The sequence below is a fragment of the Sitophilus oryzae genome, unplaced genomic scaffold (assembly GCF_002938485.1).
Source record: "Sitophilus oryzae breed Bouriz unplaced genomic scaffold, Soryzae_2.0 scaffold_1112_pilon_pilon, whole genome shotgun sequence".
NCBI classification, from domain to species: domain Eukaryota; kingdom Metazoa; phylum Arthropoda; class Insecta; order Coleoptera; family Curculionidae; genus Sitophilus; species Sitophilus oryzae.
In genome coordinates, this window is record NW_022145741.1 from 160370 (window position 1) to 232458 (window position 72089).

At 32.3% G+C, this 72089-nt stretch overlaps 5 protein-coding genes and 1 long non-coding RNA gene across 6 annotated transcripts; 2 read left to right on the plus strand and 4 right to left on the minus strand.

Moving 5' to 3' along the window:
- Positions 1-18952: 18952 nt before the first annotated feature.
- Positions 18953-19130, minus strand: LOC115882393. Its single transcript, XR_004050186.1, has 2 exons — positions 19047-19130; positions 18953-18988 (listed from the first exon to the last, which is right to left on the minus strand). It is a non-coding gene; the product is annotated as an uncharacterized LOC115882393 (long non-coding RNA).
- Positions 19131-23375: 4245 nt separating this feature from the next.
- LOC115882399 (zinc finger protein 236-like) lies at positions 23376-36520 on the plus strand. The gene is made up of 18 exons (XM_030900457.1): positions 23376-23776; positions 23841-24359; positions 24424-24585; positions 24636-24770; positions 25969-26086; positions 26140-26390; positions 26446-26664; positions 26720-26856; positions 32018-32190; positions 32247-32424; positions 32476-32716; positions 32776-32973; positions 33025-33214; positions 33269-33591; positions 35066-35264; positions 35470-36012; positions 36088-36214; positions 36328-36520. Exons 1-18 carry the CDS (start codon positions 23603-23605, stop codon positions 36419-36421), a joined length of 3981 nt encoding a protein of 1326 aa, XP_030756317.1. The 5' UTR covers positions 23376-23602; the 3' UTR covers positions 36422-36520.
- Positions 36521-36641: 121 nt separating this feature from the next.
- Positions 36642-37891, minus strand: LOC115882410. The gene is made up of 2 exons (XM_030900467.1): positions 37318-37891; positions 36642-36851 (listed from the first exon to the last, which is right to left on the minus strand). The coding sequence occupies exons 1-2, from the start codon at positions 37535-37537 to the stop codon at positions 36655-36657; spliced, it is 417 nt and encodes a 138-aa protein (XP_030756327.1). The 5' UTR covers positions 37538-37891; the 3' UTR covers positions 36642-36654.
- Positions 37892-45150: 7259 nt separating this feature from the next.
- On the minus strand, positions 45151-46728 carry LOC115882296. Its single transcript, XM_030900273.1, has 2 exons — positions 46198-46728; positions 45151-45390 (listed from the first exon to the last, which is right to left on the minus strand). Exons 1-2 carry the CDS (start codon positions 46412-46414, stop codon positions 45194-45196), a joined length of 414 nt encoding a protein of 137 aa, XP_030756133.1. The 5' UTR covers positions 46415-46728; the 3' UTR covers positions 45151-45193.
- A 5453-nt stretch (positions 46729-52181) lies between these two features.
- Positions 52182-55113, minus strand: LOC115882419 (ornithine decarboxylase antizyme). The gene is given in 4 exon segments (XM_030900479.1): positions 52182-52762; positions 54447-54594; positions 54888-55018; positions 55020-55113. Coding segments are annotated over 4 exon segments (513 nt in total). The 5' UTR covers positions 55107-55113; the 3' UTR covers positions 52182-52615.
- Positions 55114-64115: 9002 nt separating this feature from the next.
- Positions 64116-69554, plus strand: LOC115882425 (E3 ubiquitin-protein ligase RNF113A). The gene is made up of 6 exons (XM_030900489.1): positions 64116-64632; positions 64692-64921; positions 64975-65140; positions 68765-68957; positions 69013-69126; positions 69181-69554. The coding sequence occupies exons 1-6, from the start codon at positions 64521-64523 to the stop codon at positions 69359-69361; spliced, it is 996 nt and encodes a 331-aa protein (XP_030756349.1). The 5' UTR covers positions 64116-64520; the 3' UTR covers positions 69362-69554.
- The last annotated feature ends 2535 nt before the right edge of the window (positions 69555-72089 follow it).

Sequence of the window (72089 nt, forward strand, 5' to 3'; positions counted from 1 at the left end):
TATTTTACTGTCTTTATGAAGGTTATAATAGGGAGTTTTCGCATTGAAATGTAGTGAAAATTTGGAATTTTCAATTATTTTTTTTTCGTAGAAAAAGTGGTTCATCCAACAATTTTTTTCTTTAAACCATTCCATTAACTATGGATCCACATTAAAATTAAAAAACCACGATTTCGTGGGGACCTGTTCTGCACAAGACCCTTTAAACAATCTAGTAAGATTTTTTAGAAACGTTTTTGACAGACTCATGTATGTATTACAATCATCTATTAAATAACGAAAAATATTTTAATAAATTCTAGATGTTCTGAGTGGGTTAAGAACTGAAACAGGCAGGATTTTAGAGCAAAATCACTTGTAGATTTGCATAGAGGGTATAGAGTTCGTGGAAAACACTTTCAACCTACCATGTTTGCAGGAATGTCTCAAAGACGTCTAAAGAAATTTGCTGTTCCAACTTTATTTATGTCAGGTAGGTTCATAAGCATTATTATTAATTCTACTTGTTATTTTTTTCAAATCATCAGTTGCTTGTTTATCTGCACAATCGATTCACTTGCATAAACGAACATTTAAATAAACAAAAATTGTTTATAGATAGGCACTTAGAAAATCCAGTTTCAGTCTGTTCGTGGTGGTTCTGTGTAATATTTTCAATATTTTTATGACAAATACTATATTCCTGAAAAACAAAAACTTTTGACAATAACATTTAGCTTTCAATTTTGCCTTTTGCCTGAAGTTGAGTAAAATACTATTTTTTTAACCTTTTAAACACAATGCAATAGGGTATAAAATTCTAGTTTTCAATAAATATTTTAATTTATGTTTTCAGCTGTTTCAGAATCTACTTCACCAGATGTAATTGCTATTCCATCAACATCCAAGGAAGTTACATCTGAAGGTGAGTAAAATACTATTACCTTTTAAACACAATGCTGAATATAAATCTGAACTGCCATACCAATATCGGGTATAGAATTCCAGTTTTTAATAAATATTTTTTTATGTTTTCAGCTGTTTCAGAATCTACTTCACCAGATGTAATCGCTATTCCATCACATCCAAGGAAGTTACATCTGAAGGTCAGTAAAATATTTTATAAACACAAGGCTGAATACAGGGTGGCGCACCTCATTCATCTTGGTTGATTATACGAAAACGTAAAGATATAGAAACAAAATATTTTATGGGTATATGTGGAAAGACAATGTACTTAATTTAAAATTATTTTAAAATGTACAGGGTGTGTCAGGACTAAGATCCATACCAAAGTTATATTTTTTCTTATGGAACACACGGTATTTTATTTCACTTTGGGATTCTTGGACATAAAATAAGGTATTTATTATAAGGGTTTAATATGTTTAAAAGGTTTGGTTTTTGAGATATTTAAATACATTTAAATATGCATGTTATAATAACAAAGTTTGTCAACATCCTGTACATTAATTTTTAAGAGTTAATTCTTGTGCTGACTTTGAAGCCAGAGAAATAAACTTTACTAAAAAAATGTATTGCATCCTTAAATGTATAGAGGGGTATCAAAAATTGCTGGTCTATTTTAAGTATTTACTTTACATAAAAACTTTGTTATTTCAAATACAACACTATGTATTTTTTAAAAGAAGTTGAAGCAGATTTTATTTTATATAGATATGTTTCTAAATACGATAGGTTCTTAAATACAGATTTTTTTTTAGATATTTTTAATTAGCAAGTAAGTTTAGTTAGATGATATATATTTATCTATTCTTTTTTTTTAATTTTTCATTTGTATTAATAAATTTTAGGATCATTTACATTTAAGTAATTGTATTAGATTTTGTACCTAATATCACATTGCTAGGATTATATGTATAATTTTTACATATTTATAATAACAAATAAAATGTTATTTTATTTCAGTCAAATTGTTTTTATTATATTCTGTCTACATTTTCAAATGAAGGTTTGTATTGAAAAAAAATAAAATTGCTGAATCATAAAATCATGACAGCGTCAAGCTTATAGTGGGACCCTGAAATTTACATAAACAGGGTCCCAAACTGCAGTTAAAAGTCGCTTATTCCTATAAAAAATTCACTACAAATTAGGTTACTGCAGCAAAATCCTTATTACTTATTGCAAATCCTGCATTTTTTCCTAGGCCCCTTTACACAAGTACAGTATGATCGAATAAAAACGGCGTCAGCGATGGCTATGAAATGACAATCGATGACATTTCCCATATAAAATGACAGCGATCTTCATTTCATAGCCATCGCTGAGGCCGTTTTTATTCGATCATACGGTATAATACCGTATGATCGAAAAAAAAACGGCGTCCAGTTGGCTGGGAAACGACGATCGATGACTTTCCCATATAAATTTACATATAAAATGACAGCGATCTTCATTTCAAAGCCAACGCTGACGCCGTTCTTTCTCGATCATACGGTATCATACTGCCACAAAACCCACCTTGTCCGAATTATTTTTGTGATTATTCTCTTTGAAAATTAAATATTAATGTTTATTTCTAGAAAAACGAGATACAAAACAATGACTCAACTCAATGAACACTTTTTTTTGTAAAATAACGCTTTAAACATTTGAATCAATTGGCATGATTTTTCGTATTATTTTTACACATTATTTATTTTGTCACTACTAAATCTTACTTTTTTCAAATAAATACTGTTAAAAAACGAAATACGCTCCTGTCACGAGTCACACGTATCTGAGTTCGACCCTGGCTCGTTTAAAGCCATCAACTAATGATCAGCTGTGCGGCGCGCAGGAGGATGAAATCACAGGATGAAATCTGTGCGCGAGGTTGCGAGGTAGTTGTCTCTGGCGCGAGGAACGGAATTCTTACAACACACTTGAAAAGCACCGACGTTCAGTGAAATTTCTGATTTGTATCTGTTCTGTAGTACTTATGTGTATAATATTCATTTAATGGTGCCCTTCTTGCTTGTTGCTGTTGTTGCAATTCAGAATTTAAATTAACCTGAGGCAGTAGGTAGAGCTTCATCCTCCAATATTTTCCTATGTAAATACTGAAGTGGACAGTATTTCTGATGACAATTTTATCATAAACTTTAACATCTTGTTCTTTAAAACGAAACTGCCATACCTTATCTGTAGATTTCAAAGCAATATCTAAATGCTTTTGACCATCGCTGTAATCCTTTGAATAAGAAGACTAAGGAAGGAGCATATCAAAAATCTTAGGTACACCGCGATGGGCCTCAAATATGGCCGACTTAAATTTCGGTTTATCAGTGTCGTTCTAATTTTATTTAAAAAATGTAAAACTATGATGGTAGACGTGGGGTAGACCTTAATAATTTGTTGTTTTATTTTTACGTTGTGAATAAATGTTGGTAGTTATTAAAATTGTTATAAAAATATATAATTCTAATAAAAATAGATAGTTATAATAATATTTATTAACACAACATCCGATACGCTACTGAAGCAGGTAAGTCAAATTAACGTATCTAAATTCTTTTGACATCTAATCTTTGACAAGCACAAATAAAAGCTATGTAAAGAAAACATATAATTTAGTTAATTTAAGTGAATTTCATAAATGATCGGTTTAGTACACGTATGTATATTATATAGTCACTACTAGCGAAAAGTTGTTCCATTATTTCAGTCAATTTTGCCGAGATCTACCCACGCTACACAACCAACTATTTTAGAGTCTTTCGATAAATCGCGATAGTAAAATACTGTTAATAATTCTAAGTTTCACAATAATCATCTAGATTTACTACCTTTATACAACCATCAGTAGTAGAATAAATAATAAATAACATAAAATCAGCTCCGTAAAGACTGACAAATCCACAAAATCAAATCAAATTCAAATGTGTCAAATGAATTGTCAAACAGAACTGTCAAGGATCCCCACCCTAGAGAGCTTTTATGGTGCCTTTTCCGCCCACCATGCATGAATACATGGATAGCATTATGCTCCTTCCTTAGTCTTCTTATTCAAAGCTGTAATCTAATTCTTGTCTGAAAATCAATACCTAATATTATCCTGATGATTTTGATTTTTGATAGATTATTAAAATACAGCACTTACAGTTAACTATATTTCTTGAAAGTACCTACAATTTTATGTACCTATTTCCTACTTTTACTTGTTTAAAAAAATGCCAACAATTTGTGCATGTCTGTCAAACTTTAAATCATTAAAAATAAATTTTATTTAGGTTGTAACTTTATAAAAAGGATTAAAATATACTTTTGTAACATGTATGTCATCAATCTTACGAAAATGTTTAATACACTTTATTGATTCTACTTTACATATAATACAAATAATACAATACTGAATTATATTATGTATTTTACATATCGTAGGCTTGCCTTTGCTCTTTATTTTTCCATCAGCTATTCAATCAACTTCGCACCACACACACACTTTAACCATTGTTAAATAATAAATAAAGCACAAAATATTGATGAACAATAATTATTTTATATTCAAAACTCTGTCTGAAAATAAAACAAAATTTTTGGGTAATGTTATTATATTTATTTTTATTCTCTTATCTATGGTTACTTTTCATTTTTTAGAATCATGCGTTTTTAGCGCCACTGTGGTTATTTGGCGAACCCTTATTCTTCCCATTTTGTGACCACTTTTTCAATAAAAGTCCCGTAAGAGTTATTTCTCCTTACCTCTACACTCCATAGATATTTATATGCCGTGATACCACCGTATACACCATAGGCGTAGTCAAAACAATTGTAGTTTTTCTTCAAAAACTACGACTTTTCTTGTTCATTAACAACATGAAAACTACGTTAATAAAATATGTATTGATATTATGAATAATTTTCATTTGTATGAGGGTGCATCCACATTATCCTAAAAACGGCGTATCGGCGTAACGGCATAACGTCCTTGAATATATTTCTGGTAATTCTATTGGCTGAAACATTCATCTGTCAGAAATTTTTGACAGATGAATTTGACAGATAAAATTTCTGACAGATGAATGTTTCAGCCAATGGAATTACTGGAAATTGATTCAAGGTCGTTACGGCCTTGTGTGCGAACACAGTGCAAGCAGGTTTGCCGCTTACTGGTAGCCAGCGCCAATCTGGGTACCTATTCTTGACATCGTTCGCAACTTTGCGTATACGCATCACGTGTATTGTTATAAACAGGGTATCCCAGAAATAAGTGCAAGTATTTTAAAGGGTGGTAGATCTCGATAAAAGAAACATATTTTCTCTTTATCGTTTTTCAAATAAGTCCAAAATAACGGAGTTATTTTACTTTGAAAATTTTTCCAAAAAAAATGATTTTTTGCTAAAATTTTGAGAACCTTCTTCTTCATGTGCCTTCTCCTCATCGGAGGTTGGCGACCATCAATTGGAATTCCTCCCTGTCTTGAGCCAAACGGATAATTACACTGGCCTCTCCTATATTAAAACCACTAACGCAAATTCCGCAACCAGGAAAACCGTTTACGCCCGATGCCTCGTCGTCCTTCAATCTTTCCCTCAACGATCAGCTGTAGGAAACTATATTTGTTATTTCGAAAAATATGACCAAAATGTGCTGTTTTCCGTCGTTTTATTGTAGTCTCTTTCCAATACTTCGAGATTTGTTTGAGAACCACTGAATCTTTTCTGGATTTTCTTTCTTGTAAATTTAATCTACTACCAATGTTGCCATATTATCAAGAAATTATTTTTTTTAAATAAAAACTAAAAAAAATTGCAAAAAAATTCCAAAAATATTTTCAAAAAATTCCGAATTTTCAAAAAATATTTAGAAACCTCATAGGTGTGTTTCTGGGTTGAACTATATTACCAGTTAAGTTAAAATACTTACCGTATTTGGGACACCCTGTATATGGTTACATAGTAGCGCCGCACAGTGGAACGAACTTATGGGAGCGGTTGGACATGAGGTTATCTTCTCAACACTTTTAATCCAAAGGACGAAAAAATTATTTTTATATACCGTAATAATGTATAAACAGAACAATTTTAAATTTTAATGAAAGAAAGTGGTTGACTCATTACAAACCATCTACAGGGTGACCTAAAAATATAGTATGTTTTGGAAAAATCTTAGAATTTTTAAATGCTTATAAACTTTGCCAAACTGTTGTGAAATGTTTTAGTTTTGATTCTTTTAAAAAGAAATATCTTTAGATTTTACCACTGAAATCTAGGATTACTGATACCGTATTATAAAAATATGACGCATATATTTATGTGTATATGGTACACTGCTTATATTTTCCTATTTAATATAATTTTGCTAATATCTTCGGTTTGAAAGATATCAAGATGCGGTTTTCACTGACTTTTTAAGCTTTCATTACTCTTTACTGTCAGCTAAAATTACATATACCATCGCATTTAATTTTTTTGAAAAAACGCGCAATGTTTGTTAAATTGTAAGATAGCGCCCCCTAGCGTCTACGTTCAAAAGCTTACTATTTGTTTATATGGTATAATATAGAGTAAGAAACGCTCTTTTAAACGAGCCCCCATTAGTTGGATTCTGTCCATTCAGTCCGGAGTTATTAATATTTAAATAAAAACAGATCTAACCTTCCCCCACCACTTTATTTTGGCAGGTAGGGGAAAATGGTTCTAACAAAAAATATTCAGAATTTACTGAAGATTATGAAGCTATTATTTATAGTACCACTTATCTAGGCAAAATTGTGTAAAAACTCCATTTTCTTATTTTTTTATAGCAGTTGCGCCCTCTAGCGGCCATTCTACAAACTTGAAAATAATTTCCAGCAATTTCTCATAGCCTCTTTAGTTATGAATATTTTTTCCGCAGACCTCACGGCTAATACTTTCCGAGATATAGCCGAGAGCTATTCTTAGCGGGACACCCTGTACACTAACTTTATTATAAGCAAAGAATATAACAGTAAATCTACGCACTAGAATATTTTTAACACAAACAAAAAAGCTCAACGCTGCACTTTAACCCTTTTTCTTTTTCCAATAGTTTATCCAAATATAAGTTTTCCATATATTTTTAGCACCCTGTATCTGTTTTTGATTTAAGCGTCATTTTGTATTTATCCAATTAATAATTAAATATTAATAATTTTATAAAATAATAAAGATAATTTGACTCTTGATAAAGATAATTTGATTTACTGGAATTGAAAAGGTTTTTGATTTTAGTATAGCATGTATTAGTAATATATTAAATGGAAATTTTTAGAGGGGGGCAAGCTGGGGCAAGATGTTAAATTAGTTTCGTTATTAGAAAGGCTTAATCTACCTTGTGATATATATAAAGTCTTGGCCAACTTTGGCCATTTTTTTATTTTTCTACATACACATTTTTTTGCTACTAAATATAGTATTTAGCAGCAAAAAAATGTTTATGTGTCTCTTATATACAATTGTTCTCCCAAACTTTTGTGACTATATATATCTTTTATTTTAAAGTGAAAACAATCGTTTGCACTAATATGTATAGTTAAAAAAAATTATTAATGTCTTTGCCAGTTTTTATAAAACTAGGTTGTTTCACAAGAAATGAATACCATAATTAAGTCAGTGTAATATCTTCATTTGAAACTTTTCAAACAGATATATAATTAAAAATATTTTTTTGAGTTGGATAAAATATAACGGTCTGGACTTTAAGTAATTCAAATCTTCTACCAAAATTATTTAATTTAAATTTTATTTTTAAGTTAATGTCCAACATTTATATTGTGTCTTTCCACCGTGCGCCGCCTCAGCTTATAACCTTGAAAATTAAAGCGTGTTATCAAATCGGCTAATTCACAGTGAAAGCAGGTAGGCGCCGTCAACCAGCGTTCATCTGCTTTCTCGCTTTTACCGGAACGAAAATTTATTTATTTCTGCTTTTGTACTCGCCGACGGCGCACAGAGCGTATTAAGAACTAAAAGTTGGCCAAAATTATGTTTTATGATTTTTTTGCTTTTTTGCTAGTAATATTAATTATTAGTGGAGAGGGTGCTAATATGGAACCCCATTTTGTTTTTCCTACACAATATTTTTTCCTCTACTCTGAAACCCTTTTCACCGATCAAATAGGGCCATTCTGTGCAAAACCAAGCAATTGGATGAGGATGCTAGAACAAGAAAGTAATTTGTATATTATAGACGATATTTGAGCGAGGATGGGTGTTTTAGGGTAAAGACTATTTCCTTTAAGAATCTATTTAAATCAATGTTTTTTTTGGTAGTGGCAAATATTGGCAAGATTTTTGTACATATTCCAAAGCTGGAGACTTTAAGCATTGAACGGATACTAATTTGCATGCGGAATATTGCCGAATAGTCTTACACCTTATAAAAATGCCTCTGATTTTTTAAATAAAAAACATTATAAAGAAATAGAATAGAAGGAAACGTTTCAAAATAAAAATTTGGCATAAAACAGGACTTGCCAGCTGGCTCTGTATCCATCATGACAGTTATTATAAACAATTTGCAAAAAAAGCACTACAAACAATTCCACTATTTTGTAATCTTAGAAATATTCAGAATACACTCAAGATAATTCATACTTATAATTGAAATATATTATTTATTTGATAGTCAACTTACGACTTAAAAAAAGCTAATAAACGTGCTTACATTTAGTATTTATAGATTTGTATTTAGTTAAGATAAAAAATGAAAATAGAAAAATATCACTTTTGGCCAGGTTTATAGACCAAATATACCTATGTGCGGCGCCGGCGCGGCGGGCGCGGCGTTTGAATATGGTTAGGTTAGGTTAGGTTAGTTAATCAGGTAAATTTCCTCTTAATTACTACTTCCGAACCCTGCTCGCATCTCCGAAAAAGCCATATAACAATACACAGCATATGCGCAAAGTTACGCATCACGTGTATTGTTATATGGCTTTTTCGGAGATGCGAGATGTGAGCGATATGTGGTCAAGAATAGGTCCCCAGACACGGCGCTGGTTGCCGGAAAGCAGAAACCTGCCTCCACTATGTTCGTACCCTTACGCCGATACGCCGTTTTTAGGATAGTGTGGATCAAATACGTTTAAAATAAAGTATACGGAGGGTACCGCTTAAATTCCTGTCCCGATATTGAAGGATGGCTATAGAATTTCAAAGCATTTCCTACATAAGTCTATCCTTGGTTTGTAGGAGGTTTGACTAAACAAGGATGAACCTATGTCTTGAACATTCGACTCGATTTTCTGTCCTCCTTCAATACTGGGACGTAAATCCTCTCATTGCTCTTATGGGGAGGCCGTCGTATATTTTATTTAAACGTATTTGGTGTGGATGCACCCTGAGGTGTAATCAGGGTTGTTAAGTAGTTTATGAAGCAATTTTGTATCAATTGGAATGTCTACTATTTATTCTTATCAGTACACATTTTTTGGCTTATTTCTAACCAAACGCTTTTGTCCCGCCAGGTCCCGCTAAATTTATCTTCCAACGCACTGTGCGCTCGTCCGCACAGCTCGTCCGTCAAATGCAAAAATAACTGTCACTGTTTAAAATCTTTAGCGCCAACTTCAACTCGGTCAGTCATCGGTCAGTAGTTGACGTCAGGGGGGTGACAGCAGGGGGGTGACAGTGAAATAGGAAAATTGGAAACAGTCATTAGTGTCATTCCTGTCATTCTCCTCACGACAAGTATGGCCGCCTAGACAAGGACAGCATTGTTTTTGTCTAATTATTGTCTAACTTCACAGTTTAGAATTGACAGATTTCAGTTTCAGAGACAACTTCAGATTTGTTCTAGAACAAATTCGAAAATATTCGACGCCATTTTAATTCATTCCGTTTAGTTTCGTTTTGGAAGTTCAATTTAATATTTCGGCTGAAATTTATAAATATAAAGGTAATAAAGTATATAAAATATATATTACATGAAGAATCCTGGAGAAAATGACGTTTCTGCAGTAGTAGGTATGTCGGTAGTCCCATGTATATGAAAAATAAGTAGTAAATAAACACTGTTTTTACATTTTTTAGATGCAAGAAAATGGTGTTATAATCTCTTTGATCGGCGATTTTTTTGAAAATGGAAACAATTTACAGCAAGGTAAGATCATTTTTAACTATAGCTAACATTAGTTATCTCCAATATGTGCGATTTATTGTCAATAATGCAATAAATCGGACTGATAATCTGATTATGTTATCTGACTAAAAGTCTTTTTTTGCATCTTTTTGATTTATAAGCCAGGTTCTTTGGGAATAATGGACGCTTTTTTTAAACAGTATATTTATATTTTATACCTATTGATATTTTTACATTGTTAATTTTAGTATAAAAAATTGTTTTTCTGTTTTCAGGTTTTTGTATAAGGCTCCCGTTTTCATGTTCCTGTGACCGTTTTCTGTCCTTGAAGTTTGCGAATGCGTGTGTTTATTTACAAATTACTGTAAGTCATGCTTATACCTTAACTAATTTACGTTAAAAGTGCATATAATTAACTAACTGGTATTGAAACAATACAATCCTCTATATTTTTATATTTATTTAGTCACGTTGTTCCATATTTCAAATAAATATATGTGAATAAATTATTTTTTGGTTTTATTTATGAAAAGAAAAACTACAAAATACATTTGAACTGAAAGAGGGCCCGCCATTGAATAACCGGAAACGGAAATGAAAATTAAGCCATCATCAACCATCATGTCCATATCATGTCCATAAAATAATAAATACAAGAACATGGTACAAAGAATACAAGGTATGATCGATAGCGGCTCCAATTTCGTTCAGTTCGCGCATACCACCTGTGACGTCACTAGGAAAATAATGAATAAATAAAAAATAAAGAAAGTTGACAGGAGATCTGCATTTTTGAGGTTATGGTTAAGAATTGTTTATTTTTAAGACTTTTTAGTTCGTTTAATTTAATAATTACTAAAACCAGCAGTTCCAAAAATATATTTAAAAATAATAATTATCTATTAACATGGATTTGGACGATAGGTAAGAATACTGAATTTATTTCTATATTCGGTATAAAATTGTTTATTAGGTTTTTAGTTTGCGATGTTTATGGTAAATAATTTTCATTTTCATTGCCTCTGAATTCACATGAGGACAGAGTTGAGGATATCTATGGAAAAGTAACCACAAGAGGAATTGTTACATCATTTAAAAAATATTGGGAAGTTTATTGTTTCCCATCGAAAAGTAGAAAATGCCAATGCAGATGAATGTATTGTAATTGTGATAGAAGTAATTCCAAGGGTGAAGTTTATTATAATTAGTGGAAGTAATTCCAAGGGTGAAGTTTATTATAATTAGTGACCTGTGCTTTTCTTTTTATATGTAGATGTTTCTGGTTTTGAGAATAAATCCGTTGAACGACACCCAAAATTTAGAGGAAGTATTTGCATACCCAGAATATGCCCATCAAAGATTATATAGCTCAAATTTCCTTTAATGGTAGGCAATTATTCAATGCAAATTAACTTTTTAAGTGACTGAAATATTAAATAGTTTACAATATGGTATATCATTAAAAATATATTACTTTTAGGTACAATTAGGGCCTGATACATTTCAAAAAGTAGAATATTATTTTATATTAAATGAGGTATTGTACCAACAGTCAATTTATATTAATACCGGAGATGAAAAAATAACAGAATAAATAGTTCTTTTTTTATACTACAAAAATAAACTATAGAATACAACAGTATTTAAAAAAATAAATAAAAAGTTATGTCCCGGCCGAGATTCGAACTCCGGTCTCTCGCTTCCTAGCCCAACTCCTTACGCACTGCTCCACAGTAACTTGCTTAGCGATAATTCAATGACGGTATATAAACAAAAAAACAGGTTTATAACAATATCTTGACGATTTGAACTGGCGCGCGGAGCGTGCTGACCAATAGCGCCTGTTATCACCTGTGACGTAGCGACCAACCTGCGCAATATCATACCTTGTATTCTTTGTACCATGTACAAGAAGAAGTGTCAAGTCAATGTTAAATTATGGAAACAGCGTGGCTGCCTGGGTAACTAATTTTCAGATATGGCGGCTGGGACAATTGACATGACATAGACATGACAATTTCAATTTTATGAAATTTATTTCCGTTTCCGGTTTTTAATGGCGGGCTGTTCAGCAGGTTTAAATGAGGGTTAATATACTTTTTACTCTTTCTAGTAGTAAATAATACAACAAAATTACTCAAAAATATTTATTTGGAATTTAGAACAATGTAAATATGCAAATCAACACAATTAAAGAGCTATAAACCAATAAACTACTGTATCAATATCGAATATTTAAATAATATCAGAGATGCTGTGTTAAAGTGAATTAGTAAAGTAACAGTGCATTGACTTACAGAAACTTGAAGATACATAAATGTTTTCACAGCTTCACGGGCATAAAACTAAATAACTGGAAGCAGGAAAAAGGCAACCGGAACCCACACAAAACCTGGAATCAAAAAAAATATGTAAAAAACATAAATATAGGTACATAAGACTTTTGTGAATTAAATCAAACAGGACTTGAATGAAAATAAAATGAATAAAAATATGATACATATACATCCTAAGATTTAAAGTTAAATGAGTTCATTCATTATTAATTTATTTGAAATATGGAACGTGACTAAATAAACATTGACGATTGTATTGTTTCAATACCAATTAGTTAATTATATGCACTTTTAACGTAAATTAGTTAAGGTATAAGCATGACTTACAGTAATTTGTAAATAAACACACGCATTCGCAAACTTCAAGGACAGAAAACGGTCACAGGAACATGAAAACGGGAGCCTTATACAAAAACCTGAAAACAGAAAAACAATTTTTTATACTAAAATTAACAATGTAAAAATATCAATAGGTATAAAATATAAATATACTGTTTAAAAAAAGCGTCCATTATTCCCAAAGAACCTGGCTTATAAATCAAAAAGATGCAAAAAGAGACTTTTAGTCAGATAACATAATCAGATTATCAGTCCGATTTATTGCATTATTGACAATAAATCGCACATATTGGAGATAACTAATGTTAGCTATAGTTAAAAATGATCTTACCTTGCTGTAAATTGTTTCCATTTTCAAAAAAATCGCCGATCAAAGAGATTATAACACCATTTTCTTGCATCTAAAAAATGTAAAAACAGTGTTTATTTACTACTTATTTTTCATATACATGGGACTACCGACATACCTACTACTGCAGAAACGTCATTTTCTCCAGGATTCTTCATGTAATATATATTTTATATACTTTATTACCTTTATATTTATAAATTTCAGCCGAAATATTAAATTGAACTTCCAAAACGAAACTAAACGGAATGAATTAAAATGGCGTCAAATATTTTCGAATTTGTTCTAGAACAAATCTGAAGTTGTCTCTGAAACTGAAATCTGTCAATTCTAAACTGTGAAGTTAGATAATAGTTAGACAAAAACAATGCTGTCCTTGTCTAGGCGGCCATACTTGTCGTGAGGAGAATGACAGGAATGACACTAATGACTGTTTCCAATTTTTTCCCATTTCACTGTCACCCCCTGCTTGCCAGAGGCCTTCTGGGCCGCTGACGCTGACACACAGACAAAAAGACAAAGAACAGACGCCGACGTGCATAAAATGTTCCGTAGCAGAAATTGACAGAAATCATATAGAAATATTCAGATTTTGTCTAGACAGTTTAGAAGGCCATGCTTTCTGCCTGGGTAGAACCGCGCCACAACTGTTTCCAATTTTCCGGTTTACTGTCACCCCTGGTTCTACCTTCATCCCTATTTTTAATAGGGGTTGCTTTAATTTTTTATTACTATCTCCGAAACAGCTTTCTAACCGATTTTGATAAAATTTTATATGTATATTCAGTAATGTCTAAGAATAGGTTGTTATTCATTTTATACCCTTAACTGATAAGGCAGCCGAGAGTGGTAGCCCACCCCTCATTTTAGTTTTTGAAAAAGAAAAATGTTTTTATTTTTTTATCATTAAGAAATACAAACAACCCTAAATTTTCACCGTTCTATCATCCCCTATTTTTTAATAGGGTTGCTTTTTATTTTTTGTTGCCATCTCTGAAACGGCTTTTGGCTGATTTTGATGAAATTTTATATGTATATTGAGTAGGTCTGAAAATAGGTTGTTATATATTTTTATACCCTTAAGTGATAAGGGTAGCCCACCCCATTTTTTTTTATTTTGAAAAAAAAATATTTTAATTTTTTTATTTAAGTATTAAAATACAAACAACCCTAAATTTCACTGTTTTACCATCATCCCCCTATTTTTTAATAGGGGATGTTTTTTTTTAATGTTTTATTACCATGTCCGGAAATTTGCTTGATCGATTTTGATGAAATTTTATATGTATATCCAGTAGGTCTGAGAATACGTTGTTATCTATTTTTATACCCTTATGATAAGGGTAGCTCACCCCATTTTTTATTTTTTGAAAAAAATATTTTATTTTTTTATTTGGCATTAAAAATACAACTTAAATTTTCACTGTTCTACCATCATCCCCTATTTTTTAATAGGGTTGTTTTTTAAGTTTTGTTACCATCTCCGAAACGGCTTAACCGATTTTGATAAAATTTTATATGTATATTCAGTACGTCTAAGAATAGGTTGTTATATATTCTCTTAAGTGATAAGGGTGCCGAGAGGGTAGCCCACCTCATTTTTTTATTTTTGGAAAAAGATATTTTTTATTTGGCCTTAAAAATACAAACAACTCTAAATTTTCACTGTTCTACCATCATCCCCTATTTTCTAATAGGGGTTGTTTTCTTTGTTACTATCTCCGAAACGGCTTAGCCGATTTTTGATGACGTTTTATGTATATTGAGTAGGTCTGAAAATAGTTTTATTATTCATTTTTATACCCTTAAGTGATAAGGGTAGCTCACCCCTATTTTTTTTATTTTGAAAAAAAAATTTTTTTATTTGGCATTAAAAAATACAACAACTCTAAATTTTCACTGCTCTACCATCATCCTATTTTTAGTAGGGTTGTTTTTAAGTTTTTGTTACCATCTACGAAACGGCTTGACCGATTTTGATAAAATTTATATGTATATTCAGTACGTCTCAGAATAGGTTGTTATTCATTCTATACCCTTAAGTGATAAGGGTAGCCGAGGGGTAGCCCACCTCATTTTTTATTTTTGAAAAAAAAATATTTTTTTTATTTGGTCTTAAAATACAAACAACTCTAAATTTTCACCGTTCTACCATCATCCCCTATTTTCTAATAGGTGTTGTTTTTTTGTTACCATTCCGAAACGGCTTTGGCCGATTTTGATGACGCTTTATTATGTATATTGAGTAGGTCTGGAAAATAGTTTGTTATCTATTTTTTATACCCTTAGGTGATAAGGTAGCCCACCCCCATTTTTTTTTATTTTTCGAAGAAAAAATATTTTAATTTTTTTATTTGGCATTAAAAAATACAAACAACCCTAAATTTTCACTGTTCTACCATCATCCCCTATTTTTAATAGGGTTGCTTTTTAAGTTTTTTTGTTACCATCTCCGAAACGGCTTGACCGATTTTGATGAAATTTATATGTATATTCAGTACGTCTAAGAATAGGGTTGTTATCTATTTTTATACCCTTATGTGGTTAGGGTAGCCGAGAGGGTAGGCCCACCCTCATTTTTTATTTTTGAAAAAAAAAAATGTTTTATTTTTTAGTTGGCATTAAAAAATACAAATAACCCTAAATTTTCACTGTTCCATCATCATCCCCTATTTTTAATAGGGTTGTTTTTTTAATTTTTGTTACCATCTAAACGGCTAGACCGATTTTGATAAATTTTAATGTATATTCAGTAGGTCTGGTTTGGTTTGGTTTGGTCACAACCTATTCCCAGGTTATCTATTTTATACCCCTAAGTGATAAGAGGGTCCACCCTAACTTTTTTTTTTTTATTTTTTAGACAACTTTTTTTTATTTTAATTGTTTTATAGGAGTGCTTAATTTTTAAGGGGTGCATGTCCAAAATTTTCTTCTGGGTACTCACTTTCATCACTTAAGGGACCTCTGTACAAAATTGCATATTCCTAGTCCTAGAATGGATTTTACATAAAAATTATACAAATTTTTACCCTTAGTTTTATCCCCTCGTTCAACCCCTCATTTCACACCCTTAGAGGGCGAATTTCCAAAAATTGCTTCTTAGTGCTAAATTACGTTACATAAGGAACGTCTGCAAAATTCATACTTCTAAAACCGATTTTAACAAATTTTTCTACAAATTTTCATCCCTTATTTTTTAGGGGATGCATGCCTAAAATTCGCTTCTAGGTACTCACTTTCATCATTTAAGGGACCTCTGAACAGAATTTCATACTCCTAGTCCTAGAACGGATTTTACATAAAAAATTATACAAATTTTCACCCCTAGTTTTACCCCCTTAAGGAATGAATTCCAAAAATCGCTCTAATTATTCAATTACGCTACATAAGGAACCTCTGTGCAAATTTTCATATTCCTTCAACAGAATTGTTTCAGAACGTTCACCCCTCATTTCACACCCTTAGAGGGCGAATTTCCAAAAATTGCTTCTCAGTGGTAAATTACGTTACATAAGGAACGTCTGCAAAATTCATACTTCTAAAACCGATTTTAACAAATTTTTGTACAAATTTTCATCCCTTATTTTTTAGGGAATGCATGCCTAAAATTCGCTTCTAGGTACTCACTTTCATCATTTAAGGGACCTCTGAACAAAATTTCATACTCCTAGTCCTAGAACGGATTTTACATAAAATATTATACAAATTTTCACCCCTAGTTTTACCCCCTTATCCTTCAACAGAATTGTTTCAGAACGTTCACCCCTCATTTCACACCCTTAGAGGGCGAATTTCCAAAAAGTGCTACTTAGTGCTAAATTACGTTACATAAGGAACGTCTGTGCAGAATTTCATACTTCTAAAACTGATTGTAACAAACTTTTGTACAAATTTTCATCCCTTATTTCTAGGGGATGAATGTCAAAAATTAGCTTCTGGGTACTCACTTTCGTCACTTAAGGAAACTCTGTACAAAATTTCATACTCCTAGAACTAACATTTTTGGTACAAAATTTCACCCCCCAGTTTCACTACCCTTAGGCTATACATTTCCAAAAATCGCTTATCAATGTTCAAATGCGCCACATCTGTGCAAAAGTTTCATACTCCTAGTAGATACATATTTTTTTTGTATAATTACACCCCTTTATCTAGTTATTCGACCCCTTATGGGTCGAATTTTAAAAAATTACTTAGTAGTGCTCATCTTAGTTATATAGCTCCCCTTAATTAATATTCTCTGTATTTACTCCAGTTTCCTAATACTAGCACAGATAACACATAATCATACTAGTTAATTTTTTATTGGAATAGAAGTAATTTTTATTAGAAGGTACAAAAAAATTAAAAATCTAAAATTTTATTTTCATAGCTACGTTTTTATAGCCTTAGGATGCCTCATGTACTAACGAATACGAAATATATAATCAATACATATTTCTTTAAATATCGAGAAATAAAATATGTTTTGGCAACACCGTACGAAATATCGCCGCGCTATGGAGTGTAGAGGTAAGGAGAAACAACTCCGTGCATTAAAAAATGGTCAAAAAAAGGGAAGAATTAGGATGGCGCTGCTATAGCAAAAACCTAAAATTTAAGACATGCGCCGAACATTTTTAGAACAGCTGATTCAAAAGACATAAATATTTGACGAATCATATACGAAGCCGCGGGTTTCAAAAATACAAATTTATTTTTATGTCACATTTTAGCCTACAGATTTTTATTCAGCAGCAATAGACTAGGCTCTTTTTATTGTCCTCATAAGTTATTTCGCAAATGTCATTCAAGACGACGAAACATTATTCTGATCGTTTTAGCTTAAAATTAATGTTATTATAATTAAGAAAAAAATTATTTAAAGTAATAATTGGTGATGGGTTTAAAATAAATATAATGCAGCTTTAAAATAACTTCATACCTACATTTATTTAGTATAAAAGTAAGTCAACATGTGGTTTTATTATCAATTATTCAGAAGCAATAGACTGAGCCTCTTTTTTATTTTTTCGTAAATTAAAAAATTAAAGTTATTTCGTAAATCTCATTCAAGATGAAAAAAAGCTTTAGTTTAAAATTAATGTTAATTATAATTAGGAAAACTTTATTTAAAGTTTAATTGATGATATGGGATTTAAATAAATATAATGCAGGTCAAAAATAACGTAACACATTTTATTTAGTATAAAAATTAAGCCAATGTAATGTAATTTTATACTGTACAAGTATTTATTTACGTTTTGCCATCGTAGTTGCCATTCATTCAGAATAGTGGATTTTAAATGTTCGATAGTCGGATGGCTTAACTACCTTAATATCACTACTTCTAGACAAGAATTGTGTGCTGTATTATCTTCTTTTTCACTCCCAGCTATTCCAACATGGCTTGCATGGCTTGGGACGTGAAATAACTCATGTCTTTCTTGTAGTTCACCCAATAGAATCGTTCTCGCAGCTTCCTCCCAGGTTGGTAGTTGCTATTCATTCAGAATAGTGGATTTTAAATATATTTGGTAGTCGGATGGTTTAACTATCATAACTATAACTACTTTTAATAATTCTTTTTCTCAATTCTTTGCACTATAATTTGCATCCCACGTATTGTAATATTTTCCTTTGAATTTCGTTTCCTATTGTTCCATGGCTTGAGACGTAATGTTATAGCCCTTCCAGATCCTCATGTATATGTCCCTTTTTCTTGTAGTCCACCCAATAGAACCTTTCTCTTAGCTTCCTCTCAAGTTGGTTCATTAAGAATAGTGGATTTTAAATATGTTTTGTATTCGGATGGTTTAACTACTGTAACATCATAAATAAATTGTATACCAACACATAATGGCCAAACTTCAACAGACTTTAATATTCATAAACCTCATCAGAAGAAAATATTTTTTGATCCAAAGTTTTTTTTTCGTTATTAGAATAAATTACCTGCAATTTGTTAATTCATTACAACATTGAATAAAAGATGCAAATTGTTTATACATACTATAATAGATAAATCTTCATTTAAAATTATGTGATAGATCTGCTTGCTTGTAGGATCTAGACTCATAAACTCAATCATTTCTTTTATTGATATAACCAATAAAGTAGTAATGCTGAAATTTTGTTTTTGATTTGAGCAGTAGGGTCCATTATTTCCATTATTTGATGCTGTTATTGCTCTACAAAATGTTATCTTTATCAAGGGATGTTTATGTGTATAATATTATTATTTATGTGTATAATAATACTGTATGATCGAAAAAACACGGCGTCCAGTGGGCTTGGAAATGAACATCTCGATGACATTCTCCATATCATTTTATAAAATGACAGCGATCTTCATTTCATAGGCATCGCCGACGCCGTTTTTTTTCGATCAAATTGTACTTATGTGTATAATATTCATTTAATGGTTCGTGTTTTAGTTGCTGGTGTTCATATTTTGGTCTTTTATTCTGTTGTTGCTCTACAAAATGTTGATATTTATGTGTATAATATTACTCTTTCTGTGTAAAACAATACTTACGTGTATAATATTCATTTAATGGTTTCCTTCTTGCTTGTTGCTGTTGTTGCAACTCAGAATTTAATTTAACCTGAGGCAGTAGGTAGAGCTTCATCCTCCAATATTTTCCTATGTAAATACTGAAGTGGACAGACAGTATTTCTGATGATAATTTTATCACAAACTTTAACATCTTGTTCTTTAAAATGAAACTGCCATACCTTATCTGTAGATTTCAAAGCAATATCTAAATGCTTTTGACCATCACTGTAATCTAATCCTTGTCTGAAAATCAATACCTAATATTATCCTGATGATTTTGATTTTTGATAGATTATTAAAATACAGCACTTACAGTTAATTATATTTCTTGAAAGTACCTACAATTTTATGTATTTCCTACTTTTACTTGTTTAAAAAAATGCCAACAATTTGTGCATGTCTGTCAAACTTTAAAATCATTAAAAATACATTTTATTTAGGTTGTAACTTTATAAAAAGGATTGTAAAAATATACTTTGTAACATGTATGTCAATAATCTTACGAAAAATGTTTACTACACTTTTGATTGACTCTAATTTTTACATATAGGTATACAAATAATACAATACTCAATTATGTATTTTACATACCGTAGGCTTTGCCTTTGCTCTTTATTTTTCCATCAGCTATTCAATCAACTTCGCACCACACACACTTTAACCATTGTTAAATAATAAATAAACCACAAAATATTGATAAACAATAATTATTTTATATTCTAAAAATAAAACAAAACTTTTTTGGGTAATGTTTGGTTATATTTATTTTTATTCCTCTTATCTATGGTTACTTTTCATTTTTTAGATTTATGCGTTTTTAGCGCCACTGTGGTCATTTGGCGAACCCTTATTCTTCCCATTTTGTGACCACTTTTTCAATAAAAGTCCCATAAGAGTTATTTCTCCTTACCTCTACACTCCATAGCCGCGCGTAGTCCTCAAAATTTAAAATATTAAAATATTAGCATTTTCAGGCTTCGATTATGTTCAAAAGCGCCACCGTGTGACAAATCACCAAAGCTTCCACACGAGATTTCTTAAAACTATAATATTCTTTGATTTAACATTGACTTGACACTTCTTCTTGTATTTATTATTTTATGGTTGAAACTCCTCTTATTTTCGCCGCCTATTTCTAATCCCCACAAAATTCCCAATCGGCTCCGGATTCCCCAAAATTTGTGGAATTCCCCACAAATTGGCAACGCTGGAGGTTAGCGTGTTCTTTCTGAATATGCCTGGAATATGCTAAAGACTAACGGACAGTGCTGCCAGGTCTGGTGAAATTTCACCAGATCTGGTGATTTTCGACCCCACTTTGTGAAATGGTGAAAATTTTTTGAAAAAGCCTATTTTCTGGTGATTTTTGGACACTGGCTTTTATTAAACAAAAAACACTATTATATTATGAGTTTACATTCAAAACGTAACAATGGTTATTGTAAAAAATAGAACAAATATACCTATTAAACTAAGTTTCAGGTAGAAAAATTAATTAACTTGAGAATTGACTTGAAACTTGACTTTTTTACATGGCTATACCGGGTGCATCTCAAAAGTGGCTCACTTTTATAACTTTTTTATTTTTTCAGTTAAAAAAACGAGATTTGGTATGTTAGTATACGACATAAAGGTAAAGGTGTGGATCCGGTGGCTGACCTTGAAGCCCATATTTGCTGCATTTGATCATCGATACTACGCAAGCGCACATCGTCGATGTTGCCAAATTGCAGTTTATTTTCGAATTATTTGCTGTTGAAAATTTTTTTTTTGAGTGTTAATCAATAATAATATAAATTCTATAATTAATTTTATAATTTCAGATTTATCTGGATATCCAAAATTAAGGTAAGCAGGATAATGAAAATTGTGAAATGAAAGTATTATGAATATATAAAATTGTAATAATAACAGATGAGATATGGAAGTGGTTGAATAATAAAAACATTTATTTATATATTTACATTAAAATTAAAAATTATCATTTACGAATTTTTTCTTAATGGGTTTAAACTTATTAGAATTGTTTTATTTCTTTCAAGTTATTTAATTTCTAGTTATTTACAGACAAGCAACAATAGTTTTGATTATTTGTATTGATGTTTTGAAATACTACCATGACGAGTCTTATAGAACAATACACGTCAATGGGAGATAGAGGTAACATATTTTACCTATAATGTTACAATATAATATACTTTGATTGTAATGTTTGTATCATAATTTCTTAAAAATAAGTTAGTGGATTAATAGCAATTTTAGACATATATTTTATCGAAGAGTGTGTTGGATAAGACTAAAATAAGCTTTATGTTTTATCTTTTTCTTTAGAAGGGAGATGGTTTGTCGTAGAATACATTACAGTATTTAATATCGTGTACTGTAATTTCGTTTCCTATAATGCCAAATCTTGACAATATGGTGAAGGTTGTGCTTAATCTGAATTCATCCCGAATTTTTAATAAAGCCCTTTTAAACGTAGCATAATAATCTAGAGCAATTAGATTAATTATAGAAATCTAGAGTTTTATTTCTATTTAATTTTATTGACTATGAAAATACAAAATAAGCGTTCACGTGTTGTGCGAAATATTAAAATAATAATATAAATCCTTGATATAAAAAAATAATATACCGCGGACTATGATTGAAAAAAATAGCGTCAGCGATGACTATGAAATGAAGATCGCTGTCGCTCTTATATGGGAAATGTCCTCAATCGTCATTTCCCAGCCAACTGGACACCGTTTTTTCGATCATGCGGTATATATTGACAAAAAATACTGAAAAGCACATATTTGTTTTCTACTGAAAATAATTCCAAAATAACTTACAATCTGGCAACATAGAAGATGTGCGCATGCGTAGTGTCTGTGACTATATGCTGCAAAAACTCGTTTCAAGGTCAGCCACCGGATCCACACCATTACCAAATGATTTTTCCAAATATGCTAATGAGCCATTCTAGTTCCATTTGAAAAAATTAAGATATGATTAAATATACGATTTGAGCATTTTCACGATCAAATCTATTTTTTCAAGGTCCTTAATTATGAATTATTGCTTTTAACATAGCCATGGCACTCTAGATTGAGTTTTAAAATATGATTTTTTATTAAGCGAGAATGTCAAAACTTGACATATAATATGTCATTCTATTCAGAGTGTAATTTTCTATCGAATAAAGTAAAAATATACCGAGGGTGCCATTTAAAATCAAAAATTGTAGTCATTTCCGGTGAAACAGGAAGTGACCAAAAACAATTGAATACGTTGATCCAATCTTAATTTTGTCATACACTAACATACCAAATCTCGTTTTTTTATCTGAAAAAATAAAAAAGTTATTATAGGGGTAAGCCATTTTGAGACGCACCCAGTATATTTGCATTTTGCATTTCAAAATTATATTTTTTTAATAAAACGTGTTTTAAAACTATTTATTTGGTTCACTTTTAAATATTGTCTGTAACTACTGTATTATATGCGAAAAAATTGAAATCTGGTGATTTTTTTCCAAATCTGGCAACTCAAAAAATACGAAAAAAACAAACACACCACGCTAACCTCGAAAGTCAGAACGGTCTGCAATTATTACTTTATTGATCTCCCCTATAAGCCTAAACACTAACATGGCGGCCATGTAGGCATAACAAGATTTTTGGATGCGCACTCGTCGAAGCTCATTCTCCTATCTCTATATCTCTGGTCGATGCGCTACAGGAACATTTGCCTGCGCGTCGTATGTCTTCTGTCAGTCTTTTAAATTTTTCTGTTTGTCTATGATTCTAGGTTTTATTTGACATTTGACACATGTGACGACATTGACCTTTTAAAATTTAATAAGTGTTTATTGCTGTTCCTCACAGGAATTTACGTTTTTTAAAAATGTTTATTTATATTTATATCAATAAACTCTTTCACAGTGTAAAAAAACTAAATGGGCCTCTCTGGATATTGCAGTCACGTTTATTTTGATTACAAAGGGTAGCTGACAAGGCCCAAGAAAAATGATAACAGCGGGCTTGGATAGCTTGCATATTTTTTTAGATAATAACAGAGATAATAATGGTACGAGAAATAATGCTCAAAATGCATCTGTAGATAATCAATTGATAGCACAGAATTGCTTTATTAGACAACTGGAGGATGGCAATTATGAATTAGTTTTTTACAATACACAGGTGAGAATTTCATTTAGTGAATAAGGTTGCTATATTGTAAATATGTATGTATTATGTTTCACAGGACTCCCAAAATGGTAATGAATGTGTTGGAATTGATGAGTTAAATAAAGATGTAAGCTGTGAGAAATTAGTTGAAAAAACAAATGACAAAGTAGGGCCAAAAGGAGTTAAAGTTTCTGTAATTCAAACTAACAAAATTGAAACAAAACCTACGGAACATGTAAAAACACCAACTAACAAATTACTGGGTTCTATAAAACTAGAAAAACCTTCTATTAACACCACTATCTATTCATGTATTAAATGCAAAGACCAATTTAATAGTCTGACTTTATTTCGTACCCACTTGAAATTGCATAAGACAGAGAAAAAGTTCAGCTGCACAAAATGTCTCACAGGGTTTAATATAGAGAATAATTTAAAAGTTCACATGACTATTTACCATACTGGACACACAGATGTATGTCCTATTTGTAAAATTAAGTTTCAGAGGAAAGCTAGTTTGAAATCACATGTTATAGTGCATCAAGTTGAAGAGTTGATGTCCTGTGATGAATGTCAAGCCGAATTTCAGAATGAAGTTAGTAAATTATCAGTTAGAATAATAATATGTAATAGGTAAATGAAAAAAAAAACATTTTTAGGATGAACTTTTAAAACATATGGAAGTTCATGCAGTAACAAAAATGGTTAAAAATGAAAATGATTCATTGGTTTGTCCATATTGCAAGCTAGATTTTCTGACATTAGCTGATTACAAGCAGCATATTGAGAAACATGTTGAAGTTAAAAGAAATGTTCTTAAGGTAACATGTTCTCAAAAATAGTACTTTTTTTGTTCTAGTATTTATTTTAGGGAAAGAAACCTAAAAGAAAAAAAGGTAGAGAAAGAATTACTAGTCATAAATGTAAATATTGTGGTAAAATGTTTTCAAAAGGATGTTTGTTAGAAAGGCATGAAAGAATTCATACAGGAGAGAAGCCTTATGTTGTAAGATATTTATAGTATATAAATCATGTAAAGGTGATGGTAAGTTTTAGGTACGTCGCCAATCTTGAAGTTATTGATGTAAATGTAACATTAATATATTCTACAATTAATGCTTTAAGTACAGATACTCGACTAAATGTTTGTTATTTATTTTTTGACCAAATTTGAGGTTAGAATATAGCTTTCTCTATTAAATTTAATAAAAGTAGGGTTGCCAACCATCCTCTATTCCAGAGGACAGTCCCCTTTTTGATCTCACTGTCCTCTTTTTTCTCACGTATTGAAAAAGTCCTCTTTTTTACATACCAAACTCAAAATCTTAAACAGATTCATCTATTGGCAGTATTGCCACAATGCTTTAAAAATTGTTAATCTGTGTCTTTTACTACTCTCACTTGTTTGTATAGGAAAGGAAATGAAAAAATATTTATATACAAGAAATATTTGTGGAAGCGATAGACACGTTTAACTATTTTACAAGCTATTTTATGTTTACTTACTGTTAGCTTATTTTTTGAAGAAAAAAAATTGTTGAAAATGGTTTCCTTTTTTTAACAAATTTTGAGTATCAATATTTTTAAGAAAGTAAGAAAGATCATCAATCGTATATCGTTTACATAACTATTTGGTAAATTCTAGACATTTATTGGGCGAGGTTTCAAAAAATGTTTCGCCTGTGCCTCTTTTTTACCCTCTACCCTTTCGTCCTCTATTTTTTATTTTGAAAGATGGCAACCCTAAATAAGGGTGACAAAGAAGACACAGAATTAAGGTTTATTTGTCTTTTGCTCGCGTCTGCGCATATCGCTTGGTAACGAATATTGAAAATGGGGATTTTGTTTTATCCTTGTATTTTATTTATACTTTCCTATTAATTTTGAAAAATAGCGGTAGCGATAGTATATACCTTTTAAGAATATATTTTATATTTTGATCTGTGTTAAAGGTTGAGAAGAGGATTACAATGCTAACAGCGTCCGCCGTAACCGAGTTTTGATTGCTTTGATTTCAACCTTTTTTTTATGGGGTTTCGTTTTTGGTGTTATTTATGGGCGATCCGCACTTTTTTCGTTAAAAAATATCGTAAGTGTCCCTCTTCTCAATTCTGTATAGAAAATTTTAAAAATTCGACGTACCTAAAAGGTACCAGGTCCTATGTAAATAAAGTAAGGAGTTGAACTAGGTATCAATTTTTTAGTGTAAAATATGTAACAGAGCATTTGCCCAAAATGGGACATTACTAATTCACTTAGGAAGCCATACAGGTTACAAACCTTATTCCTGTTCACTGTGTCCAGCAAAATTTACCCAAAAAGGTACAAAATATAATTTATTTTTATACGAAAATATGCTTATTAAATATGTTTAGGCAATCTTAGAGCTCATATTGATAAAACCCATACAGCACCCCAAGGAAACCAAAAAACATATAAATGCACTCAGTGTGCTTGTATTTTCAAGAAAATTGCCACTTTAAATGGTCATATCACCAAAGTGCACTTAACAACAAAATATCAAGAAAACAATGCTGAATCTGATGATGCAGTAGATCAAGCTTTGGATGGATTGAAAAAGCTTAATGAAGCTTTGAACAAGCTAAAAGATTCAGTAAAAACTGATGTAACTATTATTTTATTTAAAGTGCTGCGTTATGTTATTCAAACATATTTTTTAGATTAAGTTGTCAGTCGACAGCAGTAATGGTGTGCCAGGTAGTAGTTTAGTTAAATTAGCAGAATCAGAAGCCAATGGTGACATCAGAAGGTACCTAGTTAGACAGAAAAAGATAGGAGATGTCAGATGGTACTTCTGTGACTATTGTACGAGTAGATTTAAAAAACCATCAGATTTGATCAGGCATATACGTACCCATACTTTAGAAAAACCATTTAAGGTATAACGTCTAATTTATACAACTTCCTTTATTTCATTTATTTTTTCTTTCAAAGTGTACAAAATGCAATCAGTCTTTTGCTTTGAAGTCCACACTGATGAATCACCATAAAACTCACATCAGCGCATGCTGTGAATGCAATTACTGTGATAGTAGATTTAGAAGCGACAAAAATTTAGAAGCACATCTCAAGTAAGTGGAAGTAGCTGACTTAAGCCATAGATAAATGAAACAAGTTTAGATTGAAAAGTGCGCATAAGGACAATGTAAACACTATTTGGCGCTATTCTTGCAACGGTCGCGACCCAAAGCTTTTGATAATTTTGGATCGGTTTGTCTTTCCAATCTAAATTTATTTCCTTTATCTATGACTTAAGCTGAAAGAGCACTGACACTGACACTGAATCGGCACAGACCGGCCAGAAACGACAACGGCGGTGACTTGACTATCATAGATATATAGAGAAAGGACTCCGGCGCCTACAGGTAAAATTTTTTAGTGGACGTTATCTACTATCTACATCTACGATGGTCACAGTCGTCCTTGCGGGCCGGTCTGTGCCGATTGAGTGCGCGGGGTTTCATTTATTTCTATGTAAAGTGAAAACTGCCGATAGCTCTTTACTGTGTAGACCAGGCGAAGTCGATTCAGTGCGCTTTCATTTTTAAAAGCACAAAAGTCACATCGTTATCTTCTCTATTAAGCTGGCATAATATCATTATTGAATTATTGTAATAAACATACTGGCTTTTGTCAAAGTCCTGAGACTGTATGATGAGTTATAACCCGCTATAACTCAAGAAAGGGGAACACACAATAGATCTGTAAGGTCGCGGTGATTAAGCCGCCTCCCAAACATTCCGCATTCTACATTGTAATATAAGGGCCAAGGACAAACTTTATATCGACGGTTGAAAGGAGCAACTGCTAATACGCCACTTTCGTAACTTTACAGAAGACATGTTTGTCTGTTTATTTTGAAACTCTGTCGCTTAAGACATTATGTTTCTCGTAATTTATTCAAAATTTAAAATGTTTAATGCGCCAAACTTAGGATGAAACCTAGGTAGATCGACGCAGAAAAATTCGCTGATTTCGAAGGTATAAATAATTCAATTTCCACAAAAGTGGCGTATTAGCCATTTCTCCTTTCAACCGTCGATATATAGATAACCGAAGTTAACCGACGTTAGACGATGTGAGCGGATGGTTGGGTGACCGTCTGCAAACTCTGTCGTGTTGTTGTTCCATTGCAAGTGTGTAAAATTTGTTGACACACTTACTCATTTACGCTAGTTCGAGGCATTTGCGTCTAGCCGTACCGTACAACTCTTCAACCTCAACCCACATTTCCGGCGCATGCGTATTGGAACGGCAGAAGAAATGCTTTAATATAGTCTGGTTTCGAAAGCAGCGTGTAGCTGGGCAGCAGCGTGGGTGAGGCTGCTGCTTCAGGAGCAACGGGACGGTGGATCAATCCTCGGCAGTGGTAGAACTTTTTTATTTTTTTTAAGTTGTTTTTATTTTTTAAAGCTGTTTTTACTTTTTAAAGCAGTTTTTATTTTTTTATTTATTTAGAGCTGTCGGTAAGAACGAACAAAATACGCCGTAGGTGTATTTTGATTGCGTTGGTTAGGCGTATTTTCATTGCGTGGGTTAGTCTCTGGTGTAAGTTTTTTTTTTGATTATAGATTGCACGTGAAATACCCGATCGATTTTGTAGAACTATGTTATTATAATTTGTAGGTACGTTTTTGAAATTTAAATTTGGTTAAATTATGCTACTATTACTTAGAACTTACTCTCGAAAGTAACAAGTTTATAATAAAAGACAAGAAAATAACCCACAATTTAAATTTGGCGGGAACTGTGGGTTGGAGTTGAAGAGTTGCATGGTACGGCTAGACGCAAGTGTTCGAGGCCGGATGAGATCGTATACCTCGTGAGTTAAGAGTCGATTTAGACATCTGCCGAGTCGGTAGGTCATGACAACAATATGGCCGAGGACCACGTAAACAAAGTAGGCTTTGTCCAGATTAGCCTTAGTAGCGAAAAGGAGACGTCGCCTTATAAATACTTTACTATACGGACGTTATATTTTATGGCCCTGCTACACACTCGTCGAGTGGCATAGGTAGCGAGGGAAGGAGACAGAAACGTAGTGTGGCAACATTACTCATCATGCTGCATATCATGCTCCTCGTCCTGCAAACCATTCCCTGTTTTGTCGGTTTTTTGGGCGCGAGTCAAAGGAGCGGCGATATAAGCACGAGTGGCTGGCGAGTAGTTACGCGAGCAGAGCAGAATGTGGGCGGAGAGGACAACATTGCGGTAACACGAGTAGGGCGATGAGCAGCGCGAGGAGCATAGTGTGGCAAAGGCATTACATCACTTTGATTGTGAGTATAACTTCAGTAGTCCGGGCAGATATCGTTCAGGCATACGCCGAACGTAATCGATGTGTCCGGATTACTGGAGCTACTTAAATTTATTTCTTTAGAAAATGATGGTATAACAGTTAATCGGTCTTTCGATCTTTTAATATGGATCTGATTTTTCACCTTGATGCAGTTGCGTTGTATACTTGTTCTTTGCATATTGTCTTATCTAGAACAACAGATCTAAACTTTTTCCTGAAAAGGAGTCACGGCTGTGATATCACTGGAAAGCAGTAACATTTCTGGCCACATATCGTCAAAAAAACGTATTTCGTGCCCTATCTTCAGTTTATCTAGCAATTCATAACTTGCTAAAAATTCTGTTTTCGTTCGTGAAATTTCTAATGAAATAGGTGCGTAATCATTTCGTTGTCGTTTGTCGTATAAGCCAGTAAAATGGCATAGTTTGTCCAATGATTCAGGAGAGATTCCGACAAATAATATCCAAAAAATGGCAGATCATACAATTTACCTATGATTTAAAATCATGGACACAAGTGTCACTGTCACGGATCCCCTCATTGGATATACTATATTTCAACTTTAGATTATTCTTCTGTTCTAAATAGTTTTTATTTGCATTTAAAACAATACGTTGTCGATAATTGTATTCCTGCCTGTCCTTTGAAATTATTTTGATATAAAAGTACTTATTTAATCCCCTTTTGTTCATGTTAAACACTGCGATTTTGAAACTATAATATGTTCAGCAATTTGGTGATTTTTTTCCAGTATCAAGATACTCTAATGTTTTAGATTTTTCCTTAGGATTTTTCGGCGAGTGTAAAAGAATCTTATGTGCTCGTTTGATTGGAACTAGTAGTGGGAACTATCGAATGAATACTATCGAAACATTCGATAGTTGCAATTCATTCGAATAATTCGATAGCTAGTAAGAAAACATTCGTTGAAAACTATTCGAATAAAAATTATCGAATAGATGCGTCATCTGCCTTGAAATATTGTGTTCTAGTAATTCGGCAGCAAAAACCATTCATTTATAAAATTCATTCATTTATGAAATTGATTTATTCGTCAGGATCGATTATAATAAAATATTAACTGGATTTTAGTTGTCGCCCGGCGACGTAGGTTTCTTTCCGAGAAACTCGACAGCGGTCGGTGGCAATGCTATGAAAGAAGCCGGCATCTTTGATTTTTGCGGAGTCATATAAAGATAAGGACATTATTTTTTTTTATTGAGGTGCTAGTATTTACACAGAAAATACATTATGAAGGGCGCTGTTGCCATATATTGGTATTAGTTGATATTAGCAAAGAATGTTATTGTTTGGCTTTAGTTAGTTAGGGATAGTATGTCTATATATTTTGCATTTTTTTTATTAATATTCTGTTGTTACACTGCAATAATACTTGTTATTTTGGATGTAGGAAAATGATTTTTAATGTTTTTAAGCAAAGACTGATTTAATAAAAATAATAATAACAGTAATAATTTGTTATACCTATTAACAACAAATTTTAAAATAATTTAATATAAACATTTTTTACGTAGTAGCAAAATATAAACAACAAATTAGATGTCAAAATTATTTATATTAGATCCTATTTAAAAATAATATAGTCTTTAACTTTTTTGGCAACGTTGGTTTATTAAATAATAATAATTACAGAACTAATTTGTTATATTAACAACAAACTTTCAAATCATGAAACATAAACATTTATTAATTTTCTAAGCATGCAGTGTAATGGAAGGAAAATATAAATAAAAAATTAGAAATCAAAATTATTTATATTAGGTACTTTATATTACTATTTAAAAATAATATTTACTTTTGCTGGCATTTACTTTAAAAAATAAATGAAATATTTATTCGCAAAAAACTACATGTAAGAGAATTAGCATAAACAAAATACAAACATCTTTAACATTTTTTTTAAATTGGCACGTGTAAAACTTTCAATTTAATTTTCTCACCCCATAGTTTGAGTTCGATAACCATTTACTTAACCACATTACTTAAATATGATTATTAAGTTCAACTAATTCATATTATTAAAACATCTAAAATACAAATATGTATTTTTAAAATTAATTCTAAGTTCATCTCATCTCTCTTAAAAATTGCTACTTCTCAAAATTTCCCATTAAAAAATAGACCATATACCATATAAAATAAAATAATTGAAAGATCGGGCTACGGAAAATCACACAAATTTTCGGAAAAATTTTGACACCTGCACACGCACACAATCGTCAATTAAAAAAAACTACTATTTTAGTATTTTAAATATTTTAATAAACGCAAAAATAGCACAGTATTTATAAGGCGAAGTTATAAAAATTTGGAAGAACTAATAATGCACTGACGCACACAAAAATCAAACGAATACTAAATTTCATTTATCAAAAGCATTCGATAGTCGTGGCTCAACGATAACCATTTAGTCGTACGGCGAGGTTGTCACATATGCTTTAGTATACAAATGAATGAATGATTTTATTCGAATAAAACCATTCGATAGTTGAAATCATTCATTCAGTAACCATTCGATAGTTTAATTCATTCGATAGTTTAATTCATTCGATAGTTCCCATCGCTAATTGGAACTATTACGTTTACCCCGCTCTAGAATCCAATGCATAAATATAGAGTCAGTTCGTAAACAAAATGTAAACGTTCTGCTTGTCCAGATTAGAAAATTCTGAGATTTCGGGTATGATTTTTTTTGCACCCGGATTTCAGGGGCAAATGTTTTAAAATGCCCGAATAGTAGCCGTGCCCGGATTACTGGAGTGCCCGTTCTATAGAGCATCTGGACTACTGAAGTTATACTGTAATAGTATAATGATTTGCCAAAAATAAATTGGAATATAATAGTTAGGCGCCAAATTCAAATGTATTTGTCTTTAACGGAAATAATGTTATTGTTGGAAAATATGTTGCAGGAGGCATGAAAGGTCAGCAAGAATGCCCAGTTTTTACTGTACTTTATGTGACAAAGTATTTTGCTCATTGGAAGAAGCCAATAAACATCGTTCAGTGCATGAAATTGAGAATCAAAATACACTTAATATTATACAGCCAATAGAAAAAGAACCGTTATATCAAACAGTTTATGGTAAGTCATTTCTTTGCTTGGATTTTTTCTTTGATAAGGTATTATTACTATTATAGGCTCATTGCCATTAAAACCACCAAAATCTAGATTATCTAACACTGGAAATGAGTGTCCATCTGAGAGACCTCATCATTGTAAAATTTGCGATGCAAGATTTAAGAGACTGAGGGGTTTAAAAAGACACGTCATGTATCATACAGGTGAAAGAAAATTTAAATGTATTATATGTCCAAAGTAAGTGACTTGTTTTGATGTCTATTAGATATATTAAAGGTTGTTTTTTAGGGCGTTCATAACTAAATATCGGTTAAAAGAACACATGAATTATCACAAAAATATTAGAAACTATTGTTGTCTAACTTGCGGCAAAAAATTTGTTACAGCTTCATTATTGAAAAGACATACTATAGTTCATAACACATTAAAACCATATTTGTGTCCATATTGTAGTAAGTGTTTTAAAACTTTGTTACTAACAAGGACTCATATTAGAAATGTGCATAAGTTGAATTTACTTGGGAAAGATGTAAGTATACATGTAAAAGTTTTTTAATGATATAATTATTGCGTATTACATTTTATTAGGTAAATACAGCCGGTAGTAGTGGTGCTTCAAATGAATCATCCAAGATTTCAATGGTTTTGAATATAGAACCTCAGCCAGCTTTGCCTGAACCAACTCCAACTTATGAAATGGTTTATTTAAACTTTGGCGATGTTGAATTAACTAATCAGGATCCAAATACTATCGGCAACGTTCCACTGAACACTCTAAAAATACCGGTAGATTTTTTTCTATTAATTCTACTTGAAAATTAACAGAATGATTTACAGAACGAACCACTTTTACCTGACCATATTCAAGCAAGTCCTGCCTTATATAATGTAGAGGTCGATAAACCAGAAATGATTGATTCAACTGATATAGTTAAATATTGTTACGGTCATGGAAAACTGGCAACACCATTTAGTGAATTAAACCTGTTCTCTGCCGTCGATCTTAGCAGCGCTCCCGTTAATTTAGGTGCGGGAAACGAACGTAACGTCACCGCGATGACTTATTTTCGATATTTTTTAGGACAAAAAGAAGGGATGGATATATTAACTGCGCAAGTGTTGTGCGTGAACTGTCACAAAATGTTTTCTGATATGGCGGTGTTCCAAAGTCACGCATGTTCAACTACTGCAGAGAGTATTAATGTTCAGACGGCCAAAAAAAATTTAGTAAAGGAAGAAACCGAATTAAAGGAAACCAAACTCAAACAGAATTCTTGTAGTTTGTGTCCTTACGTCACGAACAGCGAGGAAAAATTACGCAGACACTTGAGTTTTAACCATACAGACACTGTAGATAAAGTTTGCAAATTCTGTTATAAGGATTTTAAGAAACCATCAGATTTGGTGAGTTTTGCTTTTAATAAATTGGAATTTTACCGATTAAACATTTCTCTAATTTATACAGGGTGTTCCAATTATCCGTGAACATACAGTATGTCCCCGGATTGTCTTTACACGAGGAAAAACTTTTTATTATTGACATTTAGAGGAAAAGGCATTCTTCATAAAAATTTTTGCTTATTCTAAAATGGATAATCCCATTTATATTTTTCCAAATCTTCATACCGTTTTTTTTGCTTTTTAAACATTTTAAAAGAGCAAAAAATATGACATTAATTCAAATTCTGTCAATAACAATTTTGTGATAACAATCACAAATAACAATCCATCAAAGAATGGAATCGGAATGATATTACCATAAACGCCTTTTGATTCTTAGGACTAAAATTCAACTAAATTTTCATGTTTTTTTAATTTCCTCTAAAACCTTATGAAAATTTGGAAAAATGTAAACGGAAATTAAAAAACCATTTTAGAACAAGCAAAAATTTTTTTATGAAGAATGCAATTTTCTCAAAATGTCAATAATAAAAAAGTTTTTCCTCTTGTAAAGACAATCCGGGGACATACTGTAGAACTACTACATATCAGGGTTGGCAAATATCATGATATTTATATAAATATCGGATATATATCCGATATATATCTGATATATATCCGATTTCTAAAACTAACAACAAACAAATTTATAATTGATTTATTAATTTTATTAATGGTAAATCATCGTCAGATTCGTCAGAGTCAGAATCAATTGATGCTGTTTCTGGAAAAGTTTTTGGTACATTTGAATTGTCCCAGATCCAATCAATATTATCTTTTTTTTTTCTTTCGGATTGTTGTATTTAAATAAAAAGGTCAATTTTCCAGCTTTTTTGTTCCATGTTGACTTTTTTAACGTGGAAATTTAAGAACAGAGTTGAGTTTTATTCTTTTATAAATATCATGATATATATCAAGGTATAAATATCATGATATATATCAATGATATATTAAGTTCATTGGACACATTTTACCTCTATACAAAAATGTACGGTTGTCCATGAGGATATCAAACTTTAAAAAACTAAACACATTTTTTAAGATATTTTAAGAACCGTTATTCCGATTTGAATGAGATGTTGTACCTGCTTTTCTAAGCGCTTTAACATCTGACTTTAACAAAAATCCAGCAAAAGTACGGGAAGGGTGAAAACTACCACGACCCCTACATACATTTTAGTAGAAATATTTTCCAACTCCACCGATCGATCTTACATTTTTTTTTCTTAAAATGATCCGTCTAGGGAATCCGAAATCTGAAATAAAAAATTAAACTTCTGTATCCTGTATCTCCGAAACAAACTATTTTAGGACATACATTTATACTAACTTTTTTACTTATTTTTATTCTGCAGAAAAAGTTTCGCGAATACAATTCGGACCATCCTGTATAAATTAAAAAAAGATATTGAATTTAATCATATTATGTCAACTTTAGGCACGTCATTTGAGAACGCATACTGGGGAACGCCCTTATGAATGTACACAATGCAAAAAGAAATTTTCATTAAAATCGACTTTAGAATCCCATAGCCGAACGCATGACAGTAGCAGTCAAAAAACCGTTGTTTGTGACGTTTGCAACGCCAATTTGACCACCAAATCTAGCTTAAAAGTCCATATGTTACTTCATACAGGTACTAGTGGTTTAACAGATTTAAGTTTCGATTTTAATTTTGTAACTTTAGGAATTATATACAATAATCTTATTCGAAATAATAAAACCTGTAAAACGCTATTTTATAAAGAATAGTTCAAATGTATTTTTACAGGAATTCAGACATTTTTACAGTGATATGAGTAGTTCAAATGTTATTTTGACTTTTTTCTGATCTTTCGCAGGAGAGAGACCGTACGCTTGTAATTTCTGTGACCAGACGTTTCGAACGTCGGCAATTCGACGTGCTCATGAAAAAAATATTCATGTGAATGGAGTAAAACATACGCAACAGCCCCCAAAGGGTTTCAAACTTATGAAATATGTGGCAGAAGAGTTAGTAGAGGATCTACAGCGTCAAGAACAGCCAAAAATCCAAGAACAAATAATTTTGGCACCAAACCAAGAACCTCTTTCTTTAGATTCAGTCAATTTTCTTCAAAATATTCAAAATTCTTCGATAATCGTTGCCGAGAACGCCATTCCCTTCAGTTTGAGTGATATCGCTCTCATAAATTATGGAGAGGAGCAAAATCTAATGGATTTGAAAGATTTGGATGAAACCTTGCAAAATGAAGAGGTGACTTGTAAAGTTCCTCAAGCAAAATCTTCTAAAATTGAATGCGATTTGTGTCACAAATTGTACGCTTCTAAGGATGTTCTTAGAAAGCACAAGAAGAACGTTCATGGACAGAATAAGAAGTTCCCCTGCATTAAATGTGATAAAGGTGTGATAAACCATTGATTATGTTTCAGATAAGAATTTTCAGAACAATAAATATAATAATAGTTTTATTTCTTAGGTTATGATGACTCAGAAGAACTTAATAAGCACATCATCAAGGTTCATACAGGACATAGGCCATATTCTTGTCAGTATTGTCCAAACAGTTTTGGAGAATCAAATAGTTTGAAGACTCACATAAAGAGGTAAAAATCAGATTTTTTCGGTCACCAATTATATTCCATTTTTTGAAATTGAAACATGATTTGTATAAAGGTAGACATTAAATTTGTTATTGTTCATAATAAATTTGTTACAGAATCCACCAAAAATCTCTGCTAACTCAAGAGACAAACAGTGCTCTTATAGGCCTACAATTTGATTTGCCATTAGAGAATTCTTTGAACATTTAATTTAAACTACTTATAGCTGTTACGTTTTTTTGATCTTAAAGATTTACATATTGTATTCTAATTTTGTATAATATTTCTTAAAATATATCTATATTTCTTGTAATGTGTTTTTTATTGATTTTATTTATTTTTAATAGTGAATTTAATAAAATTTTAGACATATAATAATATATTATAATATAGAAGGGGTAGTAGAAGGAACTATTAAATAAAAGACACATTTTTTATCAATTTTAATAATATGGATTTCGTCTGAAACAGGATATAATTATTTGTAAAAGTCCAAAACCCACCTCTGTGAAAGTCAGCATCACTGATAGAGAATTTAGAATGTGTTCCAACTTGAAAACAGGATTTTGATAGAAGAAGGTGTATATTAATCCTGATATAGTAATGCAAGTGAATAGTACTGCAACTCCAGTCACTAAATCTACAAATAAACAAAACGTTATAAGTATGTTTATTAACTTATAAAATTTTATTACTTATTTTCTTTTATAAGAATATAGTAAATGCTCGTTTATGCGCTCATTTCTGTCTATACTGAGTATAACGAGTATACGCATAGTTCTCAGAGAAATAAGTAAATCTAGAGGAGTTCTAAAATATTTTTTGATACAAACCTAACATTTTTTACATCTTGCAATGTTGCCCTTGCCATACATTTTTCATGAAAATCGGTTGGGCACAAATTTAAAATATGTATTGGAGAAATTTACCGACATTTGATTATTAACATGTTGGAGCGCCTCTATGGTAACTTATTTCTCTCATGTTCCTATAATATTAAAGAATATCTACTCTACGATTTATTTTATTTAAAATTCTATTAACAATCACTGTAAAGTAATTTTTAGTTGTGAAATATTACCAGAATATTCCAAAAAATCTCTTACTTCTGTTTTCTTCCTTGAATTTTCTGTAAAGCAGGATCTTAGTGAGTTCACAGGATATCCTAGTGAACACTACGGCGGCATCCTGTCCAATTTTCGGTGTGGGAATGACACTTTGGTACTTGGCTATGGTCATGATGGTTTCACATATGGCAAACACCGGGAAATAGAACATGTTCAAGTAAATGAGACATTCGAACATTAATTCTGCGTCTACGTTCATTCTCGTACTAGAACTTCTTGTAGAGAAATCATATAGTAGAGCCTTAGCTGCTATTTTTAAAAATAAGCTTTTTTAGAATCTATTTTTGGAACGTTTTTAGATATGTACAGCGGCGGCCCTCTGTAGTGTCGTATTATTTTTTTAATAATTATTTATTCAGTTCATGAGTCCAAGAAGTATTTTAAGGGGTGGTGTAAGTTATATCCAGATCTAACATAAAATACACATATTTTTTATTTGCCATTTTTGTAATAAATTGAAAATAACCGAGTTACTTAACATACATCTACCGCACAATAAAACACTAATTCACCACAATACACCAAAACGCTTTTCTAATACTGAACGCTTGTTTTTTGCTAACCATGTTAGCCAGTGGCGCATCTAGAGACTGAGTCTGGGGGGAGTAGTGGCAATGTGGCAATCTTTAAGTAAACTACTAGATTTAAATTAAATTTGCGTTGAAAAGTTTTATTACTGCGGAAAAAATAAACTTGAATTCGTCTAGATTTCCTACTCTGATTGGCATTGTTAATTTTTTTATTTTAGAAATTTTTACACCACATTTTATTTACACCACATTTTATCTTATTTACAAAATTCTTCTAGGGAGGGATAATTACCCCCATTGCCCCTCCCGCCCCTGATGTTAGCATCATCAGCAGATGATTATAACTGCTAGTTTAATTTGGCAAACAGCAATATAAAACACTAATTCACCTGATGAATTAGTGTTTTATTTGATGTGGGTGATGGCGTTGCATCACTTCAAAATATTGTAATACGTTTTTATTCAAAAAAGTCACTGAGATCTCCTATAATAAATTAAGATTCTCAGTAAATTTATTCAAATAATTAAATTCAATTTCAATTATTTAATGTGTGTATTGGTCGAGCTTTATATATTACGCTAAGACCCAGTGGCGGCTCGTGAGTTTATGGGAAGGTGAGGCTACATGAGGTTAATAATTTTGTTTAAATACGAATAAATTTTCTCACCTATGAAATATTATTCTGCGATGCGTTATTTCCTTTTTTTAATGGTATCAAACTTTAACTAATAAAAACTAAAATTATTTGTTGCGTTGAATTTTAAAAACTGCTAAAATTCCACCTTACCTGTGTGTAATCGAGTTAAAAATATTCTGTATCTAATTGCCATCAAATAATTTAAATTTATAAACACAAACAATCTAAATAATTCTCGCCCTAAATCTATACTGATATATAAAATCCTTAAGTGACTGACATACTGATTAATCACGATCCTGCTCAAACTACTCAACGTAAGAAGCTCAATTTTGGCATACAGGTTGATTCTAGGGTGTAGAGGTTCGATAAGAAGGGATTTTTCGAAATTCCAGTTCCAAGAGGGTGAAACCACCCCTCAAATATTACAATATTTTTTATTGTATTACAATATTTATTATGTAAAATAAAGGCAATTTATTATTATTTTCATCTGTATCATTTTCTCGACTTGTCGGGGATTGTCGGGGATCATCTTTCCAACGGGCTAAGCCAAGTTGGAAGATTCTTAATCTATAGTTGGCTATTGTAGTATGTTAGGTGCATGGTTTCCACTGAGAAATCTCCTTACTATTATTATTATTATTATTATTATTTAAAAAACGGTCAAGTTTCCGAAAGAACGCTTAAACACGTATATTTTATTTTGTTTTTTACATATTTTAAGATTTTTTCAAAATTATACAGGGTGTTTCGAAAAATCTGGTCATTGATTAATCACGATCCTGCTTAAAGCGCTTGACGTAAAAAGCTGATTTTTGGCAAACGGATTGACTGTGGGGTGTAGAGGTTCGATAAGGAGGGGTTTCTCGAATCTCAAATTCCAAGAGGTTGAAAACGCCTCTCAAATATTACAATATTTGTTATTTAAAAAACGGTTAGTCTTTCGAGAAAATGCTTGGACAAGCATAATTTATTTGTTTTTTTTTTACATATTTTGAAATTTTTTAAAAAATCATACAGGGTGTTCCAAAAAGTTGGGTAATTTCTTAACCACGATTTTGCTTAAACCGCTTGACGTAAAAAGCTTATTTTTGGCAAGCGGATTTTTCGAAAGTCAAATTCCAACGAGATGACACTATCCATCAAAGATTACCAAGTTATATAATAATATCGCCATATTGTTTTTTCTCATGTTGACATAAATGTGAGAAAATTTTATCCAGTTTGTATGTTAATGGAAATTCTTGCTTTGCTTTATCATCACCATTACAAATGATTAATTCGACGCGAACGAAGTCGCTGGTACACGCTAGTGTTTAAATAAAATAAAAAATATACGCTAATTAATTCACCCACGCTGTTCTAACCATAACCGGCCAGCCACCGGCACTTTAACTTCATGAGTCATGCATACGAGGTCGACACTTTGTCGCATGTTTCAATAGTCAGATGATTTAAACTACCAATGAAAACACACCCAAGCGCCAAATATCGCGCCTCAACCACGCCTTAACCCTGCGATCGAGAATGCGTACCCCATCGCGTCACCGGCGTGACATGATCTTAAATCGTCGCTGCTAATAGGTAGGCAATTCGAACTTTCCAAGCTAGAAAATTGTTTCGCCTCTGTGTGCCTCTGTCGAGTCGCGTTCTTTTTGGCTGGGTTTACGCGGCTTATTTTGTGCCTGGACCTGGATGTATTCATAAAATATATATTTTTTAGTTTTATTATGTTGAATGTGTTGTAGAATTGTAATAAGTTATACTGGGATTAAATAAAAAACTAGATACAAAAAAATAAATCGTTCCTTCATTTTAAAGGTGAGGCGCGGCTTCAGAGGCCTACCCTGACGAGCCGCCACTGCTAAAGCCTACGCTAAATGCCAAAAATAAAAATATCTCGACAGCGCGATGATGCGACTGTCCTCGTTAGTTACATTTGTGGTAATATCTTGAACGTGTCTTGAACGTCTCCGAACGCGAGCGGATAGCCGGAGAGCTGGCGACATATTTAGAGAACATATTTTAGGCAAGTTAAAATAACAAAAAAATTAAAGTTTATTAACTGGTGAACCCAGAATCCTGAGTCGGGCAGGGACTTTGCGGGTATTTTGCTACTGCGCATCCCCTTATATTTGCAAAAAAATAAATCCAAAAAATATCCTTTAGGCAACTTGAAATTTGTTTATTCTTAAATTTTAGCATCTTTTTAATCCAGAAATAAGTATGCCAGACTTTTTTCGGTTTTAAAGTGTAACCCGACCATCCCAAATGTGTTTAAATGATTATACCTCGAAAATATACTTTAGGCATTCTAAAATTTTTACAGCGTGTTTATTAGATAATATTAAAAATATGTGTTAATTGCCAGACGAATTCAACGGTTTTTAATACTCGCCTGACGCGAATAAAGATTTTAAATGAGCGCGACAAAAAAGTCTTATGAGTATCTATAAGCGCGAGAAAGATAGTTTATTGAAACTCGTCGGCAGCAGACGGGGCTGACGTAACAGTATTTTACACTGTTTATATACTTTCATCTGTTTCATCAAAGTCGAGTTAAAAAAAACAATATTTTCGGCATAATTACAATATACATTCTTACATAATTACAATTATAACATTCAAAATCAATTATCTGATAATTTTAATTGTTACTTTAGAAATTATAGTTAAATTATTGATTCACAAAAATCTATAGAAAACTAAAATGTAAACAACTTTTATTTTAATTTTTTTTTGTTACAGTTAACTTTATTAATATGTAAAAAAAGAAATTACAGAAAATGTGTCAATTGTGGCAGTAATATATAATAAAAGTCTGACAAAACACAGAAGTCAGATAAGAAAAAAAAGGGTCGCCTAAAATACAGATTGTTGTTTTCCACACTTCCAGTTTTACTAAAAACTTATAAAATAAACTTTTATAAAATAAGCGTTGTCTATATTATTTTTAATACATAAATAATAAATACCAATTGAAAAGTAGGTAGTGGACTTGATTACCTGATGAAGATGTTGATTGTTTAGGAAGTGTATTTGAGGATTTTAATGTCTGTTTCTTCATAACAGCTGAAAAGTTCCTGTAGCACTGTGTATGGTACTCTTTTGTCGGGGATACATTTTCTGGTAAAACCACTTCTTTGAATTTTAGGCCATGTTGGCTTTAAAAAATTGTTTATAAGATATTTATCCTTAAAACTAATAGTTACTAAAATATTTATTTGCAGTAATTATTCTAAACTATTTACACTATGCACCTCAATATTTAGTTTATAAATACATATAATATATTTCTACATGGTAACTTAATTGCAACAATCTCTAAATTAAAAGCCTGCAAATAATTGAAATGAAACCGAAAAAAATTGTGTTTATGAAAATTTTAAGTACTCCAAAATACTGTTCCGTCAGCCGCGTCTTCTGCCGACGAGTCTCGTTAAATTATCTATCTCGCGCTTATAGATACTCATAAGACTCTCTTATCGCGCTCATTTAAAATATTTATTCGCGTCAGGCAAGTATTAAAGACCGTTTATAATAAAGCTTGATTTTCATGCATCCGTTATACGTTGATACCTTTGGTTGATACGATGGTCCGACGGTGCTCTGATTGGTCATAGTGTTTTCGCGCCACTTTTCATCTGTAAATATTTTACTTCTGCCCGTCAACGGACCCGTTCATACGATAACGGACGTTTTGACACTTTTTTGACTAATTTAATCTAACCTTAATAAAAATATAAGTAAATTAGCAAAATCGTTATGGAAACGAAAATATAAAATGACACCAACGTATATCCGATAAACGGAGGCATGAAAATGCAATAAATTTAAAAACTGCGTTATTTTCTAACCAATCAAAATCTTTAAATTCTACCAATAAAATTAATATCGTATCAACGTATCGTCAACGGATGCATGAAAATCAAGCCTATTCGTCTGGCAATTAACACGTTTATTAATATTATCTAATAAACGCGCTGTAAAATGTTAGAATGTCTAAAGTATATTTTCGAGGTATAATAATTAAACATATTTGGGATGGTCGGGTTACACTTTAAAACAGAAAAAAAAGTGTGGCATACTTATTTCTAGGTTAAATAGATGCTAAAATTTAAGAATAAACAAATTTCAAGTTGCCTAAAGGATATTTTTTGGATTTATTTTTTTGCAAATATAAGTTGCGCAGTAGCAAAATACCCGCAAACTCCCTGCCCGACTTCGGATTCTGGGTTCACAACAGTTCACACCAGCTACTAAACTTTATTTTTTTTGTTAAACTGTCTGGGTTTCTGAAACACATCGCGGTATAAAATTAAAAAAAATCGTCGCGCGCCCCGATGCCCGATTCTGGAGTGCGGCTGTAAAATAGAAATAATTTTGTAATCATCCTTCAGTTCTAGGGTGTATTCAGAAAAAATAAAAACTATTGAAAAGGACCTCCAAAGTATATTTTGAATATATTAATACCTTTGTTTAATACTAAATTAAAATCGTGTATTCGTCATTTTAGTGAAAATGTTTATAAAAGTGAGCATTGTTTATGTGGTTGTAAGGCACTCAATAAACTTTTTATTGATTTAGTGTACTATTTTCCAAGGAGAAAAATGTATGGAATACTACTACGGGCTACGATGATTTAGGATAAACTTTGAAAGTTCATTACTAGAGAGTATGCGTTCTTCTCCTTCATTTGAAGAAAATGTATTAAAAGTTTATGCAAATATGCATACTAGAAGAATTGATTAATTATAAAATTTAAAATCTAACAGATATGTTCATAGATTTGTTTTTTAGCCGACCATACCGACAGGTATAGTAGGCTATATATAAGATCGGCAAAAAAAAAGTTTTTTTAATTACACTCAAAATGAGTTATTTGGGTCATAAATAACCTAAATACAAAATATTTTCATGGTGTCTGTCTGTCTGTCCGTCTGTAACACGATAACTCAAAAACCGCTAAACAGATTTTAACCAAATTTGGCACAAAAATACTGTGACACCCGAGAATCTGGCCATTAGTTTTTCGTGGGGGTAGGGGGTTAGGAATAATATTTGCAACAAAATTTGTAATAACATGAAAATCAGTCAAAGTCGCACAGTTTTTGAGATAAAAAAATATCAAGTATGGGCGGCTATACGTGCTTACCGGCGCCAATTTTTTTACCTAAATTTAGTCCTTTTTGAGTACGTCAAGTGAATAAACTGAAGTGAACCAAAAAATCACTCACTAAAGTCACATCACTTCCTTCTAAGAATACTACTAATAAACTACCTATCATAAGTAATTTCTGTGAACAAACGTTTCGAACATCGTCAATTCGACGTGCTCATGAAAAAAATATTCATGGGATGGAGTAAAACATACACAATGGCCGCCAAAAGGTATCAAACTAATGAAATATGTGGCAGAAGAGTTAGTAGAGTATCTTCAGTTTTAGTTTGCTATTTTTTATAATAATAATAGCTCCCGTATATAGCGTTTAACGCCTTGGGAGTAGCAAGGTACAGCTTGCCATACTAGAGCCGTTCGGTATACAAGGAAGGTAATGTGGCTAGCACTACGCTTCAACCGCATATTATTACCTCAGGATTGTGAATCCCAAGTACTCATGGTGGCTGAGTCGACCTAGGTACCCAAACTATTTTTATTTTAATAAAATAGTCGGCTGCTGCAATGCCGGGTGCCGGGTGTGGGAATCGAACCCACTACCTTGAGATTGGTAGACGAGAGCCTGTACCTGTACGCCACCGGGCACCTTCTACTATTTTTTATACCATATTTTATATTTTTGTTGAAGAACATAGGTTTTATACAGGATGTCCCAGAAATAAGTGCAAATATTTTAAGGGGTGGTGGATCTCGATAGAAGAAACCAAAGAAGAAACATATTTTCTCTTTATCGTTTTTCAAATAAGTCCAAAATAACGGAGTTATTTTACTTATTTCCAAAACTTATTTCTTACTCCAAAACTTATTTCCAAAAAAAAAATGATTTTTTGCTAAAATTTTGAGAACCACTGGATCATTACTGGATTTTCTTTCTTGTAAATTTAATCTAATACCTATGTTGCCATATTATCAAGGAATTATGTTTCTTAACTAAAAACTAAAAAAATTTCCAAAAAATTTTTCAAAATATTTTGAATTTTCAATTTTTTTTTTCGCGAAAAAAACCTCATAGGCGTTGTTTCTGGGGCTGAACTATACTACCAGTTAAAATACTTGCACTTATACGGGTTTTTAGGTCATCAATTATATCGATTTTTAAAAATTGAAACATGATTTGTATAAAGGTAGACATTAAATTTGTTATTGTTAATAATAATAAAGTTACAGAGAATTCACCAAAAATCTCTGCTAACTCAAGAGACAAACGGTGCTCTTATAGACCTACAATTTGATTTGTCATTAGAGAATTCTTAGAACATTTTAATTTAAACTTATATCTGTTACGTCTTTTTGATCTTAAAAATTTACATATTGTATTCTAATTTTTGTATAATATTTCTTAAAATATATCTATATTTTCTTATAAAGTATTTTTTACTGATTTTATTTAATTTTTTTAGTGAATTTAATAAAATTTTAGACATATTTATAATTAACCTAGAAACATTATAATATAGAAAGGGTAGTAGAAGGAACTATTAAAAAAAACATATTTTTTACCAATTTTAATAATATGGATTTCGTCTGAAACAGGATATAATTATTTGTAAAAGTCCAAAACCCACCTCTGTGAAAGTCAGCATCACTGATAGAGAATTTAGAATGTGTTCCATCTTGAAAACAGGATGTTGATAGAAGAAGGTGTATATTAATCCTGATATAGTAATGCAAGTGAATAGTACTGCAACTCCAGTCACTAAATCTATAAATAAACAAGGCGTTAAAAGTACGTTTATTAACTTATAAACTTTTATTACTTATTTTCTTTTATAAGGATATAGCGTAAATGCTCATTTCTGTCTATAAAGACCCATATTAACAACATGTTGCGGCAACTTGTTGACAACTTTTATGACGTCCACATTCAAAAAGTTGGAAATTGGAAGCCCGATGCAACATTTTTATTGTATAGTCCACAGATCACATAACAAAATTAAACGTGAGACCAAATAAACGAAAAACGAATACAAAAAGCCAGTGTGGACGTAATCGCAACATGTTGCCAACACAATGTTGTCAACATTCTTTGATCTTTACCGCTCCTGACGGAAAACATACAACTTGTTGAAAAATCATGCAACTTGTTGCTTTTTAATGAAATTTTCGTAAACATGTTGCTCAACATTGTTTTCAAGTGTAGACGCGGCTTAACGAGTATTATTATAGGCATACTTCTCAGAGAAATAAGTAAATCTAGAGGAGTTCTAAAATATTTTTTGATACAAACCTAACATTGTTTTACATCTTGCAATGTTGCCCTTGCCATACATTTTTCATGAAAATCAATTTAGCACAAAGTTAACTATGTATCGCAGAAATTTAATGACATTTGATTATTATTATTATTAAGATGTTGGAACGCTTCTATGGTAACTTATTTCTCTCATGTTCCAATAATATTAAAGAATATCCACTCTACGATTTATTTTATTTAAAATTCTATTAACAGTAACTGTAAAGTATTTTTTAGTTATCAAATATTACTAGAATATTCCAAAAAATCTCTTACTTCTGTTTTCTGCCTTGAATTTTCTGTAAAGCAGGATCTTAGTGAGTTCACAGGATATCCTAGTGAACATAACTGCGACATCCTGCCCAATTTTCGGTGTGGGAACACTTTGGTACTTGGCTATAGTCGTGATGGGTTCACAGATGGCAAACACCGGGAAATAGAACATGTTCAAGTAGATGAGACATTCGAACATTAATTCTGCGTCTACGTTCATTCTCGTTCTAGAACTTCTTGTAGAGAAATCATATAGTAGAGCCTTAGCTGCTATTTTGAAAAATAAGCTTTCTTAGAATCTATTTTTGGAACGTTTTCCGATATGTACAGCGGCGGCTCTCTGTATTTGTGCGGGAGATTGTATAGATAGATACATAGATAAATCTTTATTAATTCCAAGTAATACACTTATATAAATTGACCCAAGATGGGTGTGGAATATGTTAACAAAAACACAAGATACTAAAACACTCATAAATTTATCCTAATATAAACATGATTCCTTAAAATACTTTTCTGAAGAGTCTATGTACTGTATTTTGTACTTCACTAGGGGTGCAAGGGGTATTGAAGAGATTCATATAGCCTAGCTTACCCAAAAGTCAACCTCACCTTCACGTGGTGCACCCTGTTTAAACAAACGAGGCTCTGACGTCCGAGTATAGACGGTATATTCTTTACAACCCTCAGACGTACCACCTTTCTGGGAAAGAGAAGTAGTCAACTACTCCTAGCCGGCCGAGAACGTAGCACAAGGGAACTATCGTCGCAGCCCTCACTGTGGCATAGCCATCCCGTGCTACAGTTGCAGCCATAAAACACAGGTTGCAGCCAAACTGTGCGGCAGCGTAACCGTCACAGTTGAACCTTTTTACGCAGCTAACCCTCATCAAAGATGGAACATTCGAGTAGGACAAAATCATCGTCCGAAGGTGAAATACCCCCTCGATCAGATCTCCAGAAGGGGGTGCAACTAAGCATCGTCAATGTTTCACGTTTGCGGCGTGGAACGTCCGCACTCTATTGGATAGGACAAACCCCATTCAACCAGAGAGAAGAACAGCACTGATCTCACAGGAACTCTACCTACTAGATAACAACTTAAAGGAGGAGCATTACACCTTCTTTTGGAAGGTTCACCCCGCTACACACAAGAGAATTCATGGCGTAGGCATTGCAATCAAAAACGAAATCGCCACCAAATTAACAGAAGTACCTATTGGTGTCTCCAAACGTCTTATGACTCTAAAGTACCCCATATCAGACAAAATTTGCCCAAAAATCGTCAGCATCATAAGTGTCAGTCTCACAAAAGCCAGGGTATATGCCGAATGTGGCACTGACCACCGACTTTTAATTTCAAAAATGAAAACCCAGTTAAAACCCAAACATTCACACTGTAAAAAACAAAACTACATGACCAGATTGAACGTAGAGGTCTAGAGAACAACGATACCGCCGACGCCCTCTGGGAAGCCATCAAAGAATCACTTCCACCGATAACTTCAATCTCAATTGTGGATGCTGAACAAGGCTGGACACAGCTAAGAGATGCGATTCATAAAACCAGCGAAGCAGTACTGCTAAAATCCAACCAAAAGAAACAACCAGACTGGTTTAACGAAAATCAACCGCATATATAGGCTTTGTTGGAACAAAATCATAGAGCGCATCAAGCCGTCACTGCAAATCCACACAATCCAAGATTAGCAGATAACTTTAAAGCAGCCAACAACACGCTTCGAAGAAACCTGCGCCAACTAAAGGATAACTGGTGGTCGCAAAAAGTTAATCAGATTCAAGAATATGCCACGCATCACGACTATCGTAAATTCTTCGAGGCTGTAAAAGAAGTATACGGCCTAACTAAGAAGGCAATCATGACACAAAATGGCGAACTTCTAAAAGAAGAAGAGCAAATAAGAAACCGCTGGAAAGAGCATTACAGCCATATCCTTAACCAAGAAAACAACCCCAATATGGAAGCACTCAACACAATACCTCAGTATAACAGCCTCGATGTATTAGATATCCCAATAACAAAACAGGAAATAAAGGACTCTATAAAACAGCTTAAAAACAACAAATCAGCTGGCTGTGACGCGATTCCGGCGGAAATCTATAAGTGTGCAAGTAAAGAACTTATTCATCTTAAGGCTCTCTTCGATGTCATATGGGAAAGTGGAGAGGTACTTCAGGACTTTTGCAACGCAAATATAGTGAATATATTTAAGAACAAAGGAAGTGCATCAGACTGTGGAAACTACCGAGGAATTTCACTACTGCATGGCTATCGGAGGAAAAATTCTTGCAAAAATTATGTCAAACCGCCTGCACCCACATATAGAAAAAATCCTCTCAGAATCGCAAACGGGTTATCGCACCAACCGTGGCACTCTCGATTTCATATTCTCCATCCGCCAACTACAGGAAAAAGTGAAAGAGCAGCAGTCTAAACTTTATGTTGCATTCATCGACCTAACAAAAGCCTTCGACTCTGTTAACAGAGATGCACTTTGGGCAATTATGAAAAAGTTCGGAGTACCCAACAAATTTCTTACAGTGTAAAAGCCTCCATAACAATAACAAGTCAAGATGGTCCACGATGGTGACACTCATCATGGATCCCTATGAAGCAATCCCTTCCTAACAGACACGGAGTTAGGCAGGGATGTGTCTTAGCGCCTCCCCTATTTAATATATTCATGGCAGCGCTCTCCATTATAGTGAACAGCAAACTGTAGGAGAGAGGTTTGGGCATTAGATATAGATACGACGGCGGTCTGTTCAACATAAAAAGACTCAGAGCAAAAACACGTACAAAATTCATCACAGAACTTCAACTCGCTGATGACTGTGCTCTAGTTGCAAATACGTTACAGCAATTGCAAGAAATGTTGAACATATACCTGGGCATACGAGGCTTTGGGACTTAGCTGAACATCGATAAAACTAAAATCATGTGCACTCCCCGAAAGACCACAACAATGCTATAAAAATCGGAGAAGAACTATTGGAATATGTAGCGGAATTCAATTACCTCGGCAGTTTGATTTCGGAAAAGGCCAATATCGACTCTGAAATTCAGCACAGGATTAGCAGCGCCTAATTAAAAGACAGGGTTTTCTACAATCATGACTTGAGTACAAAAACGAAACTTGCAGTGTACAGAGCAATAATAATTCCCACCATGATATATGGAAGCGAAACCTGGGTGCCGTACCGCCGACACATGAACGCATTAAATAAGTTGCAACAGAGACATCTTAAACTCTTAAGAATCAAATCCATAAGATCCAAATTCTTAAGAATCAGTTCCATCATGTCTCAAACGTATCGGTCCGGTCCTTGAAAAAGCTAACTGCAAGAGTATTGAAGTCATGATTACAAAGTCCCGCTTAAGATGGGCTGGTCACGTATGCAGAATGCAAGAAAACCGCATACCAAAATCTCTGCTTTACGGTGAGCTTGTAGACGGTAAGAGGAGCCCGGGAGGACAACTCAAAAGGTACAAGGATATTTTTCGCGGAAACTTAAAGGGGATTAACAAGCAGAATGAGTTGGAAAAAGCAGTTCACAACAGAACGGAATGGAGCAGAATTGTAAACTCAGTTAACAGCTACAACCAAAAAGTAAAGAGGCAACAGAGCAATGAGATCCAGCAATGGGTTCGGAGTGCGGTAGACAGATAACATCACGTATCGGGCTTTTCAGTCACAGAAAAGCTCATGAAAGGAAACGCCTTGTGGGACCATCTTCTAATGCGTGTCAAATACTCGTCAACGACTAATGGCAGTAGTAGTAGTACTGTATTAGGTACATTTTTTTCTTATCTGCATAGAATTCATCTAGCGTATAAAATGCCTTGTCTAATAAATATTTCTTTAGGGTTAACAGTAATCTTAGTCTAGGTAAACCAGTAACTGAGAGTGGGAAAGTATTATATATCTTTAATTATAATGCTGTGCTTCACATTCTTCTGTACATACCGCGTGTAATTGCTCTTGTCGGTTTGTAACATATCTCTATTAAATTTCTGGTACGGTGTTGATGTTTTAACTCTGGTTCTTTAAAGATACTTTTATTGTCGTAAACAAATACTACCTACCGCATCCAGGAAATACATAGAAATGATTGTTAGTATTTTGCATTCTATGAAAAATCTGTGACAACTTTCACGATAACTTATTAACGTTGTATATTATATAAAATACAGGGGTGTCGTACTATTTTTTTAAGTTTTATTTATTCAGTTCAAGAGTCCAAGAAGTATTTTAAGGGGTGGTGTAAGTTTTATGCAGATCTAGAGCATAAAATACACATATTTTTTATTTGCCATTTTTGTAATAAATTGAAAATAACCGCGCGTTTTTTGCTAACCATATGTTAGCCAGTGGCGCATCTAGAGACTGAGTCTGGGAGGAGTAGTGGCAATATTTAAGTAAAGTACTCTAGATTTAAATTAAATTTTGCGTTGAAAGGTTTGGCTACTGCGGAAAAAATAAACTTGGATTCGTCTAGATTTTCTATTCTGATTGGCATTATTAATTTATATTTTATACCACATTTTATCTTATTTACAAAATTCTTCCAGGGAAGGGTAATTATCCCCATTGCCCTTCCTACTCCTGATGTTAGCATCATCAGCAGATGATTAAAACTGCTAGTTTAATTTGGCGAACAGCAATATAAAACACTAATTCACCTGATGAATTAGTGTTTTATTTGATGCGTCGCATCCCTTCAAAATATTGTAATACCTACGTTTTTATTCAAAAAAGTCATTGAGGTCTCCTATAATAAATTAAAATTTTCAGTAAATTTATTCAAATAATTAAATTCAATTTCAATTATTATATGTGTATTGCTCGGGCTTTATAGATTACGCTTCGACCTACGCTAAACGCCAAAAATAAAAATATCTCGACAGCGCGATGATGCGACTGTCATCTTTACATCTTGAATGTCTCCGAACGCGAGCCGAGGTCAGCGTACTTTCCGGCCGCAATTATGCCTCCCGTTCGCAGTTTTAAGGTACGCGCACACTGACCAGAGCCGCACGCGCCGCATTGACCGAAGATAACATAGATTAAATGAAGCGATGCGGCTGTGGCTAGTGTGCGCACCTTCATTGAAAATAACACAAACAATATTTTTTTTCGGTATCGCATCGGCGGCGCGTGCGGCTCTGGTCAGTGTGCGCGTACCTTTAGTCGGTGGGTGATGTGCTTTCTGTCTAATTAAAATCGTATATTGGTCATTTTAGTGAAAATGTTTATAAAAATGAACATTGTTTATGTGGTTATAAGGCACTCAATAAACTTTGTTGACCTAGTGTACTATTTTCCAAGAAAAATGTAGGGAATACTACCGGCTACGATGATTTATGATGAACATTGAAAGTTCATTACTAGAGTATGCGTTCTTCTCCTTCATTTGAAGAAAATGTAATTAAAAAAGGTTGGGCAATATGCATACTATAAGAATTGATCTTAATGATAAAATTAAAATCCAATAACAGATATGTTCATAGCTTTATTAGGTTCGTTTTTTTTACCTAAATTTAGTTCTTTTTGAGTACTTTAAGTGAATAAACTTCAAGTGAACTAAAAACCACTTTCACTAAAATCGTATCACTTGCTCCAATTGTAATCAGAACGAAAAAATACTACTAATAAACTATCATAAACTACCTATAGTAAAAAACACTTTATTGTACTGAATAAAGAAATATATTTAGAATAATCAAAATACTCTTAAAAGTACACTTTACATAATAGGAATGACATTAACAGAAATCATTAATATTTCAATAGAGAAAAACATATAGATAACAAAAAATAATGGCTTTTTTCAACAAAATACAAAATAAAATGCAATGCACTTTCTATACACTTTGCAGCATATAGAAACAAAGTTATAAAAATATTATTAACACCATTATTAATTGCTTCTACTAAAGAAAAAATATAAGAAAATTTTTTTGGTATTTTTTATTTTTTTTTCCTTTTTTTGATTAATTATTTACCATAACTTTGTGACCATATTTTAAGGGGATAAATATATATGTCGTCGCATAAAACAATTTGTTTTACTCCTTTCCTTGATTATTATCTTAATTCTATATTTAAAAAAATGTTACTTCTAGAGTCTAAAATTCTAACCTAAAAAAATTCTATATTAGTAAAGGCGACCTATATTATATATATTTTGAATTATCTTACTCTAACAGTTAAAACCTGTGATTTAGTAAATAGTGATGCCATCTAACATGATAAACACTGTTTATTTCGTTGCGAATAAAGAAAAATTGGCGGTAATGCTTTGGGGGTCCCCTAAACTACACTAACCTAACCTAACTAAGTGGGTTGCTTATTTAAATAACCAATGAAAGGAGATCCGAGGCTGGTCTGGGGGTGGATTACTCGTCGATGTTGTAGAGCATGCAGATGTTGCCCTGGGCAAGCTGGGGAGGTATTAGGGGCGAATTGGGGCTCAAAACTGCAAAGCCGAGGAACATGAAGGTTCGCACGAGGGTCGGGCGATCGGATCTGTCAGCTTTGAACACCTAAAAATGGAAAATTTAAGCTGGAAAAAGTTTTATAGCAATAGAAAACAAAACACTTCGTATACAGGGTGGTCCGAACTGTATTCAGGAAACTGGCACGAAGAAAATAAAAAAACTGCATATTGTGCAGACTAAAGTAAGTAAAAAAGTTCGTATAAATGTTTGTCGTAAAATGCTTAGTTTTGGAGATACAGGCTGTAGAAGTTTCATTTTTATTTCGATTTTTTCCAAATAATTTCTGAAATAGCGTCAATATTTGGATGAAAATTTGTATCTGGGAGTTTTTTGACATAGATAGTGTAATAACCTTTCGTATAGTATCTGTAAAAAATTACCAAGTAAAAAAATATACATTTACGACGTTTATTAGGAAAAAAAGGTCTCTTGGTAAAACAAGCTACGAGCAACCATTCTCAAGATATTTAGAATGAAAATAGTGAGTACATTGGCAAAAAATAAACATGCTCATTAGATATTTATTTGATTGAAATGAAAAATTTGGGAACTTTTTATTTATTTAAATTAATCATAAATTTTTCTTCGAAAAAATGATGATAAAACATTTATGATTTCAGTCTAATAATATAATTATCTAGCCAACATATGTTTAATTTATGCCTATGACATACTGATAATTTAGATTCCAAATATCTCCAGAGCATTACGCGTTATATTTTTACCAAGAGCCCTTTTATACGTAAAAAACGTCGTAAATGTATATTTTTTTATTCAATAGTTTTATCCAGGGACCGACGAAAAATTAGCTTCTTTCCAACTTCGACAAAAACTGTTCAATGTACGGTCACGGTCAAGCGCACTATGTTAAACGCGTTCCAACCGAGAGATGATCGTTTACCTTAAGATTTCATCTGCGTTCCAACCAAACTTGTGACTGTCAAAAAACCAGTTTCGCTATCGTCATTTTTTCATCGCTCAGGTTAAAAGCAGAAACCGTGTGGGCCGATAAATGACATGCGCAATTTAATTTTAGTTGAAACATCAAAGCTCGAATCGAACCTAACCTAGTATAATCTGTGATAATATAAACTATTGTTTGCTATTTTTTATATAAAGTTTTATGAACAACGTGTAAACAACAAAAACAAAAAAAACATTTATGCTCTGGTTTAGGTTAGACCTGCTAGTCTTCTTTTCCTTCTCTATCTGAAAGGAGGAATGACAAATACGTCTTATAAAACGGTTCTAAAACCGTTCCAACCTGAAGTTTGTGTACCGAAATAGAACCGTACGAAGTCAACGCCTGTAACTGCAATCAATGCTAGGGGTTCCGAAACCGTTTCGTGACGATACGAAAACGTGGAGTTGGAACGGAACTATTAGTAGTCTTCAAATCAGTTAAAATAAATGTTGGTAGCGCCCCCTATAAGTAGGAGTCATATTGACATTGAATCGAAAATCATCAGATTTCTTATGTTAAAAAACTTTCAGGTACTAATTTTCGTCCAAATACCGAATTTAGTTCAGAAATTTAGGACAAAATGAAACTTCTACACCCTGTATCTACGAAACTAAGCATTTTAAGACGTAAGTTTATACGAACTTTTTTACTTATTTTTATGTGCAGAATATTCTGCCGAAGTTTCCGGCATACAGTTCGGACCACCCTGTATATTTTCAGTAAACGTTAACTATAATCACAAAGTAAAAAAATAAGGAAAGTTACCACAACTACGTGCTTGCATTTGAGCTTCTCTTCAGCTGCCTCCAATAGAGCTACAAACGCCTCCTTGCTCCCTTCGACCAAATGAGGAGGAGGTGTGACATAAAGTACTCCTTCCCGAAGAACTGCGTCCCATGGCTGACCTACGCTTCTAGAATTTGAAATAACGGTATTAAAAAATTATATCGATATTTTAAAAATATCAATTAGAGTTATATGTTATATCAGTTTTATGAACTAGTGTAACTAGTGTTGTTCTTGCAGTTTATCCAACAAATTTGTTAATCCAACAAATACTTAGAGAGTTCAACTAACTAACTCTAAAACGTCTTCAAATTTATATTTTATTAATAGTTAAATTTACACACAGTTTTTCAAAACTGCGAAGTTTAATAATTCACAATTATGAATTTGTGAATTTCGATATTATTTAATATCTCCTACCTGGAATTGGCCCCACCGTTACCCGCTGTCCTAAAAGACAAGCGAACGGGCTGTTGCTGCTGTTGCGACGACAGAGGGAGGTTCCGAGTGCCTCCCGCTGGTGGTCCCCTGGTCGCGTCGCCAGGGGCATCAGGACCACCACAGAGGCCCCGCGCCCAGAGACATGTTGAAGCAGTCGGCGGCGGAGACGGACGCTGCAGAACGCTTCTGACTCAACATCGAACTTCTACAAAGGAAGAAAAACGTATAAAAAATAAAGAATTTTCAGAAAAAAATCGATCCCTTAAACTATTTTAAATCTACATTTAGAGTTGTACAAACATAGCCTAAATTCGGAGTTCAAGTAAACTCTGAAAATCGCTGAACTCGCGTTTAAGCTATTAGTCTAAGAGCTAGCAACGTTTTTGAACAAGTATTTTAAGAAAGCTGGCTCTTTGATATATCTTTTACTATGCTCTCTGGAACAGCATGCGGGCCGTCTGGCTGCCCATACATGTTGCATTCACTTCTGCGCATCGGAAGAAGATCATATATTTTTTTTATTTAGTCCGTTAAAGTAGTATTGAATATAAATCGAGCAAGTCTCCAAAGCGTAGCGCGCAGAGGTTCCGCCTATGAAGCGAGGAGTCCGAGTTCGAGACCGGCTAGGGGTATAGAACTTTTTTATTTTATTTTCGTTTATATTCTGATAGTAAAGTATTAAATATTGTTTTTTTTAACCACCAGAATTATTAAATACTTTACTATTAGAATACAAGCGAAAATAAAATAAAAAAGTTTTGTACTCCGAGCCGGTCTCGAACTCGGACCCCTCGCTTCATAGGCGGAACTATATACAGGTTGTTAACTGGACAGTTACTTATAGGGGAACAGAATGACAACACTGCCTATTGAAAACGCATGCACGTATAGGGTTTTCTGCCGACTCGTCCCGTCGCGTCGTCTATCGACGAGCGGGCCGAGGTTGCCATATTTCAACCATAAAGCTCTTGCCGCGAGTAAAGGTACATTCAGGCTGAGAGCGTCGAGCGTCGCGTCGCGTTTGCGTCGCGTCCGCCCCATTGAACTCGAACCCCGACGCCGACGCTCAGCGAACGCTAGCGCAACGCCAAACGCGACGCTGTCTGCCTGAACGCTCTAATTTAAGTTAAGTGAATTGATTCCATTTCGACACGCGGACGCGACGCGACGCTCGACGCTCTCAGCCTGAATGTACCTTAATAAAGAAATTAAAAACCTGTTTATATATGTGGGCGGAACCTTTTCGCGCCGCGCTATGGAGACTCGCTCGGTTTATTTTCAATACTAGAATTTAAAGGACCAAATAAAAAATATATTGGATCTTCTTCCGATGCGCAGTAGCAACGCAACGTGTATCGAGAGCCAGACGGCCTGCCCGCTGTTCTAGAGGGCATAGTAAAAGATAGCCAGATGTTTTAAAATAATTGTTTTCCCGACGTTGCTCTCCTACTATATGTCTGTACAATCTGAAAAACGCAATTCGATTTAGGTATATTTTTCTTGTAGTATAGGATTATGAGATGATTAAAAAATCGCAGTATAATCTTCAAAAAGGGCTGGCTCAATTTCAATAGCCAAGAAACTAATTTTTGAACTTCAAAATTCAAAGATAATAAATTATTGAATAACTTATAGATATAGAATTTTGAACTTCGTTTAAATCTGTACTCATCCTGATGTACAACCGGGCCTTAATCCTTTATACTACATAAAATTATACAGGATGTTTCAAAAAAATGTGTCATCTCTCGTGGGGAGATTTCTCACGTAAAAATAACATTTATTTTTTGAATCAACATAGGTCCGATTCTGCTTTGTTTCGTATTTACAGGGAGTTGTTTTTTTTTTCGATTTATTATAATTTTCTTCCAAGTGCTTAAAACGATTCGATTTGACTTAATTTTGAAAAATTACTGTACGACATATTTTATACCAAAAAAGTGTCGACATATTCACCAGGGACGTGCATATGGGTCATCACTAGAATACTTTTCTAAAAAAGCGTGCGCCATTTTTTTCGCCTGACTTTTATTTCTCTCGTTGGTAAAATTGTATAGATTGTTTAATGCTGATTAAAAGTTGTCTTTGAGATTTGGTTGATTTCGGTCTCCTTCATGAGATAAACGTATTTTTATTAATTTGCCTTAATCCAAGTCTAATAGCACCGTTTAAAAGTGTTTAATATCATCATAGAATTCATTAACTGGTTAAAGTGTGAAATAGATACTCCTTGGCTGCGTTCAATCTGTTTGGACGTGACGTCACAACCTAGAGTTGTTTATTCTTCTTCCACTATATTAAAATTATATTAGGATGTCTCACTCTATCAGAATAGTCTTTATTTTAGAACGTTGAAGGGCGTAAATTTTATGTCCGGAGTGCATTCATTCGTCTTCAAAAAATATGAAAAAAAAAATTTGAAATTTGCTGTACTAGGTAGCACCGGTAGCACTAAACATCAGTGTTATAAAATTTAATAAAGTATAATAATAAATTAGATTAAATAAATAATATATATACAGGGTGTTTCAAAACAAATGCGAAAAACTTCAGGGGGTAATTCCTTGTTCAAAATAAAGGGTAGTTTGCTTCATAAACGTTGGGTCAAAAGTCAACCATTAGGGAGATATCGCGGTACAAAGATGGCGGAAAAATAATGTTTTTATATTTTATCTTGAAAACAAACAGAGATAGACTAATAAAATTTTATGGAAGCATTACTGTTATGAAAACACACTTTCTGGTAATTTTTTCAATTTTTTAAAATGAGTGGAAGGGGTTGAAATAAACTACCCCTATCATTCTTGTTAACGAAATTTAAAGAAAAATCTTATCAAACACACGCAAAAAAATTAATTTGGATAGTTTAGTTTGTTTAGAAAAACTTTTATCTCTTTTATTTTTTGATAAAACTCACCGATTTGAAATTAAAAAATAAAATGTAAAGCATTACACGCCAGGACAAAAAACATTTTCTGATAAAGAATCTAGTGGGCTGCTGTAATTTTTTTAGGAAAAAAATCTAGTCGGCCGCTGTTACTTTTTAGGATGTTCCTAATATTATTTTATTTGACATTACTCTACTGCAATACGTTATTATCTAGATGATTATTATTATCGTTATTATCACTAGATTCTTAATCTAAAAAATGTTTTTTGTCCTGACATGTAATGCTTTACATTTTATTTTTAATTTCAAATCAAATGTTTTATCAAAAACACAAGAGATAAAAAGTTTCTAAACAAACTAAAACTATCCAACTTAATTTTTGCATGTGTTTGATAAGATTTTTCTTTAAATTTCGTTAACAAGAATGATAGGGGTAGTTTATTTCAACCTCCACTCATTTTAAAAAGTGAAAAATTACCAGAAAGTGTGTTTTCATAACAGTAATGCTTCCATAAAATTTCATTAGTCTATCTCTTTTTGTTTTCAAGATAAAAAATAAAAACATTATTTTTCCGCCATCTTTGTACCGCGATATCTCCCTAATGGTTGACTTTTGACCCAACGTTTATAAAGCAAACTACCCTTTATTTTGAACAAGGAATCACCCCCTAAAGTTTTTCGCATTTGTTATGAAACACCTGTATATATATATATATATATATATATATATATATATATATATATATATATATATATATATATATATATATATATATATATATATATATATATATATATATATATATATATATATACCGGGTGCGTCTCAAAAGTGGCTCACCCCTATAACTTTTTTATTGTTTTTTCGGATAAAAAAACGAGATTTGGTATGTCAGTATATGACATAAATTAGGATTGATTGACATATTCAATCGTTTTCGGTCACTTCGGTTTCCCCGGAAATGAATACAACTTTTGATTTCTAAATGGCACCTTCGGTATTTTTTGACTTTATTCGATAGAAAATGACACTCTGAATGGAATGTGATATGTCATACTGAATGTCTCTGAATGGAATGTCATATGTCATATGATATCACATATGTCAACTTTTGACATTTTCGCGTATGGTTAATTTGAAATTATAACATGCTGTTCATAACGACAATTTGACTCGAAATACCAAGTGTGTGGTATCAAATTATTTGTAAAAAAATGCTTTTTCCAAATATGCTAATGAGCTACCCTTGAAAAAATTGAGATATGATTATGATTAAAAAAACGATTTGGGCATCTTTAAACTGACCAGGACAAGACACTAAAAACATTAGACGATCAAATCTATTTTACCAAGGCTCCTTGATTAAAAATTAGTGTTTTTAACACAGCCATTGAAATTTAAAATATAATTTTCTTTTAAGGGAAAATGTCCAAAGTTGACATATGACATGTCATTCGATTCAGAGTGTCATTTTCTATCGAATAAAGTAAAAAAATACCGAGGGCGCCATTTAAAAATCAAAAGTTGTAGTCATTTCCGGTGAAATAAAGGACAGGACACCTAGATTTAAAAATATTACATTTTTATTGTCTAGGATATAATATGTAATATACCACAGAAAATTATAATTAACACAAAATACCTAGGTAAATAAAAAAATGTTTACTTTAAGTTTCAAATTTTTTAAATTAAATGTAAATCTGCTATTCTGAACACATACAAACTTATGTATGTAAAAAAAACTTTATTTAAAAATAACGTAAATATTTACAGCTAGTTGATTAGTTATCTAATCTACTTACAGACAAAGTAAATATTAAATTTTGAACCCAAGTTTTGTATTATCAACAAAAATGCAAGGAATATATGTATAAATTGAGAATATACTTATTTATATTATAAATTTCCTTTTGTTATACCTTTGCTCATAGAAATTTTCACTTTTTTCACATTTTCGTGCTGGAATTTTCATGTTTTCCGTTACATCAACGTCGAAGAGTTAAAATAACACTGAAATTATTTCAATAAAAAATATTACCTACACAGATCCAGACGTTCAGTTTGCTCTGTTTACAATTTGGATCGAGAAATCGCACTGTGACGTAAACAAAACGTACAGCTTCGGTCAAAATTATATTAGAAGACCACGATCATGATAGTAACATGTATGATTAAAATATCATAGGAAACTTTTTAATGCACCTTACATGTTACATATGTTTCCTTACTGGGCTACTATCCACTTAAATTATTATTACTACTTAGTAGGTATAAGGGGATAGTGTCAATTGATGCACTATTGAATATAACCCCCATACACCAGAAGCAAAGTTTACAGAATATTTTTTTTCTGTAGACTTTGCCAGAAGATTGGCCTGCGGATAAAAACTTTTATTTGTGTGCCGGATCAAGTCTGTGACAGACCGAGCCTGTGGCGGACCAAGCCTTTCACAGACCAAATTTGTCAGACTAGAATGGACTTGTAACGCTTTTTCTTTCTAAGCGAAAATACCATTTAAATATACTTTTTTTTACTCAGGTAAGATGACAGAAAAAAGGCAGATGACGTCCATACCAATACCAATCCATTTATCACATATATTTTTATGACCAAAAAAGTTTCTAATGTTTCTAATATTTTTTTAAGATCACTGTGGATGGGTTTAATCCGGGTGCGTCTCAAAAGTGGCTCACCCCTATAACTTTTATTATTTTATTCAGATAAAAAAACAAGATTTTCTGTCAGTTTATGACATAAATTAGGTTGGTCACTTCCTGTTTCACATGAAATGACTACAAATTTTGATTTTTAAATGGCATTCTCTGTATATTTCTACTTTATTCGATAGAAAATGACACTCTGACTAGAATGACATATCATATGTTAACTTTTGCAATTCTCGCTTAAAAAAATCGTATTCTATACCATCTAGTATATGATACTAAAAACAGGAATAGCTGTAAAATAACGGCACACGATAGGTAAATAATAGATTTTGATTTTAGTACTGCAGCGAAATAATGTCGAAAGGTAGGTACTGGTATTTTAGTTTTTATGTTGTTTTATTTATTCCTGTGGTAAATTAAAAAAAAATGTACATAAATTATATTGATAAATATGAGAAGAAATGCGAGATTTCTTGAAGTTTGAAAGTAAGAAATAGTTTTTATAGACTTTTTTGTATGCGGTGTTTTGTTTAACATACACCCTTGTATGTTTTCTATTAACACAGATCCTAGTTTTTTTTTTGAAATGAAAAAATTCCATTAGATTTTTTCAGTTTTATGTAACTATTTTTTTTTCATAACATTTTGAAATAACCACTTGTTACTTAAATTTCAGATCCAATTGTACCAACCTGAGGTACCAACTTATTTCTTTGTAAAATAAAATATAATTCGAAATAATGACAGAAACATCTCTCACTGTCCAGCCCCGTTCTCAGAACGACGTGGTGTCGCCAGCGACACTGATTGACACTTCAAACGACCAATGGGAGCTGTATTAAATTTAAAATTGACAGCTGTTTGAATTTTGTACAAATTTCATGGGTTCTTTTTCAAATGAACCAATCAGATTTGTAGAATATTCAAAATTGACAGCCGTTTGAATTTTGTACATATTGTAGGTACAAATCTGATTGGTTCATTTGACGTGTCGCTGGTCGCTGGCGACAGTCGATGCTCTGAGAACAGGGCTTCAAGGATTTTGTTGTTGGACAGATTAAAGCAATTTTATTCCGATAAACATTTATCTATATAAAAACTGCTATAAAAGGTCGAATTTTGTCCAAATGAGAATAATTAATAGGGCAAAGATATAATCGGAAGGATAAGCCCGCAGGCCAAATCTACTGATGTATGGGGGGCTATTGGAATGAATTAAGAGGGCAAAGATCCAATCGGAAGGATAAGTCCGCAGGCCAAATCTTCTGATGTATGGGAAGCTATTGGAATGAATTTTTAAAAACAGATTTGTGATTTTATCGTTATATTTTTGTGCAACTCTGTATTAAAAAAATTCTAGATATACGTATCACATGTTAGATGTTTATGGCAAGGAAATAATATAAAGTTCGCCAAAACCATTAAATAATAAAGACCCAATTAGGTGAGTAAATAAAAATTACAGTTAGGTGTATTATAACGGACAACACCGCCCAAGTTGCCATAATTTCTTCTCTGCAATGCCAACGTTTAATACGCACTCAGTTTATTGTAAAAATAGAAAAAACGTTTTAAAAATAACTCATTTCGATTGCCAACGTGGCAAGAAATACTTAAGTACCTTACATTTATTATTTATATATGCCATTATCATTTATATAAACATTATAATCGATTAGACCAATCTATTTATTTAACTACTTATAATCCAGTGGCATGATATCATAAAGACCTTTTTATCTGTCCTATTATTGAATGAGTTTACAATAATTTATCATGTAAATGTAATGGAAAAATACCAGGTCAATTTTAAGGCCTATTATACCTAGTCTAGGCCAGAATAACAAACGTCAAGTTATCCAAGACATCCAAGGTTGAAAAGATACCGAGTTCAAAATATTGAAATACCTATACTCCCGTATTTTTCGCTAACTTATAAAATTAAAGATTACGATGATAACACAGAAATTTACGGAAGATTGGAAGTAGGTCTTGTATTTACAGATGTTTAATCATTGCAATACGTCAAATCAAACAATGGCCATGTGATATCGACAGGAAACATTTGCGTGGTCTAATCGGACCTTAATCGACTCATATAATAGGCTACTGCCAAAATCTCGTGAAATAATCTAGTAAATTCCACAATTACTTTTAATGTTTAACAGAAAAAATAAAAAGTAATACTGAATATGAAACACTTCAAGATTGGGTTTAATTGGTACATTTGAAATAATAAAATCACTGTTTTTAATAGTTAATCCCATTATCTTAAATCCATAATAGAGGTAAACGTTTAATAATCGTATTCGTATTACAATATGTATGTCTGTCTATTCTAAGATAAAGAACATTTCTTTTATAAAATAGTGCATGTTACTTACGAACTGGAATTACTACTCATTATGGCTGGCATGGCTGGTTCAGAGTCACTAGAAATTGAATCACTATTTAACACTTGACAAGTCATAAACATAATTAATAGAACAGAAAACAAAAAAAATGCAACCACAATACGATTAAATACACTTTTTTCGTACAGTACTACTCATCAATGCACCTTTCAGAACCCGATTAAACAGAGAGGCCCCAGAGAGGACTGAGATCTGACATCTGACATCTGACACTTCTGACAGACAGAAAGACCTCGAAAGTTTTTATTCCTAGAACATGGAATATTCCTATCTATAGGCCAATAGTCCCTGGTGTCTGATGGCCTCCAAACAGGGTTCGGAAGTAGTTAATTAAGACGTAATTTACCTGATTAACTACGTGTCGTTTTTCTTCAAAAACTACGTCTTTTCCCGTTCATTAACTACATGAAAACTACGTTAATAAACTATGTTTTGATATTATGAATAATTTTCCATTGTATGAGGTGTAATAGAGATAATATGATCTAAATATTATATTTAAAGCCATATTTCTTCTGTTTTCTTAAATTCATTATGTGTTTTTAAAGCTTCAACTTATTATAACCTCACCTCAAACCTTTGATATTTGACATAGGTTACATAAACTACACCCTCTACATACCCTACATTAACTACATGTAATGTAATTTATGTAGTTTTTAAAAGTAACATGTAGTTTTCCGAACCCTGCCTCCAAACACTGAACAGGCCAGATAGCCCTAGTCGCTAGGATCCTTCATATACAAGAGTAGGATAGTATCCTTGGGTCCCATCCAAGGGGTCCCATCCAGATTAGCCCTAAATGGGGATGTCACTTGGTATGGGAATGGGAAAATGGAAAATAGTCGTTTCAGCCTTGCTGGGCTACCAGCATAGACTTAAATATACATAATATGTTCCATTAGTGGTGACATCATGTAGGGGTAGGGCCTCTGGTAGGGCATACAGTCCTTGGGGGTAGGGTTGATCCAAGGGGTTGATCTGGATAGAGCCTAGTTTCTTTATACGTAATACAAACCGCGATCCTCAGCCAAGTACTTATAAAAGCATGGCATAGGTCACATAGCGCGGCCGTACGTCATATCCTTGATTATAGACAAGAGTCATATCATCGTATGATGAGGATTGTGGCCATAGATAAAGGAGCAAGAAGATATATTTTATATTATAAACGGCCGGATAGCCCTGGCAGCTGTGGCCATTAAACTAATATACTACTATACTATAACCTCAAGCTCTCAACTCTTAAACCTCATCAACCTCATTACTCATCATTATCAAATCATTATAAACATTTAAGCGATTATCCACACTTAAAACGTTAAAACAATAATTGTAGAATATATTAATATCAAATATACATCAATAACACAGATTATATATAATAATCTGTGTTAATAACTTCAATATTTGGGATATCACGGATGTATTGTCTATATCGAGGCTTGTGTAATTGAAAATTGTATTATTGTATTTAAATTGAACTCTCAATTCGTACACAAGTGATAAATCTATTTTAACTTAATTCGTTCTCCAAAACATGTCCTAAAGGAAATCGTAGATAAATTAGATAAAAATATTTCAATTTGTCTGTTATGAAATAGTCATGAATATATAAGAAGTAATACAAATTCATCATTATGTCTGAAACGGAGAAAACTGTCGATGGTTCAGGCTGCAGTTTTATATTTAAGAAAAGAACTGTAAAAGCCAAGGGAGTTAGGCAGCGTCAACAATCTAACTCGGGTGAAGGTATAGCAATAATCTCGTTTGAAAATGTGGTATTTTATTTTTCTTAAATAATATTGTAGAAAAACCAAGTAGTGAAGTTGATGAAAAACCTGCGGTAGTACGTTCTAATAAGAGAAAATTCAAGGTAAACCCTAATATTCAGCAATCAACTAGGTTAGAAAAGAAACTCAAAGCTGAAGCTAATGAAACTGATTCTGGGTCAGATAGTGACAGTGTTTTAATCAGTTACAAGTCAAATAAGTCAGCAATGCCACGAGGACCTCAAGATCAAGGTGCCACTGCTACATTGGTGTGTATAAAATGCTTAATTTTTTACTATTTTATGAATACTGTGTTGTATAGGAAATTGAAACAGAGAAAGATCGAGATGCTCAAGCAATTTTTGAGAGACGTTTGGAACTAAATAAAGTACTTGAAGGCAAACAGGATGACAAAATATATAGAGGAGTGAATAATTATGCTCAGTATTACAAACCAAAAGATACAGCAGCTGGAAATGCTAGCTCAGGTAGGTTATACCTGTGGTTATACTGTATACTGGATGATTCAAGAGATGTCAATACTTTGGATACATATTTAGAGCCCAAAAATAAACATAAAAGTCTTTAAAAATGTGTCCACAAGCACAATGCCTTTGTTTTTGAGATATAGGGTGTTAAAATCTATAATAACATAAATATTATAATCCAAATATCTCGAAAAGGAACTGTTGATCTCATTAATTTTTAAGAGGTATTATTTTTTATTACGAAAATCAATAGTAAGGGGGGTAAAACCCCATGAGACAACTGAATCACATAATCACACATTTAAAATAAAAATAAATAAATACTGCACTATCTACATTAAGGTATTAAATTGGGAACTGTTTTGAACTAGAATTTTTGTGAGAGATTCAACTGCCATTGTGTATGCAAGGTCCTATTCTCATGTTGAAATCGCCTTGTTTTGTTTATGCCTGAAAAAAATAGAGAATGCCATTGACTCACTGATACAAGCCCCATAATTGACTGTATACCAGCTCTGTTTGTTTAGATGTACACTCACTCAGTAGACCTCCCTCATCAATGATGAATAACATATTATTAGATGGAAAACTACCTGTGAGCTGGAAAATGGCTATAGTCATGCCCAGCCATACACTAATCTATCTGTAATGAAGTTCCGCCTTAGTGCATGGTCCAACATAATGCTGGTAGCGTAGCATATGGTAGTATACGCTACGCGGTATGTGGGGCCACATCGGTTTAATTCACTGCTATTCACTGCTCTGCTGTACGCTTCATGTGGGGCGACGCATACAGCTTCTAATAGTCTAATTTTCTTTCATAATATCCACTTATGATCCTGAAAGTTTCAATGAGATCGCCACGAATTTTTCATTGTGGTAGGACGCTACATAGTAGTAGCATGCTACATTGTGGTAGCACGCAACAAAATAAGTATTTCGCAGCGGAATCACCAGTTAATCAAGAAATATCAAGATCTTGAAATTTTTTGAGTCAAGACACAGAGCGTCAAGACAAGATGTTTTTAAATTTCTTGATTTTTTCAAGACAAGACAAGAGATTGTCATCAAGACAAGCATTCTTGTCTTGTACTGACTCCTATTTATATATATTTTTGGGCTTTGAATATATGTATCTGAAATATTGACTATTGACATTTCCTCATAAATCGCCTTGTATACCATAGTTATTACGCAGGGTGACCCAGGCTTCCGAAAAAGTTCTATATTAGGTTTTTCTGGTTTGTGATTTTCGATTTAATTTTTCTTACATATGGTAGTCTCTCCTTTAAAACTCAGCTTACCAATATTTACAATCTTGTTTGATATACAGGGTGGCGCCTCTCATACGCCGCGGAGTTTCCAAGGAGAACGACTGTTTGTATGGAAATGAAATTTTGTGAGCATATGTAGGTTAATTCAGAGCACTTTTTAAAAATATAGAGAGTTCTACAGGGTGTTCCTAAAAAAAAGTTAACATATCAAAGTTGTGTTTTTTGTAATGGAACACTCTATATATTAATAATTAATATATAGACCCCAAACCAAATCGAACATCAATTATTGATGTTCAGATTCTGCGAGAAAAATAAAGGTAATTTTTATAAGAGAAGTATATCAAAATAAAAACACTAAATCACCACAATACACCAAAACACTTTTACTTTTACACTGGACGCGCGTTTCGCTAACCATGTTAGCATCATCAGCAGATGGTTATGAACTGAAGAAGTATATGACTAAAATGTAAGGTTTTTTCATACACAGACATATTTAACATTTTCTAAAAATAAATAATAATTTTTAAATTACAATAAAACCAACCTAAATTGGAATTTACCCCATATAGCCTAATATGTAGTTAAAATAACTATTGTACTTTAAATCAAATTAAAACTTGACCCAAAAACTTATACAGGCTGAGATAAAATTAATATAGAACAACCTCTAAAAACAAGTTACTCTTTTATTTTAAATGGAAAACCCATTATATTATTTCGATATTTAATGGGGATTATAATATGTCTCTTCAAAATACTATTAAGGTTGCCTACCACTCAAACAAATATTCTAGATATTTTCATATATATGATTTAGTTTTGATTTGGTTTGGTTGTCAGTAGATCTTTATTATTTCATAAAATCTAGGTAGCTGTCATATGTTTGACGTTACTTCAACATACCTGTCTAACTAGTCCAACTTTAATAACTAGTTATAATTTTGTGTCAGTTAAAACAAAAAAAAATCTCAGAAATTTGCCGAAGATGCAAACTTATCCTACATCGGGGATCGGGGAGAATTGATATGATTCTGTTAATTGGTAACTGGCAATGTGTATTTACCAATTAACAGAATGCTTAGTGCTCTTGATTTTATCTAGTCTGGGATTTTTTATGGGGATATATTGAAGACAGTGTTGTCTTGACCAACTATCGTCGACAACATGAGAGAAATGACTGTAGCTGCTTGTCGAAACAGAACTCCAGATAAATATGATTTTTAAAATAAAAGATCTTTTGAAAAGACAACCATTTTATGCAGTTAACAGGAAAGGAAACATTTTGAGCATTTGATTTCATCTAGTTAATTGTCACATAATTATAGGTTTATATCTAGTTTTAATTCTGTAATAATTAAAATATGTTTTAAATGTATGTATATATTTTTATTACCGTTGAGTCTTCTATTCTACATCCTTTAATTTTTGTTAAATTAACAAAAAAGGTATATCACAGCCACCTAGTTTTTTTCAAATAATAAAGATCTACTGACGCAAAATAATAAAAATCCAGGAAAATCTGTGACTGAGGGTTAATAAACAACCTTAATAATATTTTGAAGTTATATGAATTCCCTATTGAACACCGAAATAATATACTGGGTGTTCCATTTAAAATAAAGGAGTAACTTGCTTTTAAGAGTGACTAATGTTCCATTTTAATTTTGTTTCAACCTGTATAACTTTTCGGGTCAAATTTTAATTTGGTTTAACATACAATGGTTACTGTAATTAAATATTCGGCCATTTTAGGCAGCTGTTATTGAAATTTAAAATTTTCTCAAAATTTTCACATAATGTGAAATACCTGTGACAAAATCCTTACATTTTAGGTATATGCTTCTTTAATAAAAGTCACCTTTATTTTTTTCCTAGAATCCGAAATTTAATCAATTAATATATAGGGTGTTCCATTACAAAAAACACAACTTTGATGTGTAATTTTTTTTCGGGACACCCTGTATAACTCTATATATTTATTACAAATTAATCTACATATGCTGCCAAAATTTCATTTCGATATAAACTACTCCATGGAGCCTCGATCTGCGTCGTATGAGAGGCGCCATCCTGTATACAGGGTGGGTCAAAACTAAATGTTATATTTTTCTCCACTATTTTATATTGACCACCCTGTATTTTGTATCATAATCGAAGAACTTTTGTTTATCTTTTTGTTTTAATCAGCGCTTTCTATACCTAAAATCTATATTTAATGAGAAAATCGTGCTTTTTGAAAATATAAGAGAGGATTGCTAAATTCACTCTATCGGAGTCATTTTTTTTGGGAGGCCTGTATCACCCTATATTACTAACAAGAATTTTTATAATGAAATCTTTCAAGGTATGGTAAGAAAAGGTCCTATTAGAGCACCAAGTAACCTCAGGGCTACAGTACGTTGGGATTATCAACCAGATATTTGTAAAGATTATAAAGAAACTGGATTTTGTGGGTTTGGAGATAGTTGTAAATTTCTCCATGACCGTAGTGACTATAAACATGGTTGGCAGCTTGAAAGAGAATGGGAAGAAGGCAAGTAAGTAACCTCAATGAAGTAAATTAAGTTTTCTTTATTAATTTAGTATTTTCAGATATGGTGCTGATAGTGATGATGATAAAAAATATGAGATAGATTCAGATGAAGAACAGTTGCCTTTTAAATGTGTTATTTGTAGGGAAAGTTTTGTTAATCCAGTAGTAACCAAGTAAATTAATAGGAAGAATGTCCTTTCAAATTTTTATCTATTTTTTTCTTCTAGATGTAAGCATTATTTTTGTGAAAAATGTGTTGTGAAAAGACACAGGAAAACCAACCGTTGCTTTGTATGTAATGCCCAAGTAACCATATTCAATCCGGCAAGAAATATTTTAGAAAGGCTGAAACAAAGTGAAGAACAAGAAAAAAAGAAGAAGAATGAAGACAGTAGTGATTCAGATTGATTTCGTATTTTATTTCCAATCATTTAACCCTCTTAATAATAATTTTTACTGTATATGTATGTAAAAAAATAAGTTGCAAAATCTTTATTTTTTGTGCTAACTAAAATTTATTTAACATTATAAATAATAAAAACATTGTTACATATTTTTCATTTAAAAAAAAAAGTTAATATAAAGATGATACAATATAAAATGTGTTTCATTATCAAATCTTTTTTGGGCCTTTATGTAATCATAATATGTGCATACCTTTTTGTGCGTTAACGTTTTAAAATAAAGTAATAAACCTGCTTATACAGAAAAGACCAATATAAACGGGAAAATTGATGAAATTCGGTTTTGGCGAATGCGCCGGACTTTAGTTAGTCTGTGGTTAGATTTATTAGATACAGACTAACTTGATAAAGTTACCCTAAGTTTTTACAAGTCTGTATCACAGATAACCTATATAAGTTAGTCTGTGATACAGACTTGTAAAAACTTAGGTAAATAGGTAAAAAAAAAGTTTGTTATAACAAGTTATAATGAGCATTTCAATATTGATGAAATGTCTGCAACCAGCATAAGGTTCATTTTCAATTTAAAATATAGACACTAAATTTACTGCAAAGGGGCTAATGGCTAATACAGAGTGAGTCTTAAATAAGTCCAAAAATTTTCAGGGATGGTAGATCTCGATAAAAAAAATATTTTCTCTTTGCTGTTTTTCAAATAAGTCCAAAATTACCGAGTTATTTAATTTAAAAATTTAAAAAAAAAGTATTTTTCGCTTAAATTTAGAGAACCACTGGATCTTTTCTGGGTTTTCTTTCTTGTAAATTTAACCTACTACTTATGTTACGATATTATCCTAAAATTTTTGTTTAAAAAAAAACGAAAAAAATTGAAGCGTTTTTTTTGCGTAAACCTTCATAACTCATAATCGTATTTCTGTGGTCGAAATATATACTACCCCTAAAAATATTTCCACTTATTTAAGACTCACCCTGTATAGTAGAATTAAATAACGTTTTTTTAACAAACTAGAATTAACTAAAACTTTAATTAAAGCCATTAAAGTAACAACAGAAACTGTTAAGAATCAATTTAATTTCTTCACCATTTTATATATTTTTTACTATAAATCCGGTAAAGAAAACTCCAAGATTAATCTTAGAATATTATAATAATCTTAATCAGTCGAAGATTGAGTCACTCTGACATAATTATTACATAAATTCTAAATTGAATTATTGTTTGTACAACCTCAGGCAATTCGATATAATACGTCCTTTTGTCTAGTCTTTGATAAACCCATGAAAAAATTGCAAGATACAATAAAGAAGACTCAAAAGTTCGCAATCGATCAAAGAATCACTGCGGTTCAATTATGAAGATTCTAGATTCAGTTATCATTTGTACAACCTCAAGAAACCCTTTGTAACACGTTCTTTTGTCTAGAATTTGCTAACTCCCCCCCACCAAAAAAAACCACGAAATACCATATGATTGAGAAAAAAAACGGCGTCAGCGATGGCTATGAAATGAAGATCGCAATCATTGTATATGTAAAATTATGTGGGGAATGTCATTGATGTTCATTTCTAACCAGCCAACTGAACGCTGTTTTTTTTTTCGATCATATGGTAGTACAGCTAAGTAGAGGTGGGCAAAGATTGAACGAGTCGTTCATTTGAACGAGTATTAAAAATTAATCGTGTGATTCGATTCACTGCTTAAAATACGGTTCGTTCAACTGAATCGTGGCCGGCACGGATCCAAAGATTTAAACGATGAGCCGTAAAAAAGAATCCTTAGAATTGAATCGGATCACTATGCGATCGTTCGTTTCTACAGCGCGGTCCGGCGGCGGCGCCAATATTTAGACTTAAGCAAAAGCCCTAAACAAACATCATGGGCATAAAATACAAACGATAAGAATGTTATTTACAAGAAAAAACTTATTTATATCTGTGCTTAGTACAGGAGTATCTGTAAGGTATTTAATTGTTACGTTAATATTTTTGTTAAAATAATATTATCGACTATAAATTATTAAATGTCGGACATTGTCGGACCAAAAGACGAAATCGTGTTTTTATGCAACTCCAAATAAATATTGTTGGTCTTTGCTCAATATGATAAAAAAACGGCGTCAGCGATGGTTATAAAATGAAAATCCCTGTCATTTTATATGTAAAATTATATGGGTAATGTCATCGATGTTCATTTCCAAGCCAACTTTTTTGGATCATGCGGTATTATATTATACTATTTATTATATGATTATTAAATCGGAATTAAAATATATGGCTCTAAAAATATTAAATTGGTATTAAGAAGTATTTAATAATAAACAGTATATGTATATGAATTGGATTGATAATTTAATATTATTTGTAAAATAATCAATCTAATTACGCTAGTGTCATGAAGTGGAGAAGACAAATCGTAGGAGTCGATTCAAAATATGAGAAATTGAATCGTGTGATTCGATTCACTAAAAAGAATCGTAATGCCCATCACTACAGCAAAGTAAATACAATAGCTGCAATAAGAACAATTATTAGATCCAAGTTATTCTGAATTCAATTATTGTTTGTACAACCCCAGGCCATCCCTTACGATACGCCCTTGAGTCTATTTTAAGCAAACCCCTGAAAATAGATAAAATCGTGGAATTCAAGGAAGAAGTCTAAGGTTTAAGACCGTAGTCAGTTGAAGAATGGGCCACGGCCACCACGGCAAA

Bases quoted from the DNA above. Each gene is read 5' to 3' on its own strand.
- LOC115882399 (XM_030900457.1), top strand. From the start codon at position 23,603: ATGATAACAGCGGGCTTGGATAGCTTGCATATTTTTTTAGATAATAAC. The intron at 26,665-26,719 runs GTATAACGTCTA...TTTCTTTCAAAG, and splicing joins CTTTAGAAAAACCATTTAAG to TGTACAAAATGCAATCAGTC. The intron at 32,425-32,475 runs GTAAGTGACTTG...GTTGTTTTTTAG, and splicing joins AAATGTATTATATGTCCAAA to GGCGTTCATAACTAAATATC.
- LOC115882410 (XM_030900467.1), bottom strand. From the start codon at position 37,537: ATGAACGTAGACGCAGAATTAATGTTCGAATGTCTCATTTACTTGAAC. The intron at 36,852-37,317 runs GTAAGAGATTTT...GTTTATTTGTAG, and splicing joins ATTCAAGGAAGAAAACAGAA to ATTTAGTGACTGGAGTTGCA.
- LOC115882296 (XM_030900273.1), bottom strand. From the start codon at position 46,414: ATGAACGTAGACGCAGAATTAATGTTCGAATGTCTCATCTACTTGAAC. The intron at 45,391-46,197 runs GTAAGAGATTTT...GTTTATTTATAG, and splicing joins ATTCAAGGCAGAAAACAGAA to ATTTAGTGACTGGAGTTGCA.
- LOC115882425 (XM_030900489.1), top strand. From the start codon at position 64,521: ATGTCTGAAACGGAGAAAACTGTCGATGGTTCAGGCTGCAGTTTTATA. The intron at 64,922-64,974 runs GTGTGTATAAAA...TGTGTTGTATAG, and splicing joins AAGGTGCCACTGCTACATTG to GAAATTGAAACAGAGAAAGA. The intron at 65,141-68,764 runs GTAGGTTATACC...AAATCTTTCAAG, and splicing joins AGCTGGAAATGCTAGCTCAG to GTATGGTAAGAAAAGGTCCT.